Source organism: Dromiciops gliroides, chromosome 4 (assembly GCF_019393635.1).
Source record: "Dromiciops gliroides isolate mDroGli1 chromosome 4, mDroGli1.pri, whole genome shotgun sequence".
Classification (NCBI taxonomy): domain Eukaryota; kingdom Metazoa; phylum Chordata; class Mammalia; order Microbiotheria; family Microbiotheriidae; genus Dromiciops; species Dromiciops gliroides.
The window spans coordinates 483719400-483787571 of NC_057864.1; the positions used below are offsets into that span (position 1 = coordinate 483719400).

At 49.7% G+C, this 68172-nt stretch overlaps 1 protein-coding gene across 1 annotated transcript; it reads left to right on the forward strand.

Moving 5' to 3' along the window:
* Nucleotides 1-6700: 6700 nt before the first annotated feature.
* Nucleotides 6701-59834, forward strand: ABCC5 (ATP binding cassette subfamily C member 5). The gene is given in 31 exon segments (XM_044000599.1): nucleotides 6701-6782; nucleotides 23169-23326; nucleotides 24029-24184; nucleotides 24820-24967; nucleotides 29426-29659; nucleotides 29769-29942; nucleotides 30345-30492; nucleotides 31654-31802; nucleotides 32282-32389; nucleotides 34194-34547; nucleotides 36460-36531; nucleotides 37291-37415; nucleotides 37542-37614; nucleotides 39153-39356; nucleotides 40122-40265; nucleotides 41210-41312; nucleotides 43985-44169; nucleotides 44677-44823; nucleotides 45301-45430; nucleotides 46299-46322; nucleotides 46325-46451; nucleotides 46550-46572; nucleotides 46575-46677; nucleotides 47238-47424; nucleotides 49701-49790; nucleotides 51498-51687; nucleotides 53309-53468; nucleotides 56399-56477; nucleotides 56946-57059; nucleotides 57331-57495; nucleotides 58377-59834. Coding segments are annotated over 31 exon segments (4215 nt in total). The 5' UTR covers nucleotides 6701-6743; the 3' UTR covers nucleotides 58479-59834.
* Nucleotides 59835-68172: the final 8338 nt, after the last annotated feature.

Below are 68172 nucleotides of genomic sequence, written 5' to 3' on the forward strand. Positions count from 1 at the left end.
TTCAGCAACAATTGATCATATCTACATAAAGTCTCGGTGCAGACTCTTTGAAACAATTTTTAAGTTGATATGCCTATATTTAGAAAAGGGGGGGGATAGTAGCTTCCCATTATTGCCTCTCTCTAGAAAAAAAATAGAGGGAGAGAAATAGGGGGCTGTAAAGGACTTTAAGACTTTGAGATCAGATCAGTAGGCCGAAGGGGGGGGGGGCACTTTCCATCTCAGTGGAGGGTCATATCCATGTGTCCCTCTCATAACTATTGCCTGTTATCTCTCCCATCAGAATGTGAGCAGGGACTGGTATTTTGGTTTGGGGGGAGTCATTCTTGGAGTCCCCAGCACTTAGCAAAGGGCCTGGAGCATACTAGGTACTTAAAAAATGTTGACTTCTTGTCTTGGGACAACAGCAAAGTTTTGAAGAGGGATTTAAGAAGTAAACGACCAGGCCTAGGAGGAGAAGGAAGATGATAGTGACTGAAACAAGGTAGTACTGATTTGGAGAGAGATGAAATTTCCCTCCAGCAGAGGCTACTGCTGAATCACTGTGGTTAGGGGAACAGCAGCTAGGAATTGGCTAGAGAGGACACAGCGGGAGGACAAAGTCAGGAGAAGGTTTTGGACTAAATTGGCCCCAAAGGTTCTCATTAGAATGTTGATGTGGAGATGCCTTTATCTTTGCTGTCTCCCAGATGGGAAGGCCACCCCTTCCCCCACTGTAGGGAGGAAGAGCAGGAGAGAGAAGGGATGGAGGGCAAAGGGGGAGGGGAAGAAGATGGGAAGGGAGAGGAGGGAAGAAGGAATGGCAAGCGCCAGACCAGGAGGGTCTTGAAGAAGGCCCGTGTAGTTGTCCTCAGTAAAATGCTTAGCAAACCTTGAAGCAATATATAAATATGAGTTGTCGTCATCGCCTTTATTACTTCTGTTCCCTAGATGTATAAAGGAGTGCTGTCAAATCCCAAAGCAGGATTTCTCTATCTTCTGCTTTTAATCTTAAGCATCTCTAAAAGCTGGCCACTGTATCCCTTTCCCCACAACCAACCCCAAATAGGGGCTTTGCCTTGGGATCCAATCCTGCCCCTCACTTTACCTGCCTTTGATATTTTCTCCCTTTTAATTTGCCTGTGGTGGTCCTAATTCTTTTCATCCTTTTTCTCTGAGGCAATATAGCAGTGGGATGCAGCACCCCAAAGTTTCATACAATTTTACCCACCCCATCCACTGTGCCCTCTGGAATGCCTGTTCCATAGCCAACAAACTTCCCTTCATCCTAAATCTTTTCCTCTCCCACTCCTTCCATACACTAGCTCTTACTGAAACCTGGCTCCCCCCCCCCCTACCCCATGACGCAGCCTCCCTGGCCACCCCTTCAGTACTGGGTGCACCTTCACTCATTCCCTTCGGCTCACTGGTTGAGTCAGGAAAGTTGGAATACACCTTGTTCCCTTTTGCTACTTCCAGATTCTCCCCCCTCTTCCATCACTCAGTAACTTCTCTTCCTTTGAGCTTCATGATGCTCATATCTATGACCCTGGTGGCTGTTGTCTGCAGACCCCCAGGTCACTGCCCTTTCTTCCTCAATGAATTCAATACCTGGCTTACAATTTTTCTCTCTTCCCCAACTCCTGCCCTCACACTAGGGGACTTCAACATTCATATTGATTCTCCCTCAAATACCCTACTAGGTGTCCAGTAGACTCGGTTCTTCAACCTACATGACCTATTCCTTCACCCCACCTTAGCCATACACAAAGATGGTCATAACTTTGATCTTTCCATTACCCACAAATGGACTATCTTCATGGACGAAATCTTTTATCCAACCATAATCTATTGGCTTTTCACCTCTCCCTACTCTTTATTCTGACCATGATCTCCAATCCCTTGACCCTTCAATTCTCTCCCAGGCCATCTCTCCTGAACTAGCCACTCTCTTTTCTTCTCCACATCTTGACTCTTTGGTGAACCAATTCAATTCCACACTATCTTCCTCTCTTGAATCCCTTTGACCAAATTGCCAATTATACCCAATCATGCCTCAACCTTGGATCATCCCCACCTACCTACGTGCTGCTAAATAAAGGTGGAGAAAATCACACAACCATTCTGAGTCCAGTTACACAAGTGCACCTGGGTCCTCGCTGCTGCTAGGTGATCCCACTAAACTTCCCTTATTAAATCTCTCTCCCACTCCCCACAGCAGCTCTTCCAGATCTTTTTGTCTGTCCTTAAAACTCCTTTAGCTCCCCTTCCCCCTATTTTCTTAGCTGAGAAAGTTGCCTCATTAAAAAAAATTTTTTAAATTTTAAATATGTTTTTAAAAAATTTTCTCTCCCTCCTTCCCTTTCTCCTTCCCTGAAATGATAAGCAATCTGATATAGGTTTTGCATGTGCAAACATGTAAATCATTTCCATATTAGTCATTTTGTGGAAGAAAACTCAAACCAAAAGAAAGTGAAAAATAGTATTCCTTAAATCTGCATTCAGACTCCATCAGTTCTTTCTCCGAAGGTGGATAGCATTTTTCATCATGAGTCTTGGATCATTGTATTGATGAGAATAGCTAAGTCATTTATAGTTGATCATTGTGCAATATTACTAACATTGTGTACACTGTTCGCCTGGTTCTGCTCATTTCACTCTGCATCAGTTCATGTAAGTCTTCCCAAGGTTTTCCAAAAGTATCCCACTCATCATTTCTTATAGCATAAAAAAGATTTCATTATCATCATATACCACAACTTGTTCGGTCATTCCCCAATTGATGGACATTCCCTCAATCTCCAATTCTTTGCCACCACAAAAAGAGCTGCTATAAATACGCTTGTACAAATTGCCTCTTATTTTACAAAAAAATTTGCGGCCATTAGCTGGGAGCTCTCCCTTCTCCCCTCTTCTTCATCTCCTATCACTTAGGTGCTTCTGTCCCTCTTCACCCCTGTGTCACATGAGGAAGTAGCTTTACTCCTGACCAAGGTCAACCCCTCTACTTATTTAATGGTCACCATTCCATCCTGTCTCCTGCAACAGATTGTCCCCCTTGGCATCCTCAATCTTTCACCTATTTGCAATCTTTCCCCTCTACTGACTCCTTCCCTTCTGCCTACAAACATACCCCAGTCTTCCCCATTTTGAAAATGCCTTCCTTTCATCTTTCCATCTCTGCTAACTATTGTTCTGTTTTGTTTTGTTTTTTGTTTTTTTTGTGGGGCAGTGGGGGTTAAGTGACTTGCCCAGGTTCACACAACTAGTAAGTGTCCAGTGTCTGAGGCCGGATTTGAACTCAGGTCCTCCTGACTCCTGGTCCAGTGCTTTATCCACTGCTTCACCTAGCTGCCCCCTAACTATTGTTCTATATTTCTTTTGTCTTTTGTAGCTAAACTCTCTCCTCACTCTCTTTTTAACCCCTTATAATCTGGCTTCCAACGTTATCATTCCACCAAAAATTCTCTCTCCAAAGTGACTAATGATCATTTAGCTGTGTAAGGGGCTAAAATTCTAGCTATACTATCCAAAATCTAATGAGTGGTCGCCAATAAATTATAAGCTTTAGCAAGAGTATTTAAATGTTTAAGTATTTATTAAAGAGCATTAGGATCAGAGAGAAAGGTAAAAATCTAACTATTTCTAAGAGACCCTATCACCCAACCCACCATGGCAAGGTCAGGAACCAAAAGAAACAGACTCCCTCCGCCAGCCTCTGCTTCCTCCTTCATGTCTCCCTCCCAGAAATGGGAGGCTCCTCAAGTTGATTGGCTGGTAGCCTTGATAGATAGTAACCACGAGCAAACGTCACTTCCTGACGCTAAGGCCCTCAGAGGCCTTCACCTCATGGCGGAGCTTTTCTACAGTAAGTCTCCAGTGGCGTCGTTCCAATTGTTACAGCTGCCAAATTCGAAGGCCTTTCTCAATCCTCATTCTCTCTGACCTCTCTGCAGCCTTTGACACTGTTGATCACTCTCTCCAACTTGATCCTCTCCTCTCTCCCTGGTTCTCCTCCTCCCTCTCTGACTGCCCTTTCTCTGTCTCCTTTGCTGTTTCCCACCTCTAGATCATACCCTCCTAACCATTGGTGTCCCTCAGGGTTATGTCCTGGGTCTTTTTCCTCTTCTCCCTCTGTTTTACTTCACTTGGTGACTTCATCAGCTCGTCATAGATTTAATTATCATCTCTCTCAGAGGATTCTTCTCAAAGCTACCCTATTGCTGCCCCATCTCTCTCCTGACCTCCAATCTTGCATCTCCATCTGCCTTTCAGACATCCAGAACTGGGTGTGCAGTAGACATCTTAAACTCAGTTATGTCCAAAACAGAACTCATTCTCTCCTCACCATAACCCACCCCAACTCCCATCTTTCCTATTATTATGGAGGGCACCACCATCCTCCCGGTTCCTCAGGCTCACAATGTGGGTGCCATCCTAGACTCTTCACCATCTCTCACTCCCCCTCCCTTATCTTGGCTGTTGCCAAGGCCTGTCAATTTTACCTTTGCAGCATCTCTCGAAAGCAGCCCTTTCTCTCCTCTGACACTGCCCCCATCCTGGTGCCAGTGCTCATCATCTCACACCTGGACTGTTGCAATGGCTGCTGGGGGTTGGGGGTGCAGGTGCAGGGTCTGCCAATGTCAACTTTCTATCCACTCAAGTCCATCCTCTATTCAACCACTAAAGTGATTTTCCTAAAGTGCAGGTCCACTCATGTAGTCCCCTCCCCTACTTAAACACCAGTGGCTCCCTATTGCATCCAGAGCAAATACCATGTGCTCTGCTTGGCATTCAAAGCCCTTCCTAATCTGCCCCCTCCTACCTTCTAGTCTTGTTACACTTTGCTCCCCAACACATACTCTTCAATCTAGTGCTACTGGACTCCCGGGGCTGTCCCCACCAACAAAAGCCACCATCTCCTGGCTCAGGGTATGGTCTCGGCTGTCCCCCACACCTCTGCTGCCACTACTGACCTAACTGGCTTCTTTAAGTCCCAACTAAAACCCCTCCCTCTACAGGAAGCCTTCCCAACCCCTCTTCATTCCAGTGCCCTCCCTTCATTGATGACTTCCTATTTATCTAGCTATAGCTTGTTTGTACCTATTTGTTTGCATGTTGCCTGCTCCATTAGATTGTAAGCTCTTTGACTCTTTTTGTATCCCCAGCTCTTATCACTGTATCTGGTACACAATAGGCGTTTAATAATGTTAATTGTTCACAGTCCTGGGTTTCACCACTGCCTCTATTAGCCTTATGGCCTTGGGCGAATCATAGGATCATTGACTTAGAATTAAAAGGGACCTCAAAGGTCACCTGGGGAGACCTTTATTTGAGGAATGAAGAAACTGAGGCTTAGAGAAGGGAAATGACTTGACTAGGTCATACAGATTCTAAGTGGCAAAGGCAGGATTTGAACCCAAGTCTTCTGATTCCTAATCCAGGACTCTTTCCACTGGGCCCTCTGAAATCTCGTTTATGTCTCTAAGGCTCGATTTCCTAATGTGTAAAATGGATCTTCCCTGCTCCATTCCCACCCCACCCCCACCCCTGCTTTCTTGTGAGGGAAGCACTTGGACAAGTGTGGGCTCGTGTCCATCAGCACCACTGCTCTGCCTCATTGGCAAGTGCTGGGTCAGCCCGACCGAGGGGACGGTCAGAACAACTCAGGCTGCGGGCTTGGCTGGGCTGAAGAGAAAGCGAGAGCGCTCCTCCAATCTGCATTGACACCATTAGGAGGGTACAGCGGGTCTGCAGGACCCATTAGATCTCTGGACCACAGGTCAAGGCTTTAGGAAGCAGCTTCGCTGATGGCAAAGGTAACCAAGATGCAAAGTGAACAGCCACCTGTGTCCCAGCAAAGGTAATCAGCTCCTTTGCCCGCCTTCCTCCCAAGGTAGAGTTCACTCTTGCAGGCACCTGGCAGCGGCTAAGTAACAACAATCCATACAGGCAGGAAGGTAGGCTCCTTCCCTACTGGAAACTTAATCTCCGCCCCCCACCCCCAAGTAAACTCAAGGTGATTGGGGGGAGGGGCGGCACGACAACTGCCTCCGGGGAGCTTTCCTGGGGGAGGGGGAGCTGAGTCTAGAAGGAAGCCGGGGATTCTACGAGTCCCAGGGGAGGAGGATGCGCGTCCTAGGCATGGGGGGACGGCCCGTACCAAGGTATGGAAATGGCAGACTGAATGTCCTGTGTGAGATCACGAGGCAAGAAGGGCAGTTTGGCCAGAACGTGGTGTGTGTGCAAGGAAGTGATGTGCGAGAAGACGGGAAAAAGTAGCTCAGGAGATCCCAAGGGCAATAGGGAGCCACTGGAGCTTTTGGAGCTGGGGAGTGACTGTTTAAAGCTCTGTTTTATCAATCTCACTTTGGCAGCTGCGGGGAAGAAGAATAGGAGAGGGACGCTGTTATTATGGTCCTGCCCGCCTTAAATCGGGGGTCTCTGGGATTTCATGCAGGCGTGTTCCACTTTAGGATTATTCATACAACAGCAACAGCCAGACCTCCTCCCCCGTCCCTGCTCGCTGGGGCGGGGCTCTGTGGGGGCGGGGGCCTCCGGCCCTGTTCCAGCCTCCCCAGCGTCTCCTGGAAATGTAGTCAATGTCAGGGGGGAGTAGGGCGGCACCGAGCTCCAGGATGCGCCCCGCTGAGACTACATTTCCCGGCAGCTATCGGGCAGTGCTCGGCGCAGCGCGCAGGCGCGCGCGGGCGGCATCGGCGGCCGGGGCCGCTATAAGGGCTTGTTTTTTGCTCACGGGGCTGATGCTCGGCTGTCGGTCAGACGGCCGCTGGTGGGGACAGGTAGGTGGCGCTCGCCGGGCCGGGGCGGGATGAAGGGCGGCCCCGGGGCCCGGTTGCGGGTTGTGTCCGTCGGAGTTGGCAGAGGTTCTGAGGCGGGGGGTGCGGGTAGGAGCAGCAGCCGGAGCCGGCGCTGGGCTGGACTCCTGCCGTGCAGCAGCCGCCCGGCCTTTTCGAGTCCCCGCCTGGCCTCGTCCGCGGCGAAGCCGGCGGCCTTGGGCCTCTGGGCGCGGGGACTCAGGGGCTGCCCTGGTCTCGAGCCGCGGAGAGAGAGCCGGCCGGAATGTGGAGGCAGGCAAGAAGGGGGCCGGAGGAGTGCTCCCGGCCGCGCCCGCCAGAGGGCGCCGCGCCCCGCGGCCATTGCCCATCCTGGGGGAGGCGGGGGCGGAGGGAGTAAGAGCGAGGCTCACTGCGCGCACGCGCCCCCGCCTCCCCCGTCGCCCCCGTCGCCCTCAGCCCGCGCGCCTGCGCACGTGCCTCCTCCCGGCCGCTTGGCGGTGCGCTAGCCCCTGGACGGACCCTCCTCCCCTCCATCCTCCCCTTGCGAGGGTGGGGGGGCTCTTGAGGGTCTCCCATTTTACAGATGGGAAACTGAGGCCCAGAATGCTCGGGGGCAGGGAAGTAGCCCTTGAGCTTTGAGCCTGGGGGCCTCAGGGCTGGCGGGAAAGGACTGTCATTTTACAGAGGAGGAAACTGAGGCTTCTACACCCCTCCCCCACACTTTTGAGATACCAAGGCTCGGAGCTCGCGAGGTCACAAATTGAGCCCCCAAAGCTCCCCTCCCCATATTCTGCTTGAGGCAATTGGGAGGTAAGGGGCCTTGATGCTCACTTCCCAGGATTGGGGTGGGGGGTCTTGGAGACCACTCAGGCCCCCGACTCCTCTCCCTCCCCAAAGTTGGGGAGGGCCAAACAGGCGGTAAGGAAGGGGCATCTGGAGGGGCCTGAGAAGTCGCCTGTCCAAGGTCACAGCCCCCTCTGGGTGGCAAAGGCAGGAGAGCAGGAGACCAGCCTGGAAGGGGAGGGGGCTGGCCTGGGGGAGCCCTGACACTGGCACAGCTTCTGGCCAAGGGGTCCAGTCGGGCCCGCCGGCAGCTGCTTTGGCTGCCTTTCCTTGAATGGGCCAGGCTGGTGCAGCCTTCCCCTTGGCATAGGCTACAGTGGCCAGGCACCAGCAGACGCTCCACCTTGTGTGTGTGTGTCATCCTTCATTGTTCTGGCAAGGTGATTGGGAACAGGACCCGAGCCTGAGGGTGATGGAGGAGACCCTCTCAGCAAATGCCTTTTATAGAGGAGAGAAGGGGGGGGGGGTAGAAGTGATAGGGATGAACAAGGAGCCCACTGCCTGTCACTGGGAGGGAGGGAAGGGCTGGGCCGTGGCACGGTGGAGGTGAACCACCTAGGATGGCACCCAGTGCATGAGGGGAGGGAACAGCCAAAGGCAGGGGCTGCCCTTCATCTTGGCACCTGCTCAGTGCTTGTGGGCATGGGCTTTGTGTGGGCTCTGAGCCCTCCCTCATGACACCAGGACCATCTCTAGCTTCCTTTTGCTACCAGTGGGAAGGGAGCAGAGAGGATTTGCTTGGCTCCCTTCCCTTCTTTGCACAGGCTGCCCCTACCTCCTTCCTCGACTTCCCCTCTCCAGGCTCCCCAGTACCCTCCAAGCCTCTGCCTGCTCTGATCTCCCAGTCCCTTTCAGTGACAACTGCAGTGGGAGCGAGTTTAAATTATATTTGATTCTACCTTCCCCACCATGGAAAGAAAAAAAAGACAAAACATTGGTTTAAAAATATGCATAGTTAAGCAGAACAAATTCCCACAATTCCTTTGTTTGTTTCTCTAAGTTTGTTGCTTTGTCTCCTATGGAGCCTCTCTCTCTCAGGGGGCCTGGCCAGTGTAGGCCTCTCTTCAAGTTCACACTAACTCGGTGCCCCAAACTGTGCTCAGGGCTGGCAAGGCAATTAGAAACAGGACCCAAGCCTGAGGATAATGGTGGAGACCCTCCCAGCAAATGCCTTTTATAGAGGAGAGAAGGGGCCTGCAGGGAGGGAAAGGCATGACTGGTTTCACATCAAGGCCTTGGGTGCTTCTTCAGCTCTGGTGTCCTAGAGTTGTCCTAGGAAGGGAGAAGGAAGTGAGGGGATCCTCTGGCTTCCTACCCCCTAGTCTCTCCACAGATGTGGAAAGCTCTCGCTGATATTCACCTTGCTTTATTTGGGTGAGTGTCTTGACAGTTGGAATCTGGGATGAATTGATAGCCATCTATCAGTGTGCTTGTTTTAACTTGCAGAGCAATATGTGTGTGTGTGTGTGTGTGTGTGTATGTGTGTGAGAGAGAGAGAGAGAGAGAGAAAGAGAGACAGACAGAGACAGAGAATTAGATGTTGGTTTGTTTTCCAGAGGAAGCCAGTAGCTGCCCTTTCCCCAGTGGTCCTCTGGGTGAGGAGAGCTGCCTGTGGGGCGAAGGGTCACTGCAGCTTGGCTTGGGTTTGGACGCAAAGACCAGCGAGCCTGCTGAGGTTCTAGTTCAGCCCGGGCTGATTGGCCTTCTCCATCTGGGAATCCTGAGAAGCCTTTGAGCTCCAGCAGGCAGTCAGGCCAAGGTGACCCTCTTTAAGGCAGGCAGCTTCACTGACTCAGATTACAGCATCTGGCGCCAGCCCCTGACCGAGGAGCTTCGTCTCTATTCCCTTTGATCCGACACCCTTGTTTCTTGGAGGTTTGGGAGTCTTAATGAATAAGAGGCGAAGGGTGCTTACAGCCCCTTCCAAGAAACAGTGAAATTATGAACCTGAATGCCACCAAGTACTTCCTGTGTCAGTCAAGGGCTCTTGTAGAGAGGTGCTGCTTTTAATAACTTGGGGGAGTCTGGCAAAGTCCAAAGATGGGGTGGGGGATGAAGCCTTGGGGAGATCGGGGTGTGCTGAAGGGTTTGTAATTGGAAAGCGGCACACCCTAGATGGGTGGGGGGAAGAGTCTTAGGGAACCCCCCTTTTTTCTTTCTTAAGAAATGTAAAGTCAGTTCTGTTGGAGTGCTCTAGAAGGGAAGGCTCAGTAGAGTAGAAGGTGCCGTTGGCAGCATTTCCTGGGACATTTCTGGAGTGGGCCCTTGCACTGGGGGGTGGGGGTGGAATCTTCAGGGAGCTTTTGGCCCAAGGGGCCTGCTCCGGGAGTGGGCTCTGGGAGGTAAGCTCGTGGTAGTTTTCCATCTCAGGCTGATTCCAGCAGCTCTAAGCTCCTGCCATTAGTCATGCTTTAGCACGATTTTATTTCAGTCTTTCAAATATGCTGATGCATAAATAATGAGATTTGGGAGTTTTCTAGACATTTTTCAAATATTTTTTCACTGGTAATTGGCATTACCTGCCTCCTTAACTCCCTTATTTATGTATTTTTCTAAAATGTGTTTACCTGATTTGATCTTCGTCACCGGGCTCCATTTGTTCCCCTTTTAATATTAGAAGATATAAGTGAAATGATATTTGTAGAACTTGATTAACGACAACTGGATCAGCTTTTGTTGTGGAAGGGCTTTATAAAACCTTGTTTATTTTCTGGGAGCTTTAATGAATTACACTTTTAATGAAATCTTTTTCAGAAATTCTGAAGCAAAGCCAAGTGTCTGTGAACCCCAGGACTTTGCGTCTAAGAAGATGAAGGATATTGATATGGGAAAAGAGTATGTTATACCCAGTCCTGGGTATGGGAACGTCAGGGAGAGAAGGGGCTCCGCTGGGCAGCATAGAGGACATGAAGGAACCAAGTATGAACAGACACACCCAGTGAGTTCTCCCCTCCCCCTTCTCCTTTTTAACTGTCCGGGGCCTCCCAAAGTACTTGGCTCTTGGCTGCAGAGGGCATTTTAACAGATGTTCTGGCCTGGACAGGTCACACTGCTAACCTCGTACTTCATCTTTGCATGGGAAGGGTGCTAACTGTAGATAGGACAGTCATGTTTTCTTTTTGTCCCAAACTGGGGTGCCCATTGTGGGCAAACCCTCCCACCCGTGCATGTCGGCCTCTGTTCTGCCCATGCTGTGCATTTGCCAGGATGACCCAGTCTGGCTGGCTCAGGCTCGACACCTGCCGGCTTTCCATGTGCCCTGCTGTCCATGAGCTGTCACTGCAGTGGACGCCAAGGTGGGACTCCCCAGCAGCAGCAGCCACGGCCTACCAACAGCGCCTCCTTAGCCTTCCTTTTTCATCTGCCTTGTTCTGTGCTTCCTTTGCCTTTAGCTTACAAGCCGTTTGCAGGAGGGTCGACAGACAGGCCCACATTTAAGGCAGTCAGTCACCTTTCTAAGGGAAATCAGACTTTTTGAGTCCTTCTCGAGGTCAGGGACATAGAGGTTTGGTGCTGAAGCCTTTAGGACAGCGAGTAGGTGGAGCAGTGGAGAGAGTGAGGTTGGTGATCTCGCACAGCCCTGCCTCACTTCAATCCAGTTTAGTGCAAGTCATGACATCCGTCATGGCCCTCCTTGAGAATGAAGGACAGGCCACAGCAATATCAGAACATTTGGAGAAAGGTGTGAGAAGATGTGGGTTTCTTGGTTAGAAGTCCTCTTTTCTGTGTGAGGATTAATGAGTTGGACATCTGACCTCATAAGAGCATTGGAAGAGAAACTGGATTTGGGGAGATGCTTGGCTGTGACTCCTTGCTGTAATGCCCCCAACCCCCACCCCATACTCTGCCCTCTCCCAGTACAGATGGCGGGGGAGGTGCTGAGAGGCCGACTTGTCAGGGTATGTCTGAAGGCTTAGATCAGTCTTACTTTCTCTCCAATATGGTTTGATACAGTACACTGTCCCATACTTGTCTTCTTCTTGATTTTAAAATATATAACCCCATGATATGGTCCTAAGGCTCTCTCCTTCTGCCCATGCACCTTGGAGGCTCGGGTGCAGCTTGTGCCACCCAGAATCCAGCAGCTTGTCTTGGTGAGAGGCTGCACTTGAACGATCCGAGGCTTGATCCTTAACTGACAGAAAATCACTGATAACACAAATCCAGACCCCCTGGTCCTTGACAAAATGGATCCACATAAAATACAATAAACAAACCGCATATGTAATAGTCCTCTTTCCTGGCTCCTGGGGCCTTAACTTCAGCTTTCTTTTTCATCTTTACTAAACGGGGAACGTTAGTTTTGAGGCTCCTAGTCTTCAGTTTCAGATCTGCTGAGGTCTGTTGGCATCACTAGGTGGAAGTATTTCTGTGTTTCCCTGGACTTAAGTTGTTATTTTAAATTCACCGTAATCAGTTATGTTGTTGCTTGTCCTTCCTTCTCAAAGAGGACCATGACACCAGGTGATGTCATGACTTTCAGTGAATTGATTGAAGTGAGGGAGGGGTGTGTGAGATCACCAGCCTCACTCTCTCCTCCAGAGCCATCTGGGTCCAGTGGCAAGATGACTGGAGGTGGTTCTATGTGTGAGGCAATCGGGGTTAAGTGACTTGCCCAGGGTCACACAATTAGTGTCAAGTGTCTGAGGCTGGATTTGAACTCAGGTCTTCCTGACTCCAGGGCCGGTGCTCTGTTCCCTGCACCACCTGGCTGCCCCAGGCTTTTATGTTAGGAAGCCACCATTTAGTCAGTCATTCTTCCATTGTTGGACAGAGATTCTCTTCTCTTCTCAGAAATGAGGCAGCTGGGGATTGTTTGGGGTGGGGTGGAGATAGGGTGCTTCCTCTTTTGGGGGTGGATATTTTTAGGGTGACCTCTTAGCAATGGCATCACCTGATCCTGAGCTTTTAATTCTTAAACATTTATTTGTACAATTCAGCAAACTTTGAACTACTTACTGTGTACAAAGCAGTGTGAGGCACTAGGGCCTCCTCTCAAGGAGCTTTTAGTCTTTCTGGGCCAAGGTGGGGTGGGGGGGAGAGATTGAGAGATACTGAGATTGGGATTGTGTGTGCACACACATGCACACACGCTCATTCTCTCTCACTGTAAGTGTTCAAGTAACAGGAATAGAGGAAGACCCTGAAAACCACACTCAAGTTTTACTAAATGTGCTACATTCTCGCCTTTCTTTTGTCCCGTACCCCAAGAGTGCCCACTTAGTTTGGCTGGAAGCAAACGAATGTGATGTTTAGGAAATCTGGAACCGGGTTGTGGTTATGTAAACAGCCAGTCGAAGTCTGTCTTTAGATGGTAACAGTCTGCCTGGATTCTCCCCACTCTCCTTTTGAGCTGCAGCATCCAGCTCCAGGGGAATTCAGTCTGTCTTGCTGTGTGGGGTGTTTGACAAGTGGATTGTTGCCCAGCCCAGCGACCAGCCGAGCTTGAGGGCCAGAGAAGGGAACAAGGTGAAGTCCTTGGCCCACGCCGCTGTTTGCCAGAGTCTCTGGTGTTCCTGCTGAGTCTGTTCCCCACAGAGGAGGGTGGGCGGGGGAGATCCTGGGGGAGGGTTGGCTCATCAGGCTTTGTGGTTCTCTGTTTGCTTTTGCCCACCACCAGTGACACAGCAGAGTTGCTCTTAGGACGAGTGCAGCTGTTCCCAGGACCCAGGGAGCCCGCAAATCTCTAGTGGCACAGGGTGTTACATGGGGCTGGGCCTGATGCCAAAGCATGGCTCTCCCGCCACCACTCAGCAAGGTGACTGTTGCGGAAAGGCAACGTGGGGCCCAGGACAGGGGGGCTTTGGGGATTGAAGGTACACCTTTCTTTGTTTTCTTTTTTTGTGGGGCAGTGAGGGTTAAGTGACTTGCCCAGGGTCACACAGCTAGTAAGTGTCAAGTGTCCGAGGTCAGATTTGAACTCCGGTCCTCCTGAATCCAGGGCCGGTGCTCTAACCACCGTGCCACCTGGCTGCCTCGTAAGGCACACCTGGCAGTTCAAAGGGATATAACAAGACCTGATGTGCAGAAGTGGTAGTTGCTTCCTAGCAAAAGATGGAAAAACACTGAAGTCAGCAGTTTGTTCTTTTAAATTAAGAAAGTGCTGGGTCTCACTGAAGCAGCCAGTTGCCCTCTGCCTCCCGCCCTCGCTGCTTGCCCTCAGGCCCTCCTTCCCAAGCCACCTGCGAGTATTTCTAAATTGTTGGTGTGAGTTCTTTGAGGGCAGGGGTTGTTTGATCTTTGGGCTTGCCCACAGCCTGCCTTCTTTCCCTCACGTATTTAATAAATGACTGACCTGAAGTTGACAGTCCCCCACCCTTGGGAGGGAGGGGGTTTGCCGAGAAGGACCCAGGCTGCTCGGGACTGCTCTTTATCATTTGCTTGCTGACTCACCCTGCCTCAGTTTAGACAAGTCTCCTCTCTTAGAGAACACTTTTATATGGTCCGATTTGTTTAGCTCTCTGCTTCCGCCTCACCTGTTTTTCTGCCATGGAGAGTTTTGCTAAGAAGATTGTTGTGGGGGGCAGCTAGGTGGCGCAGTGGATAAAGCACCAGCCCTGGATTGAGGAGGACCTGAGTTCACCGGCCTCAGACACTTGACCCTTACTAGCTGTGTGACCCTGGGCAAGTCACTTAACCCTCATTGCCGCACCCCACCCCCCAAAAGATGATGGTGATGATTGCTGTGTACAAGGCGGCATCTCTGTCTTTGCCCTATAGCATGTTCCTGGCAGGGGGAGCCCTGGCTCATAAGTTGTGGCCATTTTAGTCACTTGTATCTATTTCTTCGGGCCTTGCTTCACCCTTGAACAAGGTTCCTTTATTTTCCTGTCTTTTCTCACTTTGAGCTCACCCAGACCCTCCTACACCAGTTCTATGCATCAGGCCACCTGATTCACCTCTGAGAAGCTCTAGAACAGGGTTCTCGACCTCTCTCTCATGGGCCCCTTGGCTGGCTACTCTTTTCAGTCCTAATTGAAGGAAATGCTAAATATTTGATACAAGTTAGTGAAAATAAAGATGTTGTTTTTCCCTCCTTCAGAATGCTCCCCCCAGAAAGCTCTTCATAAACCCCCACTCTAGTGCTCAGACCCTCCCTTCTGTCTCTTCATAACATGGAGACAGACTTTATAGGCCGCAGCAACTCACCTTCCATAGCCACAGCCAATCCTTCTTGGAGTAAGCAGTACCTGATGCTGTCTGACTGTGTGTCCCACGAGGTGGCCCCTCTTCCTCCCCCATCTGTCTGCTTGACCCTCAGACATGCTCTGGGGCTCCTTTCCAGGTGCAGGCTGGGGGAAAGAACCTCACAGCCCTGCAGACAATTAAGGGTTATTAAGCCTCCACTAAAGCTTGGATTAGTTCCTAATTAGCTCCCCACCCAACAGGTGCCTTTGATTTCCTGCTTCTTACACTGGGATGGACTTGGCTGTAATGAGCTTGCTTGCTTTCTTTTTTTTCCCTGAGAGGAAATCTAACACCGTGGGAGTGGTGGGGCCTGGGGATGGATTGAGGGGCTGTGTTACTAGAGGGGAGTACTATGAGGGACTCTGCTGGGGGGTGGGAGGGCTAAGCATGCCTGAGACTCACCCTCCCCAGTGCTGGAGCCAGTGAGTGGCCTGCTCTGCAGGGGAGGACACCTGAAGAGAAGCTAAAAGTCTTTGATTCTCTTGATAACAAAACATCTGTCATAATTGCCATTGGGTCATAGAAGGAAACAGAAGGGAAAAACCCTTTAAATTGGGGGAAAGGCCGTAATACAGTTAAATTATGGAGGCTGGATAAAATGTCATTTAAACTATTGAATTTGGGAAAAATCAGATCAGTCAAAACATTAAATAACAGATCCATATAGCAAAAAAGCAACGAGGATAAGAGAAATTTCAGGAAAATATCTGTCATGGATAAAAATGTATGAGACACACTTGTAAACCATCGTTGGTGGCATGTCCACATCCTGGGTCAGTAGGCCAGGGATAGGAGGGGGACATAGTAGACAGTCAGAGGGGCAGGGGGCTCCTCCTGGTGAATACTGAGCTGCTTATCCGAATCACGCCACCTTTGGGTGAGAGAATTACCACTGGCAGGGACTGTTTCTGGGGCACTGGGCCACATGTACAGGGCATGAGGGAGGAAGATAATCCTATCATTTGACCAAACAATTGATCCCATCCTCAAGACTTGGCCCTTCAGAAATATCGGCGAGTAATAGTTTTTAAGAGTTGTAAACCGACTGAGCCTGCTTCACATCCCTAAAGGAGAATGTGGGTGAAAGCGACCCTGACCCTCCCTCCAGCCTCTGCCTCATTGCGTCCTGTGTTTCAACCTTCTGCCCACTTGATGCCCCACGTCCTCTATCCCTAGCCCCAGTCTCTGTGTTCAGTATCTATGTTCAGTGCATGGCCCATCTCCCCCCAACCCCCAACCCCATGGCTTGTAAATGCCTTGTTTGCCTGGCACATAGTTCATAGTTATTAATAAATGCTAGTTGAGTCATTGGCTATGTAAATTGGCAGAGATGGCAAAAACCAGTCACCGAAGATGGGCCCCACTGGTGGCCCTGGGAATTGGGCCTTTGAATTATAGGAAAAGGAACTAAACTGTCCATGTCCTTTGAGCCAGACACCTCAGCACTGGGCTTTTTGTGGTGTGCAAGTAAACGAATAAAGCTTTCTTGGTAGCAAAGACTTGGAAACAAAGTAGATGCCGCTGCTTTGGAAACAGCTGAGGAAATGGGCATGTAGGAATGTAATAGATGGCTATCATACAGTAAAGTGTGAAGATTTGTATGAACTGATGGCCTTTCCTAGACAAGAGAAGAGGCACAGTGAAGGATGTCTCGTAGCCTGGCCCATACCCAGCAGAACAAATGCCAGCCGAACTTCCCTGGGGCCCTTGTCTGACTTCCTGTTGGAGAGGCCAGAGGGTCTGGCCAGTCAGGGGAGTGACCTTCAGGGGCCACTTCTAACATTTCCTTGCTCCTTTCCTGGGCCCTCTCCTTCTGCACTGCTACCAGCTGATATTCTCAGCAGAGAATTCCTCTCCTGAAGGTCACTAGATTCAGCCTCCCTCGCTTCTCCCACCCACCATCTGTCTGACTCCATGCTCTGTCCACAGATTCTTTAGTTGTTCATCTAGCCTTTGATCCCTCAGTTCTAATAAAAACATTCTAACAGCCAATTATGTGTTAGGCATATACTGGGTGAAGTGCCAGGGGTAACACTCTCCCTACCCCCAAAACACAAACGACTCCTTTCTCCAAGGGGCTCCTGTTTTACTGACGTGAGGAGTTTGTGTGAAATACTGAGAATCGGTTATTCTGCTACAAAGTAAAGGAAGAAGGAAAAGGCCCTGCTGGGGCAGGGAAGGGTAGTGGGAGCACCTACTGGTGTAAAGAAGGAGCACATTCCAACCTTGGGGGTGGGCCTGTGGAAGGACAAACATCAAAGGTCATCTAGGGCCCCCCCACTTTACTGATGGAAGCATTGGAGCCCTAGAGACTGATGACCCACGTCCTAAGTGGGAAAGGGGAGGACTGGACACAGGTGGCTCTTCTGACATTGCATAAAAACTATTGGATGTGATGCTAAAATGGGCACTTCCTCAGAAGTCTCAACCTTTCTTAATGCTGTCACAAAACCTCTAAGAAATACCAGGTGCTTCCAACTGAATCCTGGCTCTATGATCAAGTTACAAATGAAGACTTAGGGGCTAATAATCAGCCCTTGTTTGTGAGACATCATGCATGAGATTATCCTGGTTTGTTTATAAAACAGTAGAAATGCTATTTGCTCTCTTTGGGCTTTCTCTTTTCTACTTATTTTGGCCCAACACCTGAAAGCAAACAGTTCCACTTATTTGCTAAGGTTAAGATTATAGCTTTCCAAACAAGGAAGTTTATTTTGTCCGTATGCCTGCCAACACCCAGGGACTAGGCTAAGGTGCTAAAAGATTGTTGGTCCCAGGTGTGGGCAGGACAAGTGTCTTCCCATGTGGCAGCCTCCCTGACGAGGACCTGGATGGAGAGTGTGGCCGTTTAAAACATTGCTTCAAGTTCTTAAATCCACACATCTCAAAGGCAGTTCTCTGGAGATCAGTAGCTTTACCGGGAGCCTACGCTATGCCAGGCACCATCTTTGATCCTGGGAACAGAGACAAAAATGAAGGGGCCCATCTAATCCTGCAGGAAAATAGGGGAAAGGGATAAAAAGAGGGGCAAAAGAAGGGAGGGCAGATTAGGGGAGGGGACAGACAGAAGCAAATCCCTTTTGAAGAGGGATAGGGTGAAAGAAGATAGATAATAGAGTAAATATTGTGGGGAAGGGATTAGGATGGAGGGAAACAGTTAACAATAGTAATTGTGAAAAAGAGAAAAGGGGGAAAATTGTACAAAAATTATTTTTAGCAACTCTGTGGTGGCTAAGAATTGGGAATCAAGGGAATGTCCATCAATTGAAGAATGACTGAAGAAGCTGTGGTGGTATATGATTGAGTGGAATGGTATTGTGCTATAGGAAATGACAAACAGGATGATCCCAGAAAAACCTGGAAAGACTCACATGAACTGATGTATAGTGAGGTGAGCAGAACCGGGAGGGCATTGTGCATAGTGACAGCAGTATTATTCTATGAGCAATTGTGAATGACTTAACTACTCTTAGAAATACAGTGATCCAAGACAATCCCAAGGGTCTCATGATGAAGCTTACTATCCAGAGAAAGAACTGATAAAAAGAGCACTTGTGGACTGTACATATATAACCCATATCAGATTGGTTGCTGTCTTATGGAGGGGGGAGGAAAGGGAGGGAGAAAAATTTGGAACTCTAAATCTCATGAAAATGAATGTTGAAAACTACCTTTACATGTAACTAGAAAAAATAAAATAAATGTTTGTTGTAAAAATGAAGGGACCCGGGCAGCTAGGTGGCGCAGTGGATAAAGCACTGATGGATTCAGGAGGACCTGAGTTCAAATCCAGACTCAGACACTTGACACTAGCTGTGTGACCCTGGGCAAGTCATTTAACCCTCATTGCCCCTTAAAAAAAAATGAAGGGGCCCTTCCCTTCGTGAGCTCAAGAGGGTAACGACAGGTAGGACAGATATACAGATCGGCATGTTGGAAATAGAAAACGAGATAATTTATCAGAGCTGATGCAAGTGTTTGATGGGGGAGGGGGGGTGAAGCCTATGTAAACACCCCTCCCCGCCTCCCCAGGAAGGATGATTGAAGTTGTACTTTGGAGGGCTGAGGAGCAGGGCTGCCAACTAAGTGGATCCGAGCATACGCAAAGGGGAGGAATGGGTATGCCTGGGAAGCCCATTCCAGAGGGAGCCCAGGATCCCCACCCACTGGTGCCCCCCTTCCTGAGCTCCCTGGTATTTCAGTACCTGATAAGTGGGTACATATTTGTGTATGGGCTCATTGGCTTTGCCATTGGAATGTCAGCTCGTTGTGAGTAGAGATTGCTTTGTTAACGTGTAGGACTCGGATCCTGGCACATGGGTGTTTAACAGATTAAGACTGAAAAGTGAATGGGAGCTATGAGGTACTTCAAGTGCTGGGAAGTGAGTACCTGGCCCCTGGAGGTGATTGAGCTGGGACGGGGTGTGGTCAGAGCTGCGCTGTGGGCGTGTTCCTGTGCCCTGATTTATTTTACCAAACAAAACCCCAAATGATGCTGGGATTGAGCGAGATGCCTAGCATTTGGTCTGGAGTCCTTGCCTGACTGCCAGTCACCATGCAAGACAGTTTGTTCATTCAAACTCATTAACTTGGCCTTTGACCTCTGTGCTGACCTTTTCAGACTTAGCTTTCCAGCCACCTTTTCAGCTGAATTCTGAAGTTGTGCATGCCCCATATGGTTTCTCCCTGACATCATAGCATTGTCAATCCTACTCATTTGACAGGATCATATACTTCTATAACATCTGTCACAACGTTGAATTTGGTGTTTTTTTTTTAACTTATATTGCTTAACTTTTTATCTTTTTAAGTGTCCACTCAATTAAAGGATAATGTCCTGTGATCGGTGTTTATTTTGATTGCTTATCGCTATTTATATTTCATCTCTAGGCTCCTTTTAAAATTCTAAGTTAGGGGCAGCTAGGTGGCGCAGTGGATAGAGCACCGGCCCTGGAATCAGGAGGACCTGAGTTCAAATCCAGCCTCAGACACTTAACACTTACTAGCTGTGTGACCATGGGCAAGTCACTTAACCCCAATTGCCTCACTAAAAAATAAAAAAAATTAAAATTAAAAATAAAAATAAAATTCTAAGTTAAACCACAAACATAGTTTCAGTATATGAGTTCAGCCTACGACTCTCACAGTTATCTTGCTTGTCTTTTTCCTTCTGGCCTTCCTTCTATTCTCTTTCATTTTAAAATGTTTCAGTGATCTTCTGTCTTTGGGGGGCAACCTTGTTGCTGGCCTTTCCTCCTATTAAAGAAGAAATCCTTTGTAACAAATGGGTAGTCAACAAAAGTAAGTCCCACATTGGCCACATGCAGAGATGTATGTCTCATTGAGCATCCTGTGTCTGTTGCTTCTTGCTTCATCATTGGGCCTGTGGAGTCGTGGTTGGCCAAACATTTGATGGGTCTTTCAAAATTGTTCTTGTAGATAACGTTCTTGTTCTCCTGGTTCTGTTCATTTCATTCTCTATTGCACATCATCCTAGGTTTCTCTGAAACTGTCCCTCTCAGTATTCCTTATGGTTACACTGATATGCGGAGCTCCTTTTCTTCCCTAGTTGAGCTGCCCACCAGCTGTCTGATGCTTGCTCAGGAGGAGGGAGTGTGGAGCTTTTCCGGTCTCTTTCTAGTCCTGTCATGTTGACATTTATTAATTTAGGGTAAATTTTCCTGGATGGAGGCCCATTCTCTTTTCAACATTTAATGTGTTTCTGTGTATTATTTATGGTATGTGCTAAGAGGCTGTGAGTGAAAGACCTGTTAATTTTTGCAAGTCTCTGTTTCAACATAGCTTTTAATCACTGAATTTCAAGCTGCTTTTCAAGGATATAGAACCACGAACAAGAACGTTTCGTTCATATTAAGAAAAAAATGGGCACAAGGCTGATGCAGTGAGGTTACTTTCTTGAAATGAAGGAAGAAAAGACCTTGGTATTTTTACTGTTGGTCGCATGGTAGGATTCTCCACAATTCTTGCTCTTTTTATTGATGTTGCCACTTTCCTTCGTTTACACATATTAGACCATCCCTTGGAAAGATGGAGACTTTTCATCTCTTCCCCTATTTTGTGGTAGAAAGAATGCTGGATCTTGGAGTCTTCTCATGTAACCTTGGGCAACCATCTAAGCTGCCTGGGCCTCACTTTCCTTCAATCATGGTTGGCCAAGGGTCAAGGATGGTCAGCTTCCTGGTGACTCCTGAGAAAGCTCTTCACAACACAATTATTGCTTCACTGTTTTGTTTGAAGTGAGTGGCTGCAATCCAGTGGCCATTTGGAATGGTCAGCTTTAAGAGCCCAGCAATCAATGATGCTCCCAGAATGGGGGGAGATTAGAAGGCCCTCGCTTGCTTGTCGGGGGCCTGAGCAACAGAAGTCCTGCTTTCCCACTGTGCAAGTTGTCTTCCACGGGTCCCTTTCCTTGAACTTGGAATGTATGAATTGTATGAATGTATGAATTGTGCTGAGAAGTGAAGTGAGGGCCACTGGCCTGTCGTTGGCAGCCTCTGGCCTTTTTTCAGCACAGCTTTGGAGCATTAGAGAGCTTGTGCTCTCCAAGGCCACACCTAAGCTAACTCCAAAGGGAGGCCCGGTTTTCTTGGGCTGACCTCTGGCTTTGCCAGTGACCTCACTGCCCATCTCCGGATAGAGACTCTGCTCATTCAGAGTTGGCTTCTTTCTTGGTCCCTCCCACCACGTTGTTTATGGGTTGCCATTCACCCTCCAAATTATTCACGTGGTTATTCTTCAGTAACGATGCTCATGCCCATTTTCTCCAAAGTCATCTGATTGGGTGTACATCTGGCCATTACTTTGGTCTTCCTCAGCCTCGGAGGGTGTCCCTGCCCGGGCCCTCTTCAGAAGGTCTTCGCTTTCCCTGCCTTCCAGGCAGGCTGAGCAGCACAGAGGCCACAGTCTTCTCTGAGGTCTCCTTGACTCTGCTTCCCCCCACACTTCCATTCTATCTTCTGTGTTGCCAGCAGAGTACAAGGCTGATCAGAGAGATGGCGTTTGCACAGGAGTCCTCTGTCACAGTTGGCTTGCAACTGAGCATTCCTTATTCCTCCAGCCAGGCTGGTCTCCTTGTTATTCTGAAGACAGGCCCCCTCCACCCCTTCTCTCTTTGCCTTTTACAGACTCTCCTTGATGTGTGGGATGTTTGCTATTCATCTGATCTTTACTTTGGGGCATCCCCCAACTCTCTGCAAGGCCAGGTGAGGCTCAAATGCCACCTCCTTCAAGATCTGGCGAACATAGCCTGTCTGGGCTTTTCTAGGTTGGATTCTTTTGGTAGAGTGGAAACTTCTTGAAGGCAGGGACTGTCTCATTTTTGTTTTTGTATCCCCAGTGCCTGGTTGGCAGGTGCTTAAGGAATGCTTGTTTACTGAAAAAAAGGTATTCCATGGTTCACCTGGTATTTTTTTTGGTGGGGGGGGGGATGGGAGGGAAGGTGGGCAGTGAGGGTTATGTGACTTGCCCAGGATCACACAGCTAGGAAGTGTCAAGTGTCTGAGGTCAGATTTGAACTCAGGTCCTCCTGAATCCAGGGCCAGTGCTTTATCCACTGTGCCACCTAGCTGCCCTTGGCCTGGTATTTAAAGAAGAAATGAGTGTAGTTTGGCAGATTTATCCTTGTTGGGCTCACGTTGGCTAATCATAGTGCTAACTTTCCTCTAAGTACCTCTTTATTGATCTGTTTAGAAAATTTGCCTGGGATCCACATCACACTCTACCTCATGTTTTCTGGATTCACTTTTTTCCTCTTTGAATTTGAGCCCAATTTTTTCTGAATGTCCATGGATTTTGTGCTAGATTTTATAGAAGTGCTTGACCTGTAACCCAGAGAGAAAGAGGTCATCCACTAAGTTTGTGGCTCATTGGGCTGGAGAACTCTGGGTTCCTGGGTCTAGAGACAGTGCTTTTGCCACTGGTTTCAGGGCAGTTGAAAAGTCATTGATGGGGAGGAAAAAAAAGAAAAGAAAAGTCATTGATGGATCTGGGTGGATCTCCCAAACTGAGTAGACCTTGACCTCACTGGTGCCTTGCAGGGGTGTGCAGGTTCTGCTTCCTTTTACCTGATTATGTAGTTTTTCATTCTTTCGATGAGCACTAAATTTGGACTCTGCTGTAATGAGGCCCTTTCCCTGTGCCCTCAAGCACCCGGGTTAGGTATAGAAATAGTAAGACCGAAGTCTGCACATCATTGGATCCCACAGTAAGTGAAAATGCCCCTTTGCCTGCTTGACCACTTGTACATCCCTGTCTAGGTGGAGTCCTCTGCTAACTTCCTGTGCATCTCTTCTTCCTCTTGACACCTGTGCTTGTCTGTGTCCCTCTCTCTGCAAACAGTTGGAATGCCAAGATGCCTTGGAAACAGCAGCCCGAGTGGAAGGGCTCTCACTGGACACCTCCATGCACTCCCAGCTGAGATTCCTGGACAGTGAGCATCCCAAAGGGAAGTACCACCATGGCCTAAGCGTCCTGAAGCCCTTCCGGACTACTTCCAAGTAAGAATTTGGGCTGCTCACTCCCTTCACTGGCAGGGTGCCAGGGGCTTTTTTGGGGGAGGGGAGTGGGAGGGCAGGGCAGTGAGGGTTAAGTGACTTGTCCAAGGTCACACAGCTAATAAGTGTCAAGTGCCTGGGGCCGGATTTGAACTCAGGTCCTCCTGAATCCCGGGCTGGTGCTTTATCCACTGTGCCACCTAGCTGTCCCCCAGGGGCCTTCTTAAAAGGCTTCCCAACTTTTTTCATTAAAAAAAGAAGTTTTATGTAGTAACTGCTATTTGTTAGACATTTGCTTGTAGTAAAACCTGGAATGGTGAAATTAAACTGTGAAGAACTGTTTTAAAATCATGGGTCATTTAGGGTTTAGATCCATTCCTACCACTTTGTCTTTGCCTTGGATTAGTTTGTATTATGAAACAATGAAGGTTTACTGAACTTGGAAAAACTTGTCTAACATTTTTGTTTTAAACGTTTGCTTTGAAATGGTTTGATTAACTTTAGAAAAATATTTAATACCTTAAAAGAAAAATGAATTATATTCTTAAGAGAAAAAGAAGTTTTATTTAGACAGTTGGGAACAATATGAGATTATTTGGAGGCAAGGTATTGTCTAAAGTCAGGGACTTTAGGTGGGTGCTGCTGCACTCTGGATGTTCAGCTATTCTCCCCTGTGGTGATTTTGTCAATGTTTTCTCTCCCCAGACACCAGCACCCAGTAGACAATGCTGGGCTTTTCTCCTATATGACCTTTTCTTGGCTCAGCCCCCTGGCCCTCGTGGCTTACAAGAAGGGGGAATTATTAATGGAACACGTGTGGTCTTTGTCCAAGCACGAGTCTTCTGATGTGAACTGCAGAAGGTAGGAGCATGCGGTCCACCTTCTTCATCCTCCCTCCTGTGCACCTGGATGCAGCCCTTGGGCCTTTAGCAGTCAAGCTAGCCTCTTCTGGGGTTGGGCGGGAAGGCGGCCTGGGGTCCCCTGTGGTCTTTGCTTTGATCTTGACCTCCTCTTCAGCTCTTCTCTCTGTTTTAACCAAGGGCTTTCTCTCTCTCTCTCAGCCCCGCTTCTCCTGAGTCGGCAGGGAGGTTATGTTGCTGCATTGGGTGGTAGCCGCGCGCTACGATAAACCTTGAGTTTATGGTTTTACGCTTTACTGCAGGATCCTTCAGAAAGGGACGGGGACCCTGGAGAAAGGAGGAGGGTCTTGTCCCCATCCCCATTATCTATCCTCAGGACTAGTTGTGCTGGGTGGAGGAAAGGGCTTTGGGCTTGGCTTTCTCAAGAGATTCTAGAGAGAGGCCGCTCCCCAGGGCAGACTTGTAGTTGCCCGGGACGAGCCTGTGAAGGTGAGACTTTGTCCTTCTTTGTCAAGTCCGGTGGGAAGGAACGCTTTCCCTTGTGCCAGTGAGCTTGTCAGTCCAGTCCCGAGGGAGGCTAGGGTCGGTGTCTTCCCTGGGAGAGATGGGTAACAGAGGACCTGTGCCCTTGTCAAGACTAGAGAGACTGTGGCAAGAAGAGCTGAACGAAGCTGGGCCTGAGGCTGCCTCCCTCCGAAGGGTTGTGTGGATCTTCTGCCGCACCCGGCTTGTCCTCTCCATCGCGTGCCTGATGATCACGCAGCTGGCTGGCTTCAGCGGACCAGTAAGTCAGACCCATCATTTCTCACAGTCACTTAGGGCCTGCCAGGGCCCGCCGCCTGGCCAGCGCTAACAGTCTCCAGTTCCATTGCAGGGCTTGCGCATCTGCTCGGCCTAGTTAGTGACTTTGAGGGAGCCCTCAGCCTGTGGAAGGGAATGAGTGTGGTTGGCGTGAGTGGCAGTGGATGGACAAGCAGAAGGATGAAGGGGTTGTGGTCCTGCAAGGGGGGCCTGGCCTTGTGGGGTGAAGCCCTGGGCTTCTGTTTCAACCAGGACTGTGATCTTTGGTAGCGTGTGTTGGCGTTGAGTGAAAATCTTGGTTTTGGAAGTCAGGGCAGTGAGGCCAGAAGCAGAACTGGGCCGTAAGGCCAGCTGGCGAGTGAGCCGGGGAGCGAGCCCCGCTTATGGGGGCCAGCCGCATGAGTGTCGGCTTGCCAGATCTGCCTGGGCGGTCTGGAGCCGGTGGGGCACAAGGCGCGGCAGCGGCCAGGTAGGCGCTGCCAGCCGCTTCTCTCAGAGGCGGGGCGACCGTGCAGCTGTGGGCTTGTGCTAGGCAGCTTGACACTGACACCGTTCTCTCTTGTCACCCGTTTGTTGGCCCTGCTGTGCTGACTGATAATGGAGACCTTGATTAAACTTGCTCTCTACAAACTTGCCTTGAGGCACCAGGAGCAGTAGTACTGCTTGTAGGGCGCCTTTCCCAGGCAGGCTAAGCTGGAGGTTCATGGCTTGGTAAGTGGTGACTCAGGCTAAGGCAGGTGCAGCTGCTCTTTTTCCTTGTTCATTGATTCCTTGCTCATTCCTTGTTAATAGGGCAGGCAGAGTTTTGCCCTGTTCCCTGAAACAGAATTGCTTTTCTTGAATGGTAAAAATACTTGGATGTAAATCAAAGCCCACGGTGCCACGTGACCAGATGTCATGTCATCGACTACTCTCGGCAGAGGTTTTAATAGGACTGACCGTCTTCCCCAAGAAGAGCTTCTGTCATTGCTTCACTACAGGGGCTGCCAACTGCGCTACTCTGCTGCGCGGAGTTCTTGCATCCGGGCATCACAGTAGTCCCCTCCTTCCCTTCTGATTTGGGCTCTCCTGGCCAGGTGGCCGGTACAGGTCATAGCAGGGAAGCATCCGTGAGCTGTGGGGGCTCTTTTTGGGTGCATGTTCAGCTGACTGGAACCCCATAAGGACAAGGGCATTGGGGCGCCAGCCTTGGGTCGGCCCCTCCGTTCAGCAGTAAGATCTGAGAGCCCTTTCACTTTTCTCAAGAGGGAATGTTCCCCCCTTCCCTGCCAACCCTGGTAAGCGGTGCTGTCTGGCAAGCACTGTCCTTGTGCAGAAGGGAATCCTTGACAGCTCAAGGCCAGGCCACATGCCCTCATGCTCCAAAGGATAACTAATGGAAACATTTGGTAACAGATCGAGACCTGGAGTGACATTGTACAAAATGGAAATGTCAGTGAGAGATGCCAGTAGTGAGGCTGAGCACGTGCATGGGCACTGGCATGGGCATACGCGCCCTCCTGTGGGCCTCGGCCCTCCTAGGGAGCAGCCCGGCACCCATTTGGGTCTTTGGGCATGGTTTTTTCCAACTTGAATAAACTGAAGCCTTAAGCTAGAATGCACAAAAAATCTGCCCGTCATGCAAAGTACGTTATCACCTTTCCTCCACTGGGCACCAGAAAGCCTGGAATTGTGCCAAGACAAAATGAAGCCCAGTGATTTTTTAACCCCTGGCTTACTTACTCTAGCTTTTTCCAAGCCAAGAAGCTTATCCAAGAGGCACTTTGGGCATCTTTGTGCCAGAGGGGCGCTCTCCAGGGGCTTTGGCCACCCAATAGTGTGGGTGGAAGGCTGGCCACTGTCTTTAAGATCTGACGGTCCTGGCCTAAGGGCACTTGGCCACGGTGCCTGATACTGCTGCTTTTCAGGACCCTTTTTGAGCTTTTCTGGCTCAGTTACCTATTCAAATCCAGTCCTGCCCAGGGACTCATGGGGAAAGGCTTAGCGTTCACCCTGTAGATGTTGGGGGCTACCTCCCACAGTGCTCAGTGAATGCTAACTCTCCTCTGGGGGCCTTTTAGGGGAAGGGAGAGTGGGAAGCCATTAGAGGTAAGTCTCCCACTCTCCCCCCTATCCCCGGCCGCCTGCTGGGGGTGGCCAGGTGCTGGATGTTGGGGGGGTGGGGGAGGCTCTCTCTGTAGTGGGACCAATGACAGAAGCTGTTCTCTAGAATTTTCAGGATGGCTGTGGCCTGCGGTCAGAATGAGAGAATCCAGCTGGGCGGCCTCTCTTTCTCTCTCTCTCGCCAAGAGCACAGGTAAGGTCCTGTTCATTCACCGGGAATGCTTCCCAGAGCCAGCCCCTGAATGCTGCCAGCCCTGCTAACAACAGCCTCAACTCTTTTCCAGTGTATTTAAGTGTAAATGATAACTCTGTGACTCTTGCTTTTTTCTAAGTTTTGGTTGGATTTTTCCATGACAGCTTTTCATTTTTCTCTCATCCTGAAATGGTTGGAAATGTAACTGTTTTGAAAATCTGAATGTGATTTAGAAATTCTTTAATTTATTGTTTGCTCTTTTTTTTCCCTGAACATTTTACGGAGTCTTAGCATTTGTGTCTCTTAACCACCTTTTTCCTCCCTCCTCCCCTGCTCCTGGGAGGTGCTGAATGTTGGCATTTGGGCAGAGGTGTTTACAAGGAAAGAGCCCACCTCACCAACCCTGCTGTCTTTTTCGCCTTCCTTTGGAGGAGACTGTTGGCAACAATCGAGTGGCCAAACTGCCCTGCCCGCTTACTGAGTCACTTCACAGGAGGAAAAAAGGGGCTTTGGCCCTAACCGCTCAGTGACTCAGTTGCACATGTTGGATTGAATACTGGAAAAGAAGCCAATCTCGAGCCTCCCTAGTAAACCAGCGACCCAACTGTGTACAGTTGTGACCCCAACACCGGAGGCCAGCCTGAAACCTGGGGAGGGGACAGGTGGAGTTACGCTAGCTGAGTGTGAAACCTATTCCTTCCCAGGAATATCCTAGAATCTAGTGGATGCGCAGCAGTAATGAGAAATACCAAATTATCCAGGAGGAATTCTGGGCAACCCCCCCCCCAAAAAAAAAAACAACCGTCCCTGGTGGCTCCGTTTCCCCTTGCCCTTGTGTGTGGGCTCACAGCTGCAGCTATCTTTATTCCCATAGCGAGTTTTTTCTTGTTCAGTGAGGTTTTCTTCCGTCAGGGTTTTGGGGGGTGGCGTGTTTCTTTCTTTTTTTTCTTCTTTTTTTCCTCCCCCAAGATCTGTTTTAGCTGCAAAGACTCGACAAGTCTCTGGAGGGCGACCAGCCGTCCCCAGTGCTCTCTTGGGGCTCAGAGCTCAGGGGAGCTCCTCGGGCTCCTCCTGAACCAGTAGCCCCGGCCACTGGCAGCAGGGCAGCTCTGGAGGGAGCGTTCTTGGAGCCTCTGCAGCAAGGTCTTGATGGGGCAGGTCTTTCCTCCACCCTCTTGCTGAGCCCCCACGGCTCCTCCGTGAGCACCGTGAGCAGGGCTGCCGCCGCCAGCTCACCAGCCTCCTGCGGACTCTTGGTTCTCCTCTGTAGCCTCTGTGTGTGTAGCTAAGAAGAGTGCCTAGGCCTTCCGCTAGCCGGCTGGCCCTGTACAACACTGTATGTTTCCACTGTATGTTACTGCAATGCTCCCCTCGTACAGCCTTGTGAGATGCTCTTTGAATATGGTCCTTGTGTTTTTTTATTTTCAATAAAAGTGCGTTACTCCTCAGTTGCTGGTATTTAATAGTGCTGCTGAATGTGCCTTGTGTGAGTGTGCGTGTGCTCCCGCGTCACAGGCCCCAGAGCTGGAGGTGGCCAGTGGTGGTCCTGCTTTCCCTCTGCAGGTGGTGTTTGGGATATGCTACCTGAGGTAACACGTTTTTGTTTTGGGGAGGGACTAGGGAGTGGGGCGGGCCCCTGGGTGGGGAAGTCTGTTTTGTCTGCCCTTCTCTACTTTGCTATTAAATTGCTGATGTTTATTTTCAGGAATATTTTGCAAATGTTCTTCTCACTCTTCCCCAGTACAACTGTAGGTACACTGTTCCTTTTTATCAACTAAGCACGTTTGAAACAACCCAAAAAAGGTCTTAATTTCACTTAAAGAAATGTCTTTTAATGTGTGGAAATATGGTCGATCTTATTTTAAGAATGAATCTGCTTCATGTTCATTTCAGCTCACAGACAGGTTTATGTTAAGTTAGAAGACTTGCCGGTTTAGAAGCAGCTGGGTTTCTAATGGAGCCCCCGCCCCTGTGACATGCCCTAAATGATCTTGTGGGGGCAGGGAGGTCTTCACACAGGATAATTGGATTCCCTCTCTTGGCTTGAGCGAGAGCCTCCCCACTCTTTCTAACTTAACACAAAACTGTTGAGTTGCACACGCTAACCGAGGGGGCGTTTACCCAGGCATATGTTTCTCCCTGTAGGCCTTTGTGGTGAAACATCTCCTGGAGTACACACAAGGGACAGAATCTAACCTCACGTACAGTTTGCTGCTGGTCTTGGGTCTCTTCCTGACGGAAATGATCCGTTCCTGGTCGCTGACATTGACGTGGGCTTTGAACTACCGTACCGCTGTGCGCCTTCGAGGGGCCATCCTGACCATGGCGTTTAAGAAGATCCTGAAGCTGAAGAACATTAAAGAGAAGTCTCTGGGGGAGGTGAGCGAGTGGCCCCTGATATCGGCACACGTTTGCCCGGGTTTTCTCCTGTCTTCAGGTGTGGGGGCTTTGTTCTGACCTAGCCTTCCCTTGTTCCTTTGTTTCTTAGCTCATCAACTTGTGTTCTAGTGATGGCCTGAGGATGTTTGAGGCCGCAGCAGTGGGCAGTCTGCTAGCAGGGGGCCCCATTGTGGCTATCTTGGGCATGGTTTACAATGTAATTATTCTGGGACCAACGGCCATCCTAGGATCACTTGTTTTCCTCCTTTTTTACCCAGCAATGGTGAGTAAATAGGCTTAATAACTCAGTTCTGATCTTTATTATGGTGGTTTCTCATTGTGGATTCAGTTGCTTTAATTGGGTTTTGAAATTTTGTGGCTGTTTATATAATTAGATTGGGAATTTTGTGGAAGCAGGGGCCTTCTTAATGGGAGCACACGTAGAGTAAGAACATTGTCCTGAGCAGAAGCATGGAGGCCTTGGTGGCTGAGCAGGAGAGGCAGCCTCGTGGCCTCTGGCTTGGCTCAGCTCCTTAGTGGTGGCACCCGTGCGGCAGTGCCCTCCGATAGTTGTACTGCCCTCCGGGGGCCTTGGGATAACCTGAAGCAACAAACTCGCGCTCTCTCAGTGCTCGGGTGGGTTGGAAGTGGCCTGGCCTTGACACAGCATCCCTCCATCTTTCAGATGTTTGTTTCTCGGCTCACTGCCTATTTCCGAAGAAAAGCTGTGGCTGCCACAGACGACCGAGTACAAAAAATGAATGAAGTTCTCAATTACATCAAATTTATTAAAATGTATGCTTGGGTCAAAGCATTTTCTCAGAATGTCCAAAGTGAGTATCCAGAAGGGGGTTTAATAGACTGCAGTCTATTGGGGCTTATGACCCTTTTGTTATGGGACAGGTTGGAAGCCGTGGATTCTGTGGTCATTGGGTCACAAGGACATTGAGCCTTGGCAGTCGAGCTACTGAGCTAACTTACTGACACGGTCCTTCTCTAGGGACCTTTCTCCCACTTAATTTCCTAGAGGAGGCCCCTTCCAAAGTTCTGTACAGGAGAGAACTGGGGAAGCAGGGTGGGAATCCCAGTAAGACATTTGCCCCCCCAAAAAATAATAAAAAGGGGGCAACTGGGTGGCTCACTGTCCCTGTATTCAGGAGGACTTGAGTTCAAATCCAGCCTCGGACACTTGACACTTACTAGCTGTGTGACCCTGGGCAAGTCACTTAACTTTCATTGCCCTGCAAAACAAAAAGGCATTTGGCCAAGCCTATAACAACCCTGTGATGTGACAGTAGGCCACAGCTCTGTCCCTTGTTCCATCCTTGGCCAGCATTTCTCTGAACTCACTGGCACGTCTGTCAGAAATTGGGATGAAACAGTTAACTATGTTGGGTGACATTGACCAGAATAATGGGTCCCAGCTAGTTATTAATGTAAAGGTCTGCATTTAAGGTCGCAGACTAATTGAACTAATTGGACATGGACGGGCTGGGGAATGCCTTGACTGCACTTAGGGTGCAAGGGCCTAGAGGGTCTGGGCACCCCAAGCTCCAGCGGGCATAGCCATGTAAAATCCATGTTGGGCCCCAGCAGTGGCAGATGGGTTGGACCGAGGTTCTCTTTGGTCCTGAAGGCAGCGGTCCTCCTTTGTCAAGCAGGGGCACAGGGGAAGCATTCACCTTTGCCCTTCTGTGGTAGTGGCAAAAGGGCTCGATGCGGGGGCCGCGGACCTGCGTCAGTACTGGCGTTTTCTGCTCAGGTCCTCGGTGAAGTCAATAAAGCAGATCACCTGGAAAGCCCCTTCTAGTGCTGGGCCTCTGATGCCCCAACGTGACAATGGACTTAGGAGAGCCACGGACAGCGAGGCTCTTCCCTTACAGTGCCTCGGGCACGTGGCCTCTGGAGAGCCAGTCTGGCAGTGACCAGCAGACCCGCGTACCCAGATCTCCTGCTGGCCCCTGGCGTTCTGACACTTTGCTTCACCTTCCTAGAAATCCGAGAGGAGGAGCGCAGGATCTTAGAGCGGGCGGGATACTTCCAGAGCATCTCTGTCGGGGTGGCTCCCATTGTGGTGGTCATCGCCAGTGTAGTGACGTTTTCTGTGCACATGATCTGTGGTTATGATCTCACTGCTGCTCAGGTGAGCGGGCCCTCCTCTGCTGAGCTCTCAGAAGGCGGGGTCCGTCATGCATGGAGATGGGCTCTCCTGTGGGCATGGGGAGGGGCTGACCGTGAAGCCCCCACCCCCCCTGCCTTGTACAGCCCTGACTCAACCTGCAGTCCATGAACTCTTTAAAAATCTTTTGGTAATTGTATTTCAAGGTACTTGGTTTCCTTTGTAATCCTAAGTACTTTATACTTTGAAATGCATTGCTTTGAGAATTTAGAATTTACAGATTGAGAAAGTGAGTGTTAAAAAAATTTTACACGTAATTGGGAAGTATTTAACAAAATAAATACAAACAGCCCTTAAAAAGCCTTTGCTCTGTCTGCACAGCCTTCACCAGGCTGCCCAGAGCATCAGCGCTCCTGCCCTGTGGACATGGGGGTCTGGGTGGCAGCTGGTTCATGCAGGAGTTATAATCGCGTTTTCCTGTTTCTGATCTCCTTTTTTCTTAGGCTTTCACAGTGGTCACTGTCTTCAATTCAATGACATTCGCTTTGAAAGTGACCCCGTTTTCAGTGAAGTCTCTCTCAGAGGCATCTGTGTCTATTGAGAGATTTAAGGTATGTGCCCCTCCTGCCATCTCGTCTTCCCTCGGTGCCAGCGTCTGTTAGTGTCCTCTGCCTTCTCCTCCATCTTGTCACTTGGGGCCTGCCCTTGGATCACCTGCTGTAGTGGCTACTTCCCCTCTGATCTTTCCTAGGGAAGCCAGACACCCAGAGTTCCTTTAGCTGCTTTCCTCAACTCCATTTGGGTTCCCCTCTCCCTTGCTCTTCTCTGTCTGTCTCCCCCACGTCCTCACACAGAGGGAGGCCTGGCCGATCAGTCCCAGGGAGGATGGTGAGATGGCCAGCAGGCCACTCCCCTTTTGGATCCTCTGCTGCTTCTCCTGATGCAGCCCAGGGCCGGGGGGCTCTTTTTTTTTTCTAAAATAACTTTATTTATTATTTTTTTATTTCTTATGGTGTAATGGGGTTTAAGTGACTTGCCCAGGGTCACATAGCTAGCAAGTGTCAAGTGTCTGAGGCTGGGTTTGAACTCAGGTCCTCCTGAATCCAGGGCTGGCGCTTTATCCACTGTGCCACCCAGCTGTCCAGGGGGCTCTTTTGAAAGGCTCTATTTGGGCGCAGTCTGGCAGGAAGGGATCTTGCCAAGTGGAAACTGCTGAGGAGGAGAGGGTGTTCAGCAAGAGGATCATTTAGAGTTGCCTCGGACGGCCTTGTTTACAAATGAGGGAGACCAGGTGACTTGTCCAAGGCCCCAGCTCCCCTGCCTTGCTCTGGAATTGAGGGGAGGCACTTGAGAAAGAAGTTTAGTGCTGCAGGGAAGTTGGTTCTAGGGAAAGAAGAGTATAGGCACTAACTCCCAGGGGTCTGGGGACGGCGTGTGCTTTGTTCTCCCTTTGAAAGGATTCCTGTCTGTTGAATTGGGTCAGGGCTAGGTTGTCATCCCCCTGGGTTCTTCCTGCAAAGGGTAGGGGTTTGCAGAGCCTAAGCAGAGGATCCTTGCCCCAAATGGCTTCTTAGAACCAAGGATTCTTTGTAGCAGGATCCCAGGCCGTCCGTAGGGAAAGCAGGATGACTTGCAGTGGTGGGGTGCAGCGGGGAAGCGTCTGGGCAGGTCCCCTCTCCCAGGCGAGGCTCCTAACGGAGGCTCAGTGCTCCTGGTTGGAGTCTCACAACAGAACAGAGGATCGAAGGGTAGGTAGTCTGAGTTTGACACAGGGCATTCTTGCCCTCTTCTCTGGAGGGCACGAGAGGGCTGGGCTGTGTCAGGGTCCTCAGTGTGTAGAAAAGCCAAGCAGAGGGTGGAGCAGAGGAAAGGCAAGGGTAGGACACCCCCATCCTCCAGAGTTCTGGGGTGACCTGGAAGACGGGCACACTGGCCTGCTGCGGCATGGGGCAGCCCCTCTGCCCTGGGGACCGTTTCCCCTTCCAGTTCGAGCTCGCTCCCTGCTCTTTCTCTGCCCCTTCCTTTCTGGCAGGCGGAGGTGGGGCTGGGCGGGCTGGGCTGTCCTTGCCTGCTGATCTTATCCCTTGCTCTTGTAGCATGTCACCTGCCATCGTTCACGCTTGTCTGTGAGAGAAGCCAACACGTACGTGGCTGCCGACCACGCTGCCCAGCCCGCTGACCAGTGGCCTCCTCTTGCTGTCCCCTAATGCTCGGGCTCGGCAGGGCTCCCCTCTGCTCTGAGCCCGGGGCCCGCAGCAGGCCCTGCTTAGGTTACGCTGACGGGGCCTTTGGGCTCTTGGGTGTCCTCCCGTTCTCTAGCACTGTGTTCTGCTTCATGAGTGTGCGCCCTAGGCTTGTGTGCCCCGGTCTTGATTGAGTGTTCCATCTTTGCACCTCTCTCACAACTCCTATCAGAGTTTATTTCTAATGGAAGAGGTTCACATGGTAAAGAACAAACCAGCCAGTCCTCACATCACGATAGAGGTGAGAAATGCCACCTTGGCGTGGGACTCCTCCCACTCCAGCATCCAGAACTCGCCAAAACTGACCCCCAAAATGAAAAAGGGCAAGAAGTCCGCCAAGGGCAGGCGAGAGAAGGCCAAGCTGCCGCACGTGGAACAGCAGCAGGCCGTGCTGGCTGAGCAGAAGGGCCACCTCCTGGTGGACAGCGACGATCGCCCCAGCCCAGAGGAAGAGGGCAGGCCCATCCGCCTGACGAACCTTCGCCTGCAGAGGACACTGTACAACATCGACCTGGAGATCGAGGAGGTGAGGAGCCCCCGTGGGGGCTCGCCCCGGAGCAGCGGGTTGTCTCCCCCTTGGGCAATGCACCTGCTGCTCGAGGAGGCCTTTGAACACCCCATTTGTGGTGTGGAGGCCTCTCCTCCAGCTCCTGCACCAAGGGGGCGGCTCTGTCTTTCATTGCTGTATCTTGAGCTAGAACGTCTTTGTTCTCTAGTTAGGCGATCCAGATTCTGAGAGCAGTGCCTCATTTTACCTTCCATGTAGGAAGGTCCTTGAGCACACGTGTGTCCTTACCATGTCTCCCCCAATAAGGGTAAGGTAGCAAGTCGCTTTTCCCAGTGTCCAGCGCAAAGGCAGTTGCTCAAGGGAGAAGGATGGCCAGATCCCAGTCAGAGCTTGGCCTTTGGGATAAGAAAACAGCTAATGAGCTCGTTTCTTCCCAGAGGTGATTATCGGCTACTCGCCCACCCTCTCACCTCCTGGGTAGTCTCAGCACGCTGCCTGTGTTCCAAGCCCTGCAGAGCTGCTTAGAACAAGTCTCTCTAGTGCTCACCCCAAGCAGTGTTTGCAGTCACATTTCTTGTCCCTGTTGGGAAAGTTAGCCCTTCAAAACACATTGATTGCTTCTGTCCCAGAACCTCTGTGTTTGGAACCATAAGAGAGGGATTGTCCCAGCTTGGGCTTGGCAGCCAAGATAGCAGCTGTGCCCTCGATAAAGGCACAGTTAAACAGATCTCTGAGCTAAAAAGCATGTGTGTCCAAACCGTGAAGCCTCTGCTTTAGTCTGTCTTTTGCTGGGGAGGGAAGGCTGCATAGGAGCAGTTTTTATTACCGTGCCTTTATGAACATTTATGGGGAAGGGGAAGTCACCAGACAGCACTTTAGAAACTTCAGTCTTATTTAGTTATAGAAAGCACGGTTCCCTGCACTGGGGAGGCAAGGCACTAGACTTCCAAGCATGCAAGAATCTTCAGAATATCAGAACATACCCAGAAAGAGCCCCCCAGGAGCCTGATGCGTGTGAGACAGGGTCACCGACTAATGGCAGGTAGTAGGCCCACGTAGCATCTGTGCCCGCAGAGGAGAAATGGAGGCCTGTTCCCTCTCTTTCTATTTTTTTTTTTAGTGAGGCAATGGGGGTTAAGTGACTTGCCCAGGGTCACACAGCTAGTAAGTGTCAAGGGTCTGAGGCCGGATTTGAACTCAGGTCCTCCTGACTCCAGGGCTGGTGCTCTGTCCACTGCGCCACCTAGCTGCCCCTGTTCCCTGAAGCAGGCTCAGAGACGGAGCCCGTCTTGTTCAGAGCCAGAGGCTGCTCTCTCCTATGAAGGCCCCAGCCTGCTGCCTGCAGCTAGAGCCATCTGTTTGCCAAACCAGCATGAAATGCAGTCCTGAGTCAGAGAAGCTGAGCTTTTGGATGATGGTTTTAGGGGCTCCTTCAACAGGGTCGTTAAAGCAGGAGAGCACCAGCTGGGGGTCTGATCCGGCAGCGGGGGCAGATCTTCCATGTCACCTTAGGAAGCCTGTTGAATCTTTCAACATCTTCATCTCCACCTGGGGGAAGGGGTAACTTTTGTCTGACAGATGAAGGAAGATGAAAAGACAGCAGGGGATTTGCCCGAGGCCTTAGGGCCTGATTTGACTGTGGTTCTACACGTTATAAGCACTCTCACTTTTCTACTTGTCAGAGAATGCACGTGGCCATCTGGGGGAGAAATTGCTTCTATTTCAACCTAGTGCAGCCACAGGAAGGTTCTGAACGGCCTTCTGGCTCAGAAAGGAGATTTGGCTTTTAGTTAATGCTCCTATTAGCTAATGCGTGGTAGCTGTGACTGCTCCCAGTGCACTCCAGTCACGCCTCTGCTTGTAGCAGTGGAATCTCGGTGGTGCCTCATTGTCTTCTAATGGCCACGTTTCTCTCTTTGCATTGGACCAGGGAAAACTGGTTGGCATCTGTGGCAGCGTGGGCAGTGGCAAAACCTCCCTCATTTCCGCCATCCTCGGCCAGGTGAGTCTGTCCTGAGCCAGGGCCCCACTCCCTGCCTTTCTCCACTTGCCTCAGGGAATCCTTGATTTCTGAGTTGGTAGGGAAGGGACATTCCTCCGTCTAGCTTCTCATCGCTGATGGCAGCTCCCTGTATACTTTAGCCTGAGATTGGAATGATCCCGCTTCCTGTCTCCCCTTCCTAAACCCTAGAATCGTCCAGGAAGTTCTCGTTGCATGCAGAGTGATTCATTCCTCCACACAGTCATCGTCCCTGTCTCCCTGCTCCATCGCTCCCACTTGTGCCCCCAGGACCAGGCTGGATCTCCATGGAGGGGGGCTGGGGCTGCTGGTGCAGCTGGTCTGACTCCGGTTGGGCATCTTCCTGACCTGTCCTGCAGAACAGCTGTGCTGGCTATGCACGCTGGGGCTTGTTGATGTGTCAGTGAAGAAACAGGCTGCTGGGTAGAGGTCCCCATGTGCATTTGAATCATAGATGTCCATAAAAGCGAGAGAGACTCTCGGCTTCACTGGGCTGCCAGTGACCCAACTGAAGACCACCTTGTGAGTTTTTGGTGGGCCTCCCTCGCTATCGAGTCTTTGGTGCTATTGTGAGTCTCGTGCCCTGTCCTTTTGTAGGCTTTGAGCTCTTGGAGGGGCAGGGACCTCGCCCCATCTCTGAATGCACTGTATGCAGTAGGCACTTAAGAAATGTTGGGTGTATGGAGCAAAGCTTGTTTTGGGTGTGCCGCCATTCGGCAGTGTCTCTCTCTTCCCCCTTAGATGACCCTTCTAGAGGGCAGCATTGCTGTCAATGGGACCTTTGCTTATGTGGCCCAGCAGGCCTGGATCCTCAATGCCACTCTGAGAGACAACATCCTCTTTGGGAAGGAGTTTGATGAAGAAAGGCAAGGAATGCTTGGTTTCTGACCTTCCTGACTCGCCTTCTTGGGGTCAGCAGAGACAAGACAACCTCAAGTGGTGGCACCTCTTTGCAGCCTGTTACTGACTCCCGGCCTCTCTGTGTTCTTCAGATACAATGCTGTGCTGAATGGTTGCTGTCTGAGACCTGACCTAGCCATCCTGCCCAATAGCGACCTGACTGAGGTACCTCGGGAACCTTCCCGCCCTGGAGGAAGTAGTGGGGCCGGGCCAGATGGGACACCCCAGAGGTCACAGGCCCAGCCTCCCTTCCATGGGAGCCCCTGACAGCTTGCCCAAACCCACCTGTGCCTGCTGGACCTTCAACCAGCACAGAGCCTGGGTCCTCTTCCTCCCTGGGCTTGGTGCTCTCGGCCCCCAGGCAGAGAAAAGCTGAAGCCTTGAGCCACTGTTTGAGAGGAGGGTGGTGCAGCAGGGAGACGGCTGGACTTGGACTCTCCTTCAGTCCTGTCCTTGGCTGTGTAATCATGGGCAGGCCACCCACTCTCCCAGAGTTCCGTTTTCCCATCCATAAAATGGGAACGAGGATGCTTTGTCCGGCCGCTCTCGGGGCAGTTGTGAGGAAAGTACACTTGGCCCTAAAAGAGCCCTGGGCCCACACCCTCCTTGGTCGAGGCTGGATCAAGTTAACAGAAAGCAAGCTCAGCAGGGACGGTGGCGGGAGGGCTCTGCCAGGTGACTGGACAGACAAGTGGGCCTTGGTGCTTCCATTTCCAGAGCACTTCAAGGTTATTTATAAAGAGATCTTTACAAAAGTCTCTTTGCCTTTCACAACATGACTGCACATGTATAATCTGCATCAAATCGCTTACCTTCTCAAAGGGAGAGGGAAAGAGAGAATTTTGAACTCAGAAAAATTTTCATGAATATTAAAAATTGTGTTTTGTGTAATTGGGGAAAAAATAAAATACTGAATAGGAAAAAAAAGTACCTTGACTCTCCAGATGAATCAATCAAGGCCCAGAGAGATTTTCTGCCTTGCTAGTGGGTGAAATGTGAGGCCTTGTCTCCTCTCAGGCTGCTGCCCCTCTGTGAAATGGGGCCTGCAGTGAGCCGACCAGTCTGGTTCATGAGTCCTCTGGCTTCCCTTTGGTCCACGGGGTCTGTGGCCAATGGGTTTGAGCTTCTCTTTCCCCAGGTGGGTTCCTTTAGGTCTCCCCTACCTAGGAATGCCCCCTTTTGTGTGTTCTGGTGTCTTGGGGCCAGTGACCTCCTTCTTTCTGAAGTGGGCTTCTCCCTGGGGTATACCAGTAACCCCTCTCCTGAACTGGAGCATGCCTCCTTTCTTTACCAGTGGAGAGAGACCCGTGTGGGGAATTCAGTTCAGCTCTGGGTTGGTTTGTCTTGAAAAAATTTGGGGGGCAGCTAGGTGGTGCAGTGGATAAAGCCCTGGCCCTGGAGTCAGGAGTACCTGAGTTCAAATCCGGCCTCAGACACTTAACACTTACTAGCTGTGTGACCCTTGGCAAGCCACTTAACCCCCCATTGCCCCGCAAAAAAAAAAAAAAAAAGAAGAAGAAGAAAAAATTTGGGATGGTTCAAAATACATCCAGGGGCATTGGCCAACTCATCATCATGAGCAAATTGATTTCTTCCTGGCACGTGGCACCCGCTCTTGGCAGTAAATACTCAGTAAACATTTGTTGAACCCCACATCCTCTCATGGCCCAGGGGCCTTACTGAATGCCCTTGTCCCATTCCAGATCGGCGAGCGTGGAGCCAACTTGAGTGGAGGACAGCGCCAAAGGATCAGTCTGGCTCGAGCCTTGTACAGTGACAGGAGCATCTATATCCTGGACGATCCCCTCAGTGCCTTAGATGCCCACGTGGGCAACCACATCTTCAATAGTGCCATCCGAAAACACCTCAAGTCCAAGACTGTCCTGTTTGTTACTCACCAGCTTCAGGTACGAGGCCCCCCACCCCCACCCTGAAGCCTCCTCTCCTGGCTCCTGGGGGTCATGGGAGATTTTGGTGTTCACTAATAAGTTGCCTCTGGGTCCCAGTGCCCACTTTGGAAGGGGCACTAGTCACGAGTCCACAAGGAAAGGGCTGAGGGTTTGGAACAAAGATAGGAGAACACTTGGCAAACCTGCACAGAGCTCGTGGTAGGAGAGCCCAATCTGCTCTGCCTTGCTGCTGCTCCATGTGGCATCTGGGAAGCCGACTCTGCTGTTTTCTGTAAATGTTTGAACACATTGTCATCTGCTGCGGAGATGAAGGAAAACGGAGCACGGCCGCTCAGCCTGCCCCAGAGTCTGTGAACGTGCCCTTCTGGCGTGCGGCAGGCCAGGAGGGACTCTGGCCCCACCCCCGTACGGTGTCCAGGCCAGGCGTGTGTCTCGGGGAAGACTGAGGCAGTCGGCTCCATTCACTGCACACCTACCTAGGGCCAGGCATTGGCAAAGTGTGGGGGGCTCAAAGGAAAAAAAGGCCAAGCACAGACTGCCCATGGCCTCGAGATAGGACAGGCAAGATCTAGACGCAAAAAGCACGGGGTGGCCCCAAGATTCAGGAGGAGGGAGAGTTCTCGTGGCACAGGGGACAGCCAGGGAAGATGGCCAGAGCCACCCGTGGAGGTGGTGGAGAACAAGCCTCTAGCCGGGGCCCTCAGCACGCTGACATGGGCCTAGAAGGGGCCTGACTCCCTTGTTCCTGGTTTCCTCCTTCAGTACCTGGTTGACTGTGATCAAGTGATCTTTATGAAGGATGGCTGTGTCACTGAGCGGGGCAGCCATGAGCAGTTGATGGATCTGAATGGCGACTATGCAGCCATTTTTAATAACCTGCTTCTGGGAGAGACCCCCCACATCGAGGTGAGCTCGCTGCATTCCCATCATGTCAGGGGTTCCTGCAGCTCCAGTGGGTCAGAAAGGAGCTGAAAAGGGAACCAGGCCCTGCGGCTTGTGCCCGGGGGCTGCCTCGGGGTTACTGTGGGATCGTGCTGCGATGTCACTGCCAACGTGGTCCCGTTAGCTGGGCAGGGGTAGCAGTAGCCGCCCTGCTGTGCTTCTCTATGGAGGATGGATGGACAACATGCAGGGAATGCAAGTTCATAACCTGTTGTGCCATTTACACAAAATCCTTCCCCGCTTGGCGCTAGAAATGGGGTGCGGGTACCTCAGGCCAAGGCAGAGCTGAGACACGGCGGCTTTTGTCACTGAAGTCTGGGTGGTTTTTGTTTGATAACCATTTCCTGGAAATGTCGATTGGGTTGTGGGAATGTGGCCTGAATTCAGTCTGAGTCCATAAGCCTTTAGTTGTCGTGGAACAGCACCCCGTGGGTCACTTACATTCTGGAATCCTTGTCTTTGATGCCCCTGAAGTGTTCTGCTTCTGTTGGGATTGCCACACTGGCCTTTCATGGAGAGGCTCTAAGCACACGGACATCTTCCAGATGTTTCTACAGCTCTGGAGAGGTGGTGGGGCTGGGGAGAAACATTAACAAACACGTGAAGGAAGAATGCTAGATTTGATCTAATAAGTCTTCTTTTAGATAAGTTATACTGGTGCCTCATACTAAAGAAAGAGTGTGTGGGCCCCGAGAGGGTCCTGGCACTTACAGTACAGCTTGGTCATACTCTCCTTCTGTTCCACCAGCCCCCTGAGGTACCAGAGGAGGCTGTGGCAGAGCGGGGTGGGGGAGAGAGACAGTCACTGGTGGAGAAGGGACCCTCTGGTCTCAAAGAAGCTTCTCCAGTCTTCATGGGAATGTTTGCCTGGCAGTAGCTTGATGCGTCAATCTCTGTTGTTCTGATAGATTACCTCCAAAAAAGACACAAACAGTTCCCAGAAAAAGCCTCAAGACAAGGGCCCTAAAGTGGGATCCGTGAAGAAGGACAAAGTGGCGAAGCCAGAGGAAGGTATGACCTTGTCCTGAAGGGGCCTGTATCCCCAGGTGTAGGGGTTCAAGCCTGATCTCCCAGGCCCAAAGGCAGGCATTGTGTCTTCTGGCCCAAGTGGTCCATGTAGACAAGATGCCCATCCCCTCTCTGCTGTGCTGGATGAGAGGCCGGGCTGGGGTGAGCAAGAGGATGGCTGGTACCTCAGGCTGTGTGGCTCTCTTGTTGAGCAGACCCCTTGGCAGATGGCACCTTGATGTCTGTGTCTTACCGTTACTGAGATCAGAGCCGCTTTGGTGTGGGTTTCTTTTTCTTTAACTTTTTTTTTTCTTTTAAAAAGTTTTTCCCCAATTACATGTAAAAACAATTTTTAACATCCATTTTTAAAACTTTGTGCCCCCCAAAAAGAAAAAAAATGTGTAAAACTTTGTGCTCCAAATTCTCTTCCTCCCTCCCTTCCTACTCCCCCCCAAGAAGACAGGCAATTCAATATAAGTTATACACATGTAGTCATGCAAAACATTTCCATATTAGTCAGGTTGTGAAAGAACACAGACAGGAAAAAAAACCCCAAGAAAAATAAACTAAAAAAAATTATACTTGAATCTATATTCAGACCCCATCAGTTCTTTCTCTGGAGATGGATCGCATTTTCCATCATAAGTCCTTCAGGGTTGTCTTGGAAATAACAGCCACTTTGAAGGCACAACCCGAATCTAGAACAGGTCTATGGGCTGGGGGTGGGGGTGGGGTGCTTTTCCTGGTCTGAGAGCCAAGGTTTAGGAGGAGCTGAGATGAGATTGAGAATCACAGGCCCGGAGCCTTGAAGGGCCTCCCACTGGCAGGGTGGAGGTGGAGGTGGAGGGTCAGGGCAGGGTACAGGTTGTTCTCTAGGGGTAAACAACTTCGTAAAAGGTAACAAGGATTAAGGCAGGAAGTACAAGAGGGCAGCTAGCAGCAGAGGCTCCCAGCCCTAACCGGCCCTTTTAACTGGGGTGAGTGTCCAGTGGACACCCAGGGAGGCTCCTCTTGCTCAGACAGATTCTTGGCACCAGTGAGAAAAAGGCCACACTTGGACATCGATTGTCTTGTCTTTTAGTTTTCTTATATCAGTTTTTTTTTTTCAGTTATCAACGATCTATTTTTTTCCTCACCTCTCCCTAGCCCCAGCCCAAAAAGAAAAGGAAAACCAAACCCTTTTAATAAGGCAGAGTTGGGCAAAAAAAATTCTATACTGGTCTTGGCCACAAACATGTGTCTCAATCTTGTGCATCATGTTGTACAGCAGGACCAACTCCTTGGCATGTTTTTTCAATTAATGTGTTTGTGACAAATTTAAACACCTACAAACATGACCATTTCACTAGACAAAGAACAGCAAAAGAAGATTGTTGGAAAGCCCCTGAGGTACAGTTTTGTGTGAACATTCATTTGACTGACAGAACCAACCTGCCATGCTGTGTGTGGGTCCTCCCTCTCTCCTTGCCTCTTCCCTTCTCCCTCCTCACTCTCTCTGCTCACCATCCCTCCCCACCAATGTAGAAGCCCTCTCTTCTTTTGAACAAATAAGTCAAGTCAAGCCAAAGGAATGCCCACAGCAGTGCCTGATGCCATTTCTAGTGCCCCTGCACGATCAGCTCCCTCAAGGGCCTTTATGGTTCATCTCCCTGGGGAGGGCTCTTCTCGGGAGCTCCTCTTTCTAGAGACAACAATTGGGTTTTGTTTGTTTGACAAAGTTTTATTGGTAGTTTTTGTTTTTACACAGCCTCCTTCCCAGAGAGCTCTCCCCAGTAACAAAGGCTTCCTTGCAATAGCCTCCGCTGAAGAAGAGTGGGGCCGGGCAGTTCCCCTTCAGGCCAGCCTTTCCCATTCTCCCCAGTATTAGTCTTAGATGCTCGAGATGGCCATCTCAGCTCTGGGCCTTCTCTCTGGCTGTTCCTCTGGCTGTGTCCAGGCCTGGACACTCCCCCTCCTCTGCTTCCAGAAGTCCCAGTTAAAATACAGCCTCTTAATTCTAGTGCCTACGTAACCTACATGCAGCTTGCTGTGTGTGTACTTGTTTGCATATTGGCTCCCTCGTTAAATTATAAGCTCCTTGAGGGCAAGGACTGTCTTTTGCCTCTGTTTGTATCTCCAGCAGTTAGCCCAGAGCCTGGCACGTAGTAGGTGCTTCGTAACCATTGATTGATTGTGGCGCTGTGCTGCTCTGTCCCTCCTCCTCCCCCTCCCCCTCCCTCCCCTTCTCCTCCTCCAGCTATCCTGGTTCTCTCAGGTCTAACTCGAGGATTACAAACTTGTCATGTGCTTCCAAGATGGAAGGAGCATGGCTCCAGGGAAGCCCAAGGTCTTGTCAGCCAAGGACCAACCAGAGAGATTTAGAGAAGTTTGGACTTGCGGGACATTTGTCCGCAGCCGCTCATGAGCCATCTCTTAAATCAGGGAGGGTTGGCGGAGCCTCCTCCCTGTGGAGGGTCCCAGGGAGGATCAGAATGGCCCAAGGGGGTTCCTTGAAGTCCCCATGAGGAGAAGGCCTCAGGCCTCGACAAGTTAGGCATAGAGAAGCAGCAGGGGTGAGGGGCACGTTTGCCCTCGTGAGCTTGTGCTTGTGGCCAGATCTGGGAGACGAGTGTCCGGGAAACCCGGGTTGGTCCCGGTGCTCATGTCTCCTTCCTGTGGAATCCCTTTGAAACCAGGTCGATTGATGCAGCAAGAGGAGAAGGGACAAGGCTCCTTGCCCTGGGCCGTATATGGCACCTACATCCAGGCTGCTGGCGGCCCTTTGGCATTCCTGGTCATCCTGTCTCTCTTTATCCTGAACGTGGGCAGTACGGCCTTCAGCACCTGGTGGCTGAGTTACTGGATCAAACAAGGCAGCGGGGTGAGAGCATGTGGACCTGCGGAGGTGGGGAGGCTAGGAAAGGAGCCATCTCGGCGGCTGTCTTGGAGGGATTCCTTAGGAGGGAACCCTCTTTGGTTTTCATTTAAAAGAGGCGAGTGGCCAGGGTTCCCCAGGACGGAAGAGCTCAGGCCCTAAACTCACGAGGCAGAAAAATCACCGACCAGCTAATGGGGGAACAGAGTTCCCAGTAAGTATAAAACAAGGCCAGGAGTCAGTTTTCCCCCAGCCAGAGGGTCCGAGAGCTGTATTCCCAGGATGTTGTCCTCAAATCTCGTCTGCCCTCACCCAAGAACAGGGAGAGAAATGGGGCGACACAGAATCACTAACCCTGCCCTGTGTTTGTCCCCTCCGTTTCCCTGAGGCGATATCCAGTTAATCCTCACAGCCCCACTAGAGGTGGGAATAGTTTTCGTCAGAGCACTTGGTGGGCGTCTGGAAGGACACAGCCCGCGAAAGCGTAACCTCTGAAGCCTTATGTCCAAACAGAACACGACGGTGACCCGGGGGAACGTGACCCTGCTGAGTGACAGTATGAAGGACAATCCACACATGCACTACTATGCCAGGGTCTACGCCCTCTCCATGGCCCTCATGCTGATTCTGAAGGTCATTCGGGGCATCGTCTTTGTCAAGGTAGACACCCACCCACCTCCTTTAGAGACTGCAGAAGCTGGCTTGCACTTGGAAAGATCTGCCTGCCCTGGCACTCCCGGTGCTATTCAAAAGCGCCTCGTTTGGGTCCTTTCCTTCTTATGAAATAAGAATCGACAAGCCTTTATTAAGGGGGCTGCAATTCCCAGAAGGCTTGTCCGGGGGTCCTAGGGCAGTGCCTCTCTCAGGAGCTGTGGTCGCCTTAGTTTACCTGTTGTTCCCTAAGCAGGAAGTGGAAAGTGGGGGCTGCATTAGTCCAGCAGATGGCAGGATTCCTGCCTTGGGTTGGCCTTGTGGGTCTGTAGATCATCAGATGGGCCCAGGCATGATTGAGGCTGACTGACTGGCTAGACCCAGGGGCTGAAGGAAGGGTTGGGGTGGCTCTGACCCCGAGTGAGGCCTTGGGTGTAGGGGAGGAGCTCCTACCTGCCCATCTTTATCCTGTGCTCTCCCCCCCAGGGAACGCTGAGGGCCTCTTCCAGGCTCCATGATGAGCTTTTTCGAAGGATTCTTCGAAGCCCCATGAAGTTCTTTGATACGACTCCCACAGGAAGAATCCTCAATCGGTTTTCAAAGGACATGGAAGAAGGTATTGCTTGCTCTTCTTTGCCTGCCTCGTAGAACTCAGCCTGGGTTCATCCTTCCTTCCCCCCTCCCTCCCTCCTTCCTTCCCCCTTCCTTCCTTCCTCCCTCTCTCTCCCTCCTCCCTCCTTCCTTCCCTCTCTCTCTCTCCCCATCCTCTCTTCCTCCTCTCTCCCTCCCTCATTTCCTTGTTCCCTCCCTCCTTCCTCCCTCCCCATCCTTCCTCTCTATCCTCCCTATATGTGTCTCTCTCCTCCCCATCCTCTCTTCCTCTTCTCTCCCTCCCTCCTTCTCTCCCTTCCATTCCTCCTTTCTTGTTTGTGGGGCAATGGGGGTTAAGTGACTTGCCCAGGATCACACAGCTAGTAAGTGTGAAGTGTTTGAGGCCGGATTTGAACTCAAGTCCTCCTGAGGTTTCTCTCTTAATGAGCTGCCTTGGGCTCATAGCCTTTTCTGTGACTCCCACACAGAGCTGGCAGCCAGCCCCCTTCCATGTTTGGGGGCCCTGAAAGTTTATCTCACTTGCCACGTTTGATTAAGTAGCTCTGGGATACAGAATTTGAGAAAATAATACTTTGAAATGTGCATTTTGGCAAAAGGTTTAGATTTCTGCCAAGGCCCAGTGACAGGGTGTGCTGGGTTACAGGGCCCTGAGCTCCTGTTCCCGCTTCTTAGAGCCACCTCAGAAACAAAGTTTAAGTGCTGCTTTGGGGCCCCTGTGACCACAGAAGAGGAGGAAGGAGAGGTGCGCTGGGATTTGGGGAATGAGGAAAACTAAGACACAAATGTTCTAGACTCCTCCCTATGCCCTGTGCTTTGGCTTTTTGCTGGTCCCTGAGGTGTGTCATCCTCTGTTCTTTGGCTTTTTTCCCCAGTTGATGTCCGCCTCCCGTTCCAGGCTGAATGTTTATCCAGAATGTTATCCTGGTATTCTTCTGCGTTGGCATGATCGCGGGCGTCTTCCCCTGGTTCCTGGTAGCAGTGATGCCCCTCGTCATTTTCTTTGCAGTTTTACACGTTGTCTCCAGGTAAAGGACTTCTCATTCCCTCAGAGGCAGTCAGCACTTCCCCGACTCTGCTGCCCATGCCTTGACCCCTTCTTGACATGGCCCCATTTCCTCTCCAGGGTCCTAATTCGAGAGCTCAAACGCTTGACAACATCACCCAGTCCCCTTTTCTGTCCCACATCACCTCCAGCATCCAGGGCCTCGCCACCATCCATGCTTACAACAGAGGGCAGGAATTTCTGCACAGGTTAGTGCTGAGTGTGGCCAAGGGCCAGCGAGGGGGTCACCATCCTGAATGGCCAATTACCTTCAAGGCTTGAGAGGGGGAGACCTAAGGGTATTGAAAGCTTAGCTAAACCTGCTCCAGTTGAAATTCATTTGCCCTGCAGAAATCTCTCTGAACAGATCACAGAGGAAAAAACTGGTCTGCCTTCTGGAAGGCCAGGCTACTTGATCTTTTAATCTCCCAGCAGCATTTAGACTGGTCATATCCTCTAGATGTGGGATGGGCCTCATGACCCCACCTGCCGAGGCCAGATCTTCACTGCCATCGCTGCCCGACTGCCAGGCCCAGCTGTCCAACCCTTGTGTGTTCATTTTGTTGTCCTAAAGCCTTGGTCTGCAAAAAGTCAAGCTTTGCACGCTCTCCTGCCTCCACTGGGGATGGTGCACAAGTCCTTGTTGGCTCCCCAGACTCCTTTCCCTGTCTGGTGCCTGGTCCCCATCCCTGCTCTCCCCTAGAAGGTGCCCCACAGGCTGTGAGCAGATGGGGCCCAGGGCCTGATGTGCTCGTCCTCTGACCCCCAGGTACCAGGAGCTCCTGGATGACAACCAGGCACCCTTCTTCTTGTTCACCTGTGCCATGCGCTGGCTGGCCGTGCGGCTGGATGTGATCAGCATCGCTTTGATCACCACCACGGGGCTGATGATCGTCCTCATGCATGGCCAGATCCCCCCAGCCTACGCAGGGCTCGCCATCTCCTACGCTGTCCAGGTTGGTGGGATCCCAGGGAGCCTTTCACCCCACAGCTCCTCCTTTCCTTCCTCATTGACTGTTCGCTGGGAAGAGCATTTCGAAAGCCTCTAGAGGGAGCGTAGCAGATCTCTCAATGGCACCATCATGGGTTTTGGAGTCAAAGTTTTAACATAGGTGTAGATTTTTTCCAAACGATTTTCCCAGATGCAAACAAGCTCAGAAGCGGCTGACGGTGAGGACTACAAAATTGGCCAGCTACAGTTGGCAGTAGACAAGCATCACTTATTCCTTGGCCATAGCGTTTCCTAGAAACAAGATAGCATTAACGACTGCTAGAAAAAGGGAGGGAAAATGGTATTTGATATATTTTCTTTCTTTTTTTTTTTTTTAGTGAGGCAATTGGGGTTAAGTGACTTGCCCAGGTCACACAGCTAGCAAGGTGTTAAGTGTCTGAGGCCGGATTTGAACTCAGGTACTCCTGACTCCCAGGGCCAGTGCTCTATCCACTACACCCACCTAGCTGCCCCCCCGTATTTGATATATTTTCATTGATGGAAGGCCCCCTTTTCCCTAATTTCCCCCCTTTATTATCTACCTCTTCCCACTTTTTTTCTCAAAGAATGCATCCTCAACATGATTCCAGTTTTCTAGTTATTTGCATTTTCCAGTAAAAACTGAAAGATTGAAAGCATACTTCTCAAGTTATTAGGCCCTTCCCATCCCCAAGTGACGGCTAATGTAAACAAATCTGGACACCTGTTTGGCAGAGGCCTGTGGCGTTTACCCAGATAGGGCCTCAGGAGCTCCCACTTGGGGAAACCTGGATGGAGAAGAGTCCCGTTGGAGCCACAGTTTGCTTTGGACTCCTGGTGCAGCCGGCCTCCCCCCCAGCCTCCTGCCTCCCCCTTATCTGTTCTCTCTGGCTGCATTTTCAGCCTTGCCACTGTGATTGCTGCAGTTAACTTGATGGGCTAAATTTATTGTGAACATTTTTTCCCATTTGTTTCCAAGATGTATGAGGAACTGATTGAAATTTACAAGAAAAAGCCATTCTACAATTTGATATATGGTCAAAAGATACAAATAGTTCTCAAGGATATAAAACCAAGCTGGCTCTCACCATATTAAAAATTGTTCCATGTCACTATAGAGAAATGCACATTAAAATAGTTCAAAGACTACTTCACGCCCATCAGAGTGGTAAACCAAGGGAAATGACCAGTGTGGGAGGGGTATGGGAAAACAGGCACATTACTGCATTATTGGTAGAATGTTGGATAGAAACAACCATTCTGGAAAACAGTTTGAAATTCTGCACAAAAAGTCACTAAATAGAGCGTGCCCTTTGACCCAGTTACCAAACAACTGCTGGGCCCAAAAGAAGTGAATGAGGAGAAAGTCCTAAAGGTACAATAATGTAGCTCACGTCGTGGTGTCCAAAAACCTCCAGAAACCAATGAGATGCCCATCAGTTGGGGCATGGCTGAGTTGTGGTCTGTAAATGTGATGGATTCTACTGTGCAGTTAGAAATGAGGAAGCCATTGATTTCAGAGGGACATAGAGAGACTGGGATGGACTGAATGAATGAGCAGAACCAAAGGACAATTTATCCTGTAACGTCAGTGTTATAATGATGAACAATTTTGAGGGCATTTCTAAAACGGGCAGAGCTGGGAGGACAGTTTACCCAAAAATAATGATGAGAAAACTGTCAGAATAACAAGACCCATAAAATCCATAGGGAGAATGCATCAGTCCTTCATATTGCTTGAAGCAATTTCAGTTCTATCTGGGTGAAATTGTATTTAGAAAGAATTGGTCACTTTGCTAAATTAGAGTTCACTTATAGTGGCAAGCGGGGAGCTGTAAAGGGCTTTGTTTCTATTGTCTTTTTTAAAAATTCAGTTTTATTTTTAGTTACAAATTCCCTCCCTCATTCATTGAGAAGGCAAGAAAAATAAAATCCATTACAAATATAAAGTTATGCAAACAAATTTCTGTATTTAGCAAAGTTCTGAAAGAAAAGCAAGAAATAGAAAAAGGAAAAAAAATATGCTTCAATCTACCCTCTTGTTTCATCATGATTCCTTTGGAATTGTGGTGGGTCATTGTTGCTCAGTTACCAAGTCTTTGTCGGTTGATCATTGTTACAATATTACTGTTAGTGTGTGGATCGTTCACGTGGTTCTGCTCACTTCACTTTGTATCAGTTCATAAAAGTCTTTCCAGGTTTTTCTGGAACCATCCCCTCTTGTTATTTCTCTTCACCTCTCTTGTTATTTCTCATCAACAGCTAACAGGGCTCTTCCAGTTCACAGTTCGACTGGCGTCAGAGACAGAAGCTCGATTCACATCAGTGGAAAGGATTAATCACTACATTAAGGTCAGCTGGCCTTGGAGTTGGCCTTGCCTTTCCTGTACAGTTTGGGGGCCACCATAAAACATGGAGGGAGGAGAATAGATTCTTGTGCCATGTTTTGTCCTAGGTACAGCATGAGAAGAGAAAGGCACCTCTCGACACAGGGACTGCTTCAGGGTCTCCTGGCTAATGTGAGCTTGTGTCACTTGGCTCGTAGAACAGTGTCCAAACCCATCTTTTCCTTACGTTATTCTGGTTCTCAGCCAGTGGTTTTGACCAGTGTTGAAATTAGCCAGTAAATAAATGTCAGCAGTTTCTCAGTGTCTGTGGAATATTTTCCTGAGAAGCAGCAGGTGATGATTTTCATGTACTAAGGTGACTTAGGTTCCAACATGCTTATAGTTAGTAGAATGAGTAAATTTAAGTTATTCCCTGATAACTTAGTCTTGCCTTCTACTCATCTCAGTGCTTAAATTTCACCCCTATCTTATGAGTATCATTTTCACAGGCATCTTAAAAATGGCTTTCTTTGGAGCCCCTGACTTATGAGTGAACTGTATATAAAGGAGTCGAGGCCCCAGTCGAACTCCAGTGGGGAGCTGGGAGGGGCGGGATCAACCCTTTGTTTCATAATGAGGAACCGTGTTCAGGTCTATATTCCTCCCCGAAATTCTTGGTTCCGATGGCAGAATGGGAAGGATGCATTTCTAGGGTCTCAAGTTGTAACATAGAACACCTTTTCCACATGAACAGTGTCAGGAATGGTGGTTAGGTGTAGTTGATGGCTGGGTAGAACTTTGAAGGAAAAATGGAAAAAGTGATCACGCTTTGGCAATGGCCAGCTTACAAACTCACTTCTCCCTTGACCTGGTTTTGTATTTCTGTCTGTTTTAGCTTAAACATTTGTCAGTTCCTTGAGGTCACATCTTACTGCCTTCCACACTGTAGTTATTCAGTAGATGTTTGTACAGCTGCCTTATCCTCTTAGGGCTAAACTTGGGACACACCTGTGGATGACTTGCACATACTTCACATTTCACAAGAAGGGGAAGGGATCACTTGTTGCTTAATGACTAGCTTTGACATCTGATACAAGATGATTACAGATTTGCTGCTCTCTCTGGGTATCAATTCCAGGCTATTATCTGCAGCAAAAGTGTGCCCATAGAAACAAACACAGGTATCTTATTTTTCTCTGGCCTGATTTTATAGGGCCTTGTTTTCACAGACTTCATTTGCGTGGTCTGGACTTGAATGCCTAGCTCTCTTAGCCCCTAATTCAGTGCCTCAGAATCCTCACCATTCTTGAGTCACAGGATTAGCTGCTGAGCCGGGCGGGGGGGGGGGGGGGGCCTTAGAGTGAGAAGACTGTGGTTTTAGGAACCACACAATGGGCTAAAACGTTGGGGATAAGGATTGCCTTTTCAGTCACAAATTTTATCCATATATTTAAAGTTGAAAGGAATATTAGGGTTCATTTAGTCCAAAAGTTGAAGAAAGTCAGGCCTTGAAAACAGAAATAAATGACCTGCCCCAGAAGGTCACCGTTATATTTAATGGTCTTGCTCCAGGGGTGGAAAAGGGGTTTAAAACCTGGGAGATTTTTGTTTCGACGAGAGTAGGAGTGACCCATGGCCACTGTGCTTGAGCGCTGATTTTGCTAAGATGGGAAGGCCCGCCATTATCCCAAGGGTTGGTTGGCACGCTCTGAAGAACTTGTTGTTTCCCTAGACTCTCGCCTTGGAAGCCCCTGCCCGAATTAAGAACAAGACCCCACCTCCTGACTGGCCTCAGGAAGGAGAAGTTGTTTTTGAGAATGCAGAGATGAGATATCGAGAGAATCTCCCTCTGGTCCTCAAGAAAGTGTCTTTTACCATCAAACCCAAGGAGAAGATTGGCATCGTGGGGCGGACCGGCTCAGGTGAGGAACCACGGCAGGAGGAAGTGACCTGAACTTGTCTGGGCTTTGCTCCTAGCTCTGCTTCATTCACTTCTCCACTTAGGCCTTTTGGGGCTGTCAGTGCAGCCCCCATCTGAGTGTGTACAGGTGGTCTCAGGCTCCTCTTTGAGAAAGGAAACACGAATTGGAGGCAGGATCCACTCAGATTTGATGGGATCCTGGTACCGGGAAGTGGAGAACCAAAAAAAGGAAGAGGCCCTGACCCAGGGACAGGGATCTTCCAGGTGACAAGAGGCAAGGGCAAAGGGCCTTGCTAAGCTGCAAAAGCTAGCAGTGAGAGCCATTTATTAAATGATATATACCCGAGGTGGTATAGGAGGATGAGTGCCCAAGGCCAGCGCCTCCTCCCCTGGGGGAACTGCCTGGCTTTTAGGGGCACCCCCCGCCCCATGACAGGTAGACACAAACACCACCCACCCTGGGGCCCCAGACTTTAGGCTTGAATACCAGCCCTCAGCTACGTCCAGGTATTTCTGGGAACCAGGGATAGGTTCCAAAAGCTTGTGAGAGCTTTTCTTTAAAGTTTTCAAAGTTCTCTTTGCTTCCCCATCCCTGTCTGTGTGTCTCCTGTCTCAGGAGGCTTTTCCCATAAACTCCAGGTCAGGCAAGTGCCACTTACTTAGTCCAGCATAGACATGATCCCATTAAGCTTCTGAAAGCACGAGGAGCCGAATGCCAAGGTGCTCTTGTACAAGTGAGGCCCAATTCCATGCCCTGCTCCTGGACTGCCACAGGGTGATTCTGCACTCAGTGCCCAGAGGAGGCCTTTCCCACGTGCCCTGGGACTCTGCAGCTCTAGTGGCCCCTGGTCAGTCTGAGCTGTGAACCATGAGCTTCCCCTCACATTGGCTCAGGTCTATTTATTGAATTCTTCACCAGAACTACTTTTCTTTCATTTGTCTATTTATCCATATACATGATTCCTTCCACTCGACCTCTGCTGGACTTTGTTGGCGGCTTCCCTGGTAGCCTCAGTTCTTTGAGTTCGGGGTCCAGAGGATTCATTTCACAGGACGATGGATTTAAAATATCCCTTCTCCTTCCACCTCTTCTGCAGCTCCCTGCTGCTACTCCCTTCCATGCAGAAGATGCAAAACGTCCATTTACTTGAGAAGCAGAAAAGCTTTGTCTTTCTTCTAGTAAATAGGGATTTTCCCCAACTTGATCCTCAGAAGATGAATGAGCCAAATTCCTCCCTGCACATAGTCTCTCTCAGGCTCTCTCTCTAACTTTCACAGTTAATCTCCACTGCAGAGTGGACACTGGGCAACTTTTGTTGAGTTACCTCTGCCAAGAGCTTTTGGTACTTCGTTATTTATTTATTTTTTTTTAGTGAGGCAATTGGGGTTAAGTGACTTGCCCAGGGTCACACAGCTAGTAAGTGTTAAGTGTCTGAGGCCAGACTTGAACGCAGGTCCTCCTGACTCCAGGGCTGGTGCTCTATCCACTGTGCCAACTAGCTGCCCCCGTTATATGCTTTTGTTATGTGATTCATAGAGGAAATTTGAACAAAACTGCCTCTGATTTTGTCGAAGGATGTGGGGATTAACCTGCTGTTTTGCATTTCCTTGTGTCTTGCCAGGGAAATCCTCTCTGGGTATGGCCCTCTTCCGCCTGGTGGAGCTCTCAGGAGGCTGCATCAAAATCGACGGGGTGAAGATCAATGACATTGGTCTTGCTGATCTCCGTAGCAAACTCTCTATCATTCCTCAAGAACCAGTGTTGTTCAGCGGCAACGTCAGGTGAGGACGCTTGTGCAAAGTTGAGGAGGACTCGAAGTCACCACTGGGCAAACATGAAACTGTTGTGTTCTCTTGGTAGTCTTTTCTGGGCTTCATTTTCAGGTGATTCTGTGGTGGACCTTCTGGACAGATCTTTCCTTGGTGGCTTTCTTTGTTATAAGAGATTAGCCTCGAGTCATGGGTAGGGTTTGGAAAGGCCAGGTTTAGGAGACAGGTGGGATACAGTGGAGGGGTCAGTCCTCAGGAGGATTCATTTCACAGGACGATGGATTTAAAATATCCCTTCTCCCTCCACCTCTTCTGCAGCTCCCTGCTGCTACTCCCTTCCATGCAGAAGATGCAAAACGTCCATTTACTTGAGAAGCAGAAAAGCTTTGTCTTTCTTCTAGTAAATAGGGATTTTCCCCAACTTGATCCTCAGAAGATGAATGAGCCAAATTCCTCCCTGCACATAGTCTCTCTCAGGCTCTCTCTCTAACTTTCAAAAGAAGAATTTGGTTTGGGAAACAACCGTTGTTCATTTAGCAGTCTACAATGCAAAGTCTGGCATGAGAAGCTGAGGTTACTGAAGTGCCAGTGATCCGTAGAGGCCGGAAGCCCTCTATTCTGCTGGGGGTAGTCAAGGGGAACAGGGAGAGGAGCCTCTTCCCAGTGGAAGAAGAGGGAAAACCTGACAGATAAGTATAGGCCCACCTTGGGTGGAGAGGGAATAGCAACATGTTTTCACAACATCTGGGGAAGGAAAGGGCACAAGCTGTGGGAATTACTGCAGGAAAGGCTTCCTTGGCACTTGAACAGCACCTTGAAGGCAAAAGGAAAGGTATTAGTTTAGTTTGGCTGGGAGCCTGAGTATGTGACGGGAATGATAGGAAAATGGTTTGGAAAGGTAGGGGGCTTGAAATTCCAAGCTAAGGAGCTTATCCTCTGTCCTAAGTACTGGCGGATTTTAAGAAGAGTGACACGGTCAGGATTTATTGATGAGGAAAGTGATTTTTTGTAACTTTGTGAAGGACTGAGCAGAGAAGAAAGAAGCTTCTAGACCCAGAAGCACAACTTAGGGGCTGTTAGCATAGTCTAGGTCGGAGGCATGAGGAGCCTTTGGTGGCAGGATGTTAAAGAGGTGAAGTCGGGGGAGTGTGGGATGAGGAAGAGCCAAAGGTGGGAGGTGGGATCCTCGCTGAAATACCTAAACTGGATGAATTTAGAAGCATGATAAGGACACTTGTGTGAATGATTTCTGCTTTGAAAGGGGAAGGCGTATACTTTTATGTCCATTTCTTTGAAGTAAACCACTGATCGAGATAGGATGTTGGCCTTCCAGGTGCCATCGAAACGTGGCTGAAATGGTGACCTTGACTTGTGCAGGCGTTGGTTGAGTGGTTGGAGAATAGGGGAGACCAGCGAGAGCAACCCTGGCCTTATGGTCTCATGGCAGGTTTTTGGAGCATAGCTTCTGCAAGGCCAGGGGGGTGCCCAGCAGTTTGTAGGGCAGAATTCCTTTTGCTTATTGGTAGGTCGTCTTAGAGGCCTCGGCCCCAGGTCTTGGTTTTTAGTTGTCAAATTCAGGATGCTATTGGCCAAGAAAACCTCAAATGGAGTCATGAAGAGTTGGACGTGACTGAAAAACAACAAGTGAACTAGTGGGGAAGAAAATCAGGAAAGGCCTAAGTAAGAAGGTGGTGTGACTTGCCCCTTGAAGGGAGCCAGGAGTTTCACTAGGTGGGAAATCCCTTTAACTGCTCTGCCTCAGTTTCCTCTTCTGTAAATTGAGGGTGTTGTAAGGCTCACATGAGAGGAGAATTTAAAGAGCCCTCAAAAGGCCAGCTCTCATTTTTCAATTTTGACCTCTCTCAAGCTTCCTCTCTGGTGCCCTGCACACTCTAGGCCCTGCGAGTACAAAGACAAAGCCCTCTCCCCCAGCCTGAAAGTCCTTTGCACGCACACGTCTGACCACTCCCACCCGACCTGGAATCCAGCCCAGGCCTCTTTCAGACCAATCAAGCCAAAGTCTTTTAAAGGCCCTACTCTGTGCCAGGTGTTCTAATAGGTTCTGGGGAGCTTTCAGGTTTTCAGTCAAGGGCCTTAAAGGTCTTGCTTTGAGCAAAGAGTGAGAGGAATGGGAGGCCACGAGCTTGTGGTCACTTAGTCGAGAGAGATGAAGGCACCAAGGCGTGATCACGTTTGGTGTGTTTGAAGGGCAGAGTCATCACTGAAGTGGTTTGTACACTGGATTGTCTGCGTGCACGAGGAAAGCCCTGAGGGTGGCATGATGAAGATCACTTTGAGCCATGAATGGAAAAGGTTGGGAAGGTGCCTTGGAGTCAGGAGAGAGGAGAGGCACATGAGTGTGTCTGTCTGTGTCTGTGTTTTGGTAGGGGGCCTGTTATAAGTGGGTTGTATCTGGACTTTAGAAAATCTCATTGAGGGGCAGTGGAGGAGAAACGATCTTGAAGCAGCCACGGAGAGTGCAGTATATGTCTTCCTGGCTCTGTGCACTGGTTAGTGGCAGGGGCTTAGGAAGAATTATGTTCTTCAGGATTGGGGTAGGCAAGAGAATCCTGGTCATTACTGTAGACCCTTGGGGCTTCTGACCTTCTGACCTTTCTTCACGGTGGCCCTGGACTGTGGGCCGGGCCAGCTCAGGTTCCTTGTACTTGCCCTCCTCTGAGGGGATCCTGATTTGGTAGGCTGCCCAGGTGAGCCCCTCAGTCAGGAACAAAGGCTTGAGTCTTGTCCTGTGACATCAGACTCAGTTTCTGCCCCGTAAGAGGTGATGTTGCTCTGTACCTGTCCATGGACTTAATGATTTCTCAGCTTTCGCTCGTGCCTTCTGCCTCCCTCCCTGCCACTTGAGGGAGCCGTGGCCATATCGGGCCCCTAAAACCGGTGACTCTGCTTCCTCCCTTCCTCCCTTCCTCCCTTCTGCCCAGGTCAAACTTGGATCCTTTCAACCAGTACAGTGAAGACCAGATTTGGGATGCTCTAGAAAGGACACATATGAAAGAATGTGTAAGTAGACATGAAGCTGCAAGGGGGAAAGAAGGAAGATACTGTTGCCTTATCTTCCCTGCTGAGTCTGTGCCTCAGTGGACATGGGCAGCCACCCATCTGTAGTTACTCCCTGGAGGAAGCCATGCCCTGCTTACTCCCCTAGTGTTTCTTTTGGGGGGTGGCAGGGCAGTGAGGGTTAAGTGACTTGCCCAGAGTCACACAGCTAGTAAGTGTCAAGTGTCTGAGGCCAGATTTGAACTCAGGTCTTCCTGAATCCAGAGCCGGTGCTTTATCCACTGCGCCACCTAGCTGCCCCTTTCCCCTAGTGTTTCTACTCTGAGCATATGCTTGTAGGGTCAGGCTAGGCTGTCTGCTGTCCCTCTTGCTCTTTCCCCTCCTTCCCATGCAGACACTGACCCGGGCCTGGGGAACAGGGCCAATCCTCTGGTCTTAGTTGAATTTCCTTTCCTTCTCTCTTCTCTCCAGGTTGCTCAGCTACCTCTGAAACTTGAGTCTGAAGTGTTGGAGAATGGGGATAACTTCTCAGTGGGGGAACGCCAGCTACTGTGCATCGCGAGAGCCCTGCTGCGGCGCTGTAAGGTAAGGCCCCTCAAGTGATTGAGGGGTGTCCTAAGTACCCTGCATGGTGAGAGTCCTCAAGGCATCCATGCTTCCAAACCTTCTAGCACTTCTGGAAAGCGTGCCCTGATGAAGAAGCTGTTGGCTTTGGCCTTCACTGCTCTGTGCTTCAACAGATTAGTGGGTTCTCCTGTTGGGGGACCATAGGTTAGCTGTTGTATCAGAAACAAATGATCGTTAAGAACACCTATGATTTCCACTGGTCTATAACCGGAGATTGGCCCATTGATAGGTTCTGATCCTGGACGAAGCAACGGCGGCCATGGACACCGAGACCGATTTACTGATTCAGGAGACCATCCGGGAAGCCTTTGCCGACTGCACCATGCTAACAATCGCTCATCGCCTGCACACTGTCCTGGGCTCAGACCGGATCATGGTGCTGATGCAGGGTCAGGTAGAGTACCGAGCCCTGGAGGGGCCCCCATCCTGCATGTTGCCCCTCTCAGCCCTATTACAGGGTCCAAGATGATGTCTCTGGGAGGCAGCTGAGGATACGCATAGAGAGGGTTACTGGGTGAAGGATGGAGAGTCTTTTCTTGGTGAGACTTATTTGGCTTGGTCAAAGTCAGCACCGCACAGTCAGAGTGACACTCGTGACGGGGGACTGAACGCCGAGGCTCTTTGCTGTGCCTCTGAGGTAGAGGAGAACAAGGACAAACAGCGTCTTCTTGAGCCTCTGGCTCTCCTCACCCTTTGTCTCCCCGGGGCTGCTCCTGCATGTCCTCACCTAGATGTGGAAAGGGCACGTGGAGGTGGGTTCGCTTCACTTTGACACCAGTGTCCTGAGGTCCCCTTGTGTGTGAGGCCAAATGCTTGCTTAATGGGAGAAAGCAAAGATTTATAGACTATTAGAAGCAGGAAAGACTCAGAACATTGAGTCCCAACTTGTTTATTTTATAGATGAGGAAACAGGGGAAGTGACTCTTCCAAGGTCATCCCGGGAGTGAGCAGCAGGGCCAGGGCCTGACGTTAGAGTGCAGCGCCTCTGCAGGCTCTCGGTGGGCAGCTGGTGTTCTGTGGCTTTGCAGGGAGCACATGGCTCACTGCCCATGGAGCATTCTGGTAGTCAGTGCAATTAGGGAGCTGGTGAGGGAGACTGTCTTCCCTGTTGCGGTTTAGGGCCCAGCTTTCCACTTGGCTCGTGTTGAGAGAAGCAGAAGCCCCCGGGGAGCCCCCAGGGCCTCCTCTAGGAGATCCCAACCCAGGTTTCTGGTGCCCCACAAGCTGGGGTGCGGTCCTTTGAATCATGCTCCATGCTCTGCTCCTCTCTTCCAGGTCGTGGAATTTGACACGCCGTCTGTGCTTCTGTCCAACGATAGCTCCCGCTTCTATGCTATGTTTGCTGCTGCAGACAACAAAGTTGCCGTCAAAGGCTGATGTCCATGGCTGGGTGTTGCCTCCTGGAAACCTCCCCTAACATCCCCTGCCTGGGGCAGGGCCCACATCGCTTTTCCTCCTATCGAAACCCAGATCTTGCATTGCCCAATTTTTTACACTTTGCCACAGCAGTTCAGGACTGGCTTGTGTTTCACTATAAGGGAGATTCCTGTTTTAATTATTGTATTTATTCCATATTCATACAAACTAAACTTTGTTTTTGTCCTTACTTGCACTCTCAAGGTTCAGGGAACCATTATTATCAATGTCTCAGAGGCCTAGAATGAAGCTTTATCCATGTAGCTCTATCTCTGCACAGTTCTGTACATAGCCTATGTTGACAGTGGAAATGGAAGCTCTTTCTTTTCTATTAAAATGATCACTGTGCTAATAGGGCCTACTCCTTTTTGTCTCCTTTGTACAGTTCGCTGTACGGAGACCTGGTTTGGCTCTCAGACTGTATAAATGTTGGCGAGTTATTTTTCTTTAAGCTAGTCTCTCTTTGTGGTGGCAGATCTTCTGCACATCAGGACGGACGGACGTGCGCCAGTGCTCTGCCCTTCCAGAGGCCGGCATCTTGGTTTCCCGACGGCCTCTCCGGCGAGGTTGGGTCCTGAAAGGCGGGATTGCCAAAGGCTGTGGGGCTCGCACCGGAAGCACTCAGGGCTCCTGCTTCCCCTCCTGTTTTCATTTGGCTGCTCCTGTTGAAGGGGCAGGGGTGGCCCACAGCCTCAGCTCCCAGCTCCCCTCGCACCAGCCTCCCATCAACAATGGGAGGCTCAAGAAGTGCCCACGGCAGAGGACGCATTTTTCTGTCGAAGAATCACACCCTTGTGCCCTCCTTCCTCTGGCTCCTGGCTGGGCAGCTGACGCTGCGTGCCCGCCATTGCCACTGCTGTCCGGGAAGGAAGGAGGGAGGGTTTCAGATGGTACTTTGAAGCTCTCCTGGCCCCCTGGACCTCCCACTCTACTACTCTGTGATAGAATTCAGGATTTTGCAATCCAAAGCCTGCAACCCCTTGAACTGCTCCTGCAGAGGAATCCGTCACACACTGAAGTAGAGGCTTGTTTGTTTGTCTTTTTTTAACTGTCAAGAGACCTACCTCCGGTGGCTGACGACTGCGTGCTGCACACCTACAGTACATTTCTGGGAACCGTCCCAGGCCTGCGGGGCCTCTCGCTCAGGGGGACGGGGCTGCTGCTCACCTGGCAGCAACTGGCTGAGGAATCAGCGCTGCATGTTTCTGTCTGCTAGACAATTTGTAACCTTAGCATGTTTGCTAAATTCCTTGTGGAGACAAAGATCTGAGGGGACAAAAATAAAACTATTTTGGGTTTTACAAAGTGCTCGGTGTGTACAGGATTTCTCTGAGTGATGCTGTGGCTATCCTGGCTTCCGTGGGTGCTGCCGGGACCCATGCTACGTTGTAGAAGAAGAGCCAGTCTGGGCTTGTGAGTGAGGTCACTTCCCGGCCTCTGTGTCCATCAGCTGGCACTTGGTGCAGTCAAGTCAAAGCAGATGGAGTACCAGGTGGAGGGGGGGGTGGGGTGGGGCGGTGATTGACAGAATGCCAGCCCTCAAGTCTTCCATCAGCTCTGATGTTGGGCATTGGCCAGTGCTGATCACCACCTCCCTGTAACCTCAATGGTCCTGGAAGATGCCGATCTTCCTGAAGCTGGTATCCAACTGATGGAGGCCTGGCAGAGATGGTGCCTCCTGGCAAACCCTTCAGAAGCTAGGGTCCCCTTGAGCATGGCACATTAGCGGAGGAGGAGGTGACCCCCTTTTGTAGAAACTTGTTCTGCTTGGCCTTTAGTAGAGGATAAGCCAGAGTAAGGTCCCCTCCAGCTATCAACGCCATGTCTGAATAAAAGTTCTCTGTAAGTGACCACAAGTGGTCATCTTTTTGTTCCAAAGCAGTGAAGAAGAAACCACTGCCCACAACAGCCTCTCCTGCTTTGGGGTCATTCAGAAATTTTTCCTAGCATCAAGCCGGAATTGGCCCCTCTCAGTTTCTGTCTGTTGCCCCCACTGCCCTCTGCGCCAAGTGGACCAATGATGATAGCCTTTCGAATGGCCAAGACAGCTCTCCTGACCCCTGCCCTCCGACCCCAGTATAGTCAGAGCTAAGTGATGCCCAAAGGATGAAGGCTTCCTTCGCACAGCTGCAGTGCGCTGGGCTCTGGAGTTCGGGAGGCTGACTTATCCTCACACTTCCGCCTCTGACACCAGAGCGATGAGCAAGGCACTTAAGGCAGTGTGGCCTGATAGAGAGCTGGCCTCCCACCTAGGAAGGCCCAGGCTTTAAGTTCCCCTTTGACATATTCTGGCCATATGACCACAGACAGGCCCTTGTCCTCATGCGGGGAAGGGACTGACCAGCTCTGCAGAAGGAGTTAGCTCATCGGGAAGCTAGCTCCCTCTCTCCATGAGATCCCAGATTTCTGCCATCTGATAACCCCTCAAATACAAGGCAGGGATCTGGCTCATCTGGGCTCGGGTGCCCCTGGGAGGTCCTGCTGCCTCTTCCACTTTGAGCTGCCCTCCCTCCGAGCCCTTGGGCTTTGATGCTGGAGCAGGCCAGGCAAAGGAAGACAGCCGGGTCTGAGGGAGCAGCCAGTGCCCATAGCAGAGGAAAGCTCAGGGCTACATCCATTCTAGCACAGGTGGGAGGAATGAGTGGAAGGAGAATCCAAAGGCAGGAGCTAGGGAGAGGGGAGCTGCCGAAGGCCCGTCTGAGAGCAGGGGCCAGAGGGATCACATTCCCGGATTTTGATTTCCTCACTACTTGTCTTCTGCAGATTCAATCAGCCGGCTGGCTGAGCTGGTAGGGCCAAAAAATGTGTGTGATTATAAAAACAGGTGTGTTCCTCACCCTTGGCAAGGGGGAGGAGAAGCCTTGTCCACTATTCAGTCCTGTAAGATGTGGTGGTTTATTCACCCAAAAAGAGAGGCCCAAAATGCTTCCTGAGTGGTGGAGGCTCAGGGAGCTGATGGGGAGGGGAAGAGGGGAGAGGAGCAGCATGGGAGGTATGGGGTGGGCCACTAAGATCATAATGATAGGTATGGTCCCCCTTGTCAGACTAGGAAGTCAAGGCTCAAAATCATATCGTAAGCATCAGAGGTGGAATTTCAATTAAAATGTTTATTAAAATAAATTTAGCTTAATTTTTTTTCAATAAAAAGTATTTCTTTTCTCTCTCCCCCACCGCCCCCACCCCGTTTCTACTTTTCCTGTTGAGGAGGAAAAAAAGGAAACAAAACCTGGTAATAAATATGCATCATCAAGCAATTTCCCATTATTGTACAAGTCTAAACAAGGTTTGGACCACTGATAGGGAGAAAGTAGCATCAGGCTTCACCACGCTCATCAGTGGGAGCATTTGAACCCAGGTCCTTTGTGCTATCCACTTCTCCAGGATAGTATCTGCGGGCCACCCCTTTCCAGGTACACTTGGTGGTGGCTGCTGTACAGTAAGGGTCTTTGTGGTTTTAAGGGTTTTCAAAAAAGGGAACCTCTGATGTGTCTCAACACATACAAACAGACAGTAGGATTGGCCTGAGTCACGGGGATGCTGGGCTTGGAGTCAGAAGACCTTGCTTTGAATCCTGAATCCACAGACCAATCAACAAAGGAGCATTTGTGTGCCATGCCACAGGCCACATGCTGGGAACACGGAGCCACTCACTACCTGCCCTTGGAATTAGGAACACGGGTTCAAAGCTTGCTTCAGACACCTATACCTGTGTGACCTAGGGCAAATCACTCTATGGGCCTCAGTTTCCCCATCTGTAAAATGAACAGGCTGGGCTAGATGATCTTTAAGGTCCTTTCCAGCTATAAATCTATCATCCAAATAAGAGGGTTCACCCACTTGGCTTCTAAGGTTCCTTTCTGCTCAAAATCTTTTATCTCACCTTTGATACTTGCCACCTGAGACCTTGGACAAGTCCCTGTCCCTGGGCCTCAGTTTCCCCATCTGTAAAATAAGAGGGTTGGATTCAATGGCTTCTGAGACCCCCTTCCAGCTTCAGATCTGCGGTCCAGTGACAGTAGCAATGGTACAGGACATAGCAGCTGGAAATCAGACAAAACAGACAGATACAACTGAATTACACACGTGGATGGCTGATGTTGGGTTTTGTAGCAGGGATTCCTTTTAGTCGGCCACACTCAAGCTGTTAAGGGGGGTTATATTTGGAAAAGTTGAGTAGCAAGAGTAATCAGTCCAAAATATGCCCTTCAAAGCCTGTCCCATACTCCCCCTCGAGTCTGCACCGAGCTCAGGGGCATGGGGGCCCAAGCTTACAGCACACAGGCTTTTTGTCCCTAAACATGATGGAGTTTTTCCCCCAGGCTTCTGTCCTCCATTTGTCCTCAGGTCCCCATGCAGACTTTGTCAGCTGTTCCAGGGACCTCACTAGAAGTAGGATTTGGAAAGGAAGTTCAAAATGCTTAGAATCGGGCAGCTAGGTGGTGCAGTGGATAAAGCACTGGCCTTGGATTCAGGAGGACCTGAGTTCAAATCCAGCCTCAAACACTTGACACTTAACTAGCTGTGTGACCTTAGGCAAGTCGCTTAACCCTCATTGCCCTGCCAAAAAAAAATGCTTAGAATCTCTGAAGCTGGCAAGATCTGACTTGAGTGCAGGAACAAAGTGGGATAGACTGACTTCTAGCTAGAATAAGGACAGGGAAGGGCTCCCCCCCTCCAGGCAATGGCAAAGTTCTACCCAAAGATGTCAGGTACCCAAATTCCTGAGCTCTGAATTGGCTTGCCATTTGATATAATCCTCCCTCCCTCCCTCCAGGGCATGACTTCCCCTCGCCCAATCCAAATGCCTTCTGGATACCATTATTTCATTTCATCCAATGGCTTTCAGTGACTTCTAAATTAACCAAAGACTTTTCACATTTAATCTAAAGCAGGAGTTCTTCAACTTTTTGTGTGTCGTGGCCCTCTCCAGTAGTCTTGTGAAACCCCTTCTCAGAATAATGTTTTTTAAAATGTGCAAAAAAAAATACATATGATGACGCTGTTTGGTCCAACTCGTTGTGACCCCGTTTGGAGTTTTCCAGGCAGAGATACTGGAGTGGTTTGACACTTCCTTCTCTAGCTCATTTTACAAATTGAGGAACTGATCCACAGCTGGGAAGGACCTTAAAGATCATCTGGCCCAGCCTGTTCATTTTACAGATGGGGAAACTGAGGCAAATAGGGTGAAGTGACTTGTCCAGGATCACAAAGCCAGTAAGTGTGGGAGGGCAGATTTAAAAGTCAGAAGATCCAGGTCCAACACTCTATGCACTATGGTGCCACCTAGCTGCCCTACATACAATTATAATATTCAAGTATAGTTATCAAAAATGCATTTTTTTAAAGTTCAAAGACTATGGGTTAAGAATCCCCGGTCTAGGTCTAAAGAAAAGTTTTATGAATGGACTTTTCAACTACTTTCTCTACAGCTTTTCATGTAAATCAAATCTTTAGTTCTGAAACTTCTCTAAAGGAAATTGTACATTTTGAAGATTTGCTTCCCACTTGGTAGCTATAAAACGGACTTTCAAAAACCCAAACAAATTTAAGTATAAAATGATCAAATGACAAAAGTTCCATGTGTTCTATATTGTTCTAAACATTACTCCCCTCTCCACCACCCTGCTTTTCAGTTTCTCTTTTAAAACAAAAGGTGGTGGTCTGAATAAAATCATATGTTCCACTTAAAAAAAAAATAATCCCTGGCCTAAAGTCTTTGGTTGGGGGGCATCTAGTTGGTGCAGTCGATAAAGCACCAGCCCTGGATTCGGGAGCACCTGAGTTCAAATCTGGCCTCAGACACTTAACACTTACTAACTGCGTGACCCTGGACAAGTCACTTAACCCTCATTGCCCTCCCCCCACAAAAGTCTTTGGTTGATTGATTGACTAAACAAAAGTGTCTTCACCTGGTTAAAGAAACAGAGTATGTAGCATCTTGTCAGCTTAAGTGGAGGTACGGTGATTTGCTGGATTGACTTGACCAATCCCCCTCCCCAGATAACAAGGGAAAAATCAAAGAGCAGAATCATTCCCCACATCTTCCACAGACAGAGAGAGGTGCAATCTCCCAAAGAAGTCTTCACTGGTAAGAGAGGGACTACTTCTCAGATAATTCATCTTGTCATCGTCGTCATCATCATGATGTACATGTCTAGACTGTTACTCGCTGACCCCACTCTGCCTCCCAGGCTGCCAGTTGCTACCTCTCTACTGCTCTGATGCTGCCATCTGCTGGAGCTCTCTCTGATGCTGAGGCTTCTTCCTCCCAGTAGAGAAGGATGCACGTTGCTCTTTTGTGGCATTGCCTCTAATTCTTCCTGGGGCATTATTTGGCCCCACACAAGCTCCAGAAGTGAGAAATCATTGTAAGTCTAAATCTTTGGGAGACTCTCGGCCCTGTCCCAGAGAAACGCCCTGGGCAGGAAGTGTCACTTCTTATTCAGGTCAACTCTATGTGTATGAGCGATTCCAATGTTTCTCTGGAGAGGAAGCCACCAACCACAATGACTAGTCTCTGCTTCCTGTGTCAATTGCAGGATGCCCTTTCCCCTGTGGTGCTTGTGGGTCCACATAGCATCCCTGCTTCTGCCTCAGTGGGGCAAGTCCCATATGTACCACACAGTCCCAGAGATGGACCTCCCCTTGTTCTTCTCTGTACTACATCATGCCCCCAAGCCTCTGGAGAAGAGGTCAAGATTGCTCTTTAGCTCTTCCTATTGTTTCAGGCATTTCAGTTAGAGGCAGAGGGTACAAAGACAAAGAAGGAAGGGAGAAAGGAAGTGACATGGGGCTTAGGACAGGCCAGACACATCAAGAAGTCATGGGGCTATTAAAGTTTAAACTAGCGAGCTGGACATCAAGACTGACACACCTAAGAAGTAAGGGGAGATAAAATTCTCTAGCAGGAAAGTCAGTTAGGTGTGGCTACTACGTGACCTGAACTAGGCGACAGAGATAACCCCAAAGGTTAGGACTATCATTCCAAAAGAAAAATCCCCCTGACTCTCGGGAATCTTTCCCCACCCCTCCCCCAAAAGGAATTTTCCATTGTCAGGTGGTCACCCCATCTATAAACGCTTTTGCCTTTCTTCTGTGTGGGAAGAATGATGCCTCTAAGCCATCTCCTCCCCTTGAGGTGAAAAGTCTTCGATTTCCCTCTCCATCACTTTCTCTAGCGCCAAATAAAAGACCAGTTTATTCTAATTGGATTGTGGGAGCACCTAGGTAGCACAGTGGATAAAGCAGCGGCCCTGGATTCAGGAGTACCTGAGTTCAAATCTGGCCTTAGACACTTACTAGCTGTGTGACCCTGGGCAAGTCACTTAACCCTCATTGCCCCCACCCCCCAAAAAAGCACAGATCTATTCTAACTGGATTGTGTTCCAGAGTTGTCATTCTTTTTTTTTTTTTTTAAGTGAGGCAATTGGGGTTAAGTGACTTGCCCAGGGTCACACAGCTAGTAAGTGTTAAGTGTCTGAGGCCGGATTTGAACTCAGGTACTCCTGACTCCAGGGCCAGTGCTCTATCCACTTCGCCACCTAGCTGCCCAGAGTTGTCATTCTTTATGGAGGAATACCTAAAGACCCCACCACATATTTCCCCATGACAGAAGGAAGGAAGGAGGGAGGCAGGGGGAGAAAGGGAGGGAAGGAAGGAGAAATGAACTCTCCTTCTCCTTCTCCTTCTCTCACTAAGGGGCACCCAGCACTGGACCTATGTGTATAGGCTGGGCTCAGTCCTGGAGGAGCCTGGTCTCTGAAGAGAGAGGTCGGGTATTTTTTCTCCTCCCCTCCCCCCCCCACCTCCCCAGATTTTTGCACACTCACCCCAGTGTACTGGGGCAAATCATTTAATGTTTAAGTTTACCTCATGTAGGTAAAAGGATAGTTGTGTATTTCCTTAGCACAGAAGAAACTTTTAAAAGCATAAGAAAAGGGGCAGCTAGGTGGCGCAGTGGATAAAGCACTGGCCCTAGAGTCAGGAGGACCTGAGTTCAAATGTGGCCTCAGACACTTGACACTTACTAGCTGTGTGACCCTGGGCAAGTCACTTAACCCTCATTGCCCCGCCAAAACAAACAAACAAAAAGCATAAGAAAATGTGAAAGTGTCTGAACCGGGGCAGTTGGTAGCTCACAGATTGTTGTCATTGGTGCTGGTGGTCCTTGGTTCTTTTTTTTTTTTTAATAAAAGTATGTTATTATTTTCCAGTTACATGTAGAGATAGCTTTCAACGTTTGTTTTCATAAGATTTCCAATTTCAAATTTTTCTCCCTCCCTCCCCTCTCTCCTCCCCTCCCCAAGACAGCAGGTAATCTGATATAGGTTATATATGTATAATAAAATTAAACATATTTCTGCATTAGTCATGTTAGAAGAATCAGAACCAAAAGGAAAAACCTCAAAAAAAGAAAAACAGCACCAAAAACAAAAGAAATAGTATGGTTCAGTCTGCATCCATATTCCACATTTCTTTTTTTTTCCTGGATTTGGAGAGCATTTTCCATCATGAGTCCTTTGGAACTTTCTTGTACCGTTGTATCGATGAGAATAATCTAGTCTATTACCATTGATCAACACATAATGTTGATGATACTGTGTACAACGTTCTTCTGGTTCTACTCATCTCACTCATCATCAGTTCATGCAAGTCCTTCCAGGTTTCTCTAAATTCCACCTGCTCATCATTTCTTACAGCACAATAGAATTCCATTACATTCATATACCACAACTTGTTCAGCCATTCCCCAGTTGATGGGCAGCCCCTCAATTTCCAATTCCTTGCCACCACAAAAAGAGCAGCTATCAATATTTTTGTACATGTGGGTCCTTTTCCCCTTTTTATGATCTCTTTGGGAAAAAGACTCAACAGTGGTATTGCTGGGTCAAAGGGTATGCATACCTTTATAGCCCTTTGGGCATAATTCCAAATTGCTCTCCAGAATGGTTGGATCAGTTCACAGCTCCACCAACAATGCATTAGTGTTCCAATTTTTCCACAGCTTCTCCAATATTTATTATTTTCCTTTTTTGTCATCTTAGCCAATCTGACAGGTGTCAGGTGGTACCTCAGAGTTGTTTTAATTTGCATCTCTCTAATCAATAGTGATTTAGGGCATTTTTTCATATGGCAATAGATAGCTTTGATTTCTTCATCAGAAAACTGCCTGTTCATATTCTTTGACCATTTCTCTCTCAGTTGGGGAATGGCTTGGATTCTTATAAATTTGATTTAATTCCCTATATATTTTAGAGATGAGGCCTTTATCAGAAGTACTGGCCACAAAAATTGCTTTCCAGCTTTCTGCCTCCCTTCTAATTTTGGGTACATTGCTTCTGTTTGTACAAAACCTTTTTAATTTATTGTAATCAAAATAATACATTTTGCATTTCATAATATTTGGTCCTTGGTTCTTAAAGAGGACTGATGACATCAGAAGGCTGATGTCTTGACTTGCAAGTGAATTGGATTTAAGTATGTGAGTGGATGTAGCAGAATCAATAGGACTTTGTTAATGTCCTATCAGGCACCTAGGTGTTTCAGTGGATAGAGTACTGGCCCTGGAGGCAAGAAGACAAATCTTCCCAAATTCAAATCTGGCCTCAGACACTTCCTAGCTGTGTGACCCTGGGGAAGTCACTTAACCCTATTT